Here is a 71,192-nt window from a genome sequence, read left to right as displayed (position 1 = left end):
TAGCAGCAAGGTGAGGTCTTGTTCTGTTCTTGCTGTGGAGTTGTTCTTGGTTCCGGCAACACTTCAACCAGTAGCTTCTCTGGTTCCAGCAATCAACAGCAATTGGATCGAGGTAAGGTGTGTAGGGTTTGTCTTGTTTTGGATGATTGATCTTAGTGTGGATGAATTAGGGTTTATGTATTGGTTGAGTAGTTGGATGTAGATTCGATCTTAGATGTAGACCATTGTTGGATTTGATTATTTAGGTTTGGATTCTAGTAGTGATTGTTTGTGATTAGATCTAATCGCTTAGATTAACCTAAATGGAATGATTAGGGTTAAGACAAGTAACCCTAATCGACTATTGGATTTAATTTAGGTATTAGATAACTAATCTAATTGGTAATTAAGGATTAGGAAATTATTCCTAATTAACCGTTAGAAAGGTGGAGGGTTATAGGTTAGGGTTTGTCCCTAAATTTCTGTTTAGGATTTATTTAGCTATTTGTTTGTATTCTAGCTAAATAAATGTAAATGTATTTATTGACACAGGACTCTGATTCGAGACGGCGTCTCGACGTCGACCTTGGATTGCGTGATTTGTACCTTCTATTTGAGGCGGGTACCCTCTGACTTATCTTTTGATAATGTCTTATGATATGTGTAGCTTATATATACTTACTAGTGGTAGATAGTAGATTATTCTCTCTCTTGGGCTTAGCTAGTTGATACCTATCACATGCTTCATCTGCTAGTTGCTTTACTTCAGGATTGGATAGTTTATCTCTTGCCATGTGTATATATGTTCATAGAGATGCATATCTATAGTGCTCTACTCTACTGGATTAGTTGCTTTACATGTGTGATACATGCTCTTGGATTCATGATACCTACATCATTGTTATATGTGAGGTCTTTGGATTTATGCTGTTTTATATCATGGTTATATATATGCGTTTACCTTTTGGGCACACACATATATGGAGGAGGCTATGTTCAGGTATGACATACTGTAGCCGCATGCACCATATTGCATGATTACACGCTGGGCGATTGACGACTCCATTATTGTTGAGCTCGTCGGCCGGCTACATGGACCCGCACACATCGTGTTCACTGCATGGGTAGTGGCACAGCACTCAGGGTGTGTAGGGTAGATTGCCCGGTAGTGCTCCGCTAGGGCGCTCATGGGTAGCGTGGCAGGAGCGTGGTAGCACGCCGGGTCCCTCCCGTCATTGCGTGGAGATGAGGCGTTACGCTCCTCACTATGTTTGAGGCGGGAGGATAGGTGTACTCCGGCATCCCGTCCACTCGGTCACTCATCGGGGTAGTGAGTGCAGTTATCATGACCCTACCCACTCGGTCTCACCATTGTGTGAGAGGCTGACTGGCGTAGGGGTGACCAGGACATGTCATTTGCATCATATGCATGTTGCATTATTTATGATTGATGCATTTTGGTGATTGCATATGATTGACATGCATCTGGTTATATGATTTTGCTCTCACTATTTTTATCTGTGTATGCTCACGATCAGTTGAGCCTCGCAGGTGAGTATAGTTTATTTCAGTTATGCACTTCTTATATTCTTGCGGTAGATTGTATTTCATGCTTATTGTTGGTTCTGCAGTTTATTTAGTCTTGCATACCTGTTATACTGTACTATATAGATTGGTACTGTCAGGAAACTGTACTATAGATCCTATGGTTTAGGAGACTATACCTTAGGACATTACTGGTAGTTATATATTGCTGTACATGTCTATTGGTTTACCAGCTGAGTTCTTTGAACTCACCCCGTTGTTACTATTTTTTTCAGGTTGAGGCCGTCGGGAGATATTCCAGTCGCTAGCCCCATTAGCGCGAGGATTCTCTTTGTCGGATTTATTCTGCTTTTGCGTCTTATATACTGGTATTGTGGGTTTGTATTGTGGACTTTATGTCGAACCTTTGGGTTTGTTGCTTTTGTTTTCCGCTGCAGATTTTCACACTACTTCGTGGATTTGTTTTCTTCGTTGTAGTGGAGTATGATGTGTACGTATATCTTTGTTGGTTTTATATCGTTCTACCTTATTAAACTGCGTGGATTGAGTATATGTTGAGCTGTGTGGAATATTGATATAAACTGCGTGGTTTGTTTCTTATTTGTACTGTATTGTTCCGGCCGAGTGTGGCCGAGGTATAGATATATGTATACTGAGATTCATATTGTCCGCCGTACAGGGGAGATGCTGCCGAAATTTCTTCGGACAGGGACTACCTGGGGCGTGACAAACATAGATGAGCATAGACGGAGAATGGTAATAGTTTCACTCTTTCACAAATTTTTAATATATATCAAATTATTTCGTTATTTGAAATAATGTTTTTTTAGACCAAGGAGACAGGGAAGGAGCCTTCTTTCATTAATGCTTTCACTCGCACTTTTAAAAAAAAAGATAACACATGGAGTGGGGTGAGAGCAAAAGCAGTCAAGGTTGGAATTAATTTGTATTTTACCTTAATATATGGTTTAAATTTAATTATTTACCTACCATTATTGTCTTAATATTATATATGTTTCTATTATATCTAATCAATATCGTATGTGTTTTACAAAACAGGAAAAATATGATCAACTCGAGCTAGCTCAAACATGCTCACAAGCTGGCATCGATAGTCAGGGGTCTGAGGAGTCTGTTGGCAATAATTTGAGTTTATGGTTAGAGGCCAGTGGAGGACCAAAAGGGGGAAGGATATTGGGGATGGGTTCCTTGAGTAGAACCCAAAGATTAGTTGGAACTTCTTCCTCCACATCAGCACTTACGACCCAAGTAAATACCTTGACTGATGAGGTTAGCCATCTGAAGGAAATAATTTCGCAAAGAGACCAAGAAAGGGTGCAAAGAGACCTAGAACGGGCTAATTTGGAGAAAGATATTAGAGAAATGCGTCGACAACAAGAATTTATCATGCAACACCTTCAGTTGAGCTCCGCTCAATGTCAGAATCCTCCCAATGATGACGAGGATGATGCCTACGATGATGGCGGTGATGATTTTTGATAATTTTAATAATGTATGATGATTTTTTTTTCTTATGTTTACTGCTTTACACATTAATCAATGGTTTTTTAACTTTTCAACTCTGCCATTTGTAGGTTAAGTCTGTTGTCTTCTTGCACTGTTCCACTGTCAATGTATGAGATGACTTATCTTTGACGTAGACTAATCTATATGATTCTTAGTTGTGTACCAGTAACAAAATTAAAGCATAATTAGGCAATATGAATGAAGTCTCTAATACTCTGACTTTATTTTTTTCCTGATTTGATAATGTTGTTTGTGCAGGTCTCAAGTTGGTCTGATCTCAGTGTAGTTGAAGACAGTTGTATTTGTTCACCTCTTTTCGGTATTCCTAAGTTCTTTAATATGCATTAACTGATCTATATATAAAGTTAGCTTTAAATAATTATGTTATAGTTGTTTAATTATATAAAGTTAACTTTAAATAATTATGTTAAAATTAGCTTTAAATAGTTGTTTAATTGTGTTCATTCTTTTTGATAAGTTGCTCTTTCTTGTTTTGTCTTCAATGATAATGATGCATAAAAGTTCTGAATTTGATCTATGTATAGTTTCAAAACTATATAGATACATAAAAGTTTTATATTTCATCTAGAATTACATTACACTATTCTAAAATTCTTTACTAGATAACGATGCATCCTCCTACCTTAATATTTTGTAAAGAGTTGTTAAAAATGTGCTAAAGTTATTCATATGAAATTGTCAACTAGTTAACACAATGAAATGAACAATTATTTTAAACATCCTTTAGTTTACATTAAATATCAACCAAAGACAAAACTATAAATTCAGCAAATTAAAATGAAAAATAAAGTTAACTAAGTGAGAAAATTTAAACCCTAATATCATACTTCACAATATCTCTCTCTCTTTCTCTCTATATGATGTGTCAATTATATTAGGTTGTATCGTAGTTACGATACATGTACTTAGCTTCAAAATAATTCTTATAATTTTATTTACCGTTGTTATAACATGGATGATTCATATCGTTGGTAAATATGACTTTTATTATAATTAGGGCTTTTATTAGAATGTTTAAGGAATTTCATATTTATGTTTTGTTTCCAATTATTCTTTTTACATGGCCATATCGTATAATATTTACAATCTTTCTTGTTAGACATGATCTAGTTTATTTGTTTGTTGTTATGTAGGCAAAAGAGATTTGATGGGGATCAAAGATTTTGTGGCACATGAAGATGACTATATGTATTCTTAGTGTTGTTGGTTGGATGATGGATTTATAAAACATTGGGTTGTTGAACTTTGTATCATATTTTCTAGTAGCTTGAACAAGATGGATATTGTAAACTTTGTTGCAAACTTTATACTTCTTGAATTATGAGTTGATCGATGTGTTGAATGTTAAATTTGTATGTGTTGAATGTTAAATTAGGATGTGTTGAATGCATATTATTTGTTATTTGAATTTGGTTTGTATGTATTTGGATTGTATTGTAGAAAGAGATTGAAGCTGGAAAAAATTATTTGAAATAGGGACGAATTTGGCAACGAAAATTATTTGTCCCAATTCTATCGTAATTTGGGACAAAATTATTTTCGTCCCAGAATTCGTTCCAGATTTTGGGACGAATCCACAAAATTCGTCCCAAATTTCGTCCCAGAATCTGGGACGAATCCACAAATTTCGTCCCAGAATTTGGGACGAATTCTGGGACGAAAATTTATCTGGTGTGCAAGGAACTTGGCAAGTTTTTGTTGCGGAATTCGTTGCCAGTTTTGCAACAAATTTATTATTCGTTGCAAAATTAGGAACAAAGATGGCAACAAAAATAATTTTGTCACCGAATTTGTCCCCAAATTCGTTGCAATATTAGGGACAAACTTGGCAACAAAATATAATTTGTCACCGAATTCGTCCCCAAATTTGTTGCAAAAATCAAGACAATTTTGGCGGAAATTTTATGTAAATTCATCCCTAAATTTGTTCCTAGGTTTGCAACAAAAACAGTTTTCGTTGCAAATTTCTATACTTTTTTGCAACGAATTTGGGGACGAAAATTTTTTTCGTCGCCAAATTCGTCCCCAAATTTGCAACAATCCATAATTCGTTCCAAAAGTTGGCATCAACCATTTTGGGACAAAAAAATTTTCGTCCCAAATTTTGTCGCAAAAATTTTTGCAACGAATTTTTTTTCAAAATTCGTCCCCAATTTTGTCCCGAAATCCTTTATTTTTTGTAGTGCACTCCCGGCGCCCAAGACCAAGGAACCTAGGGTTTTATCCCTAGGATCGTAGGAGCATATTCCGGCGACGACTCCGGCACAAGGACGCTCCCCTCCGCGAGAAGAAAGCATAGACGCAAGGAGATCGTCGAAACGATCATCTTCTCTGGAAATCTAGCGATCGGATTGTAAGAAAATCTAGCGCAGGAGGTAAGTAACCCCTCACCTGCATTATAAGTAGCTAAACGTATAGTTTTTATACCTTAGTTCACTTTTATGTTCTTAGTCTAGTCATATGCAGAATTAGAGCACACCAAGTGCTCGATAAAATGCCTAGAATAGTTAAACGCTGCAGCAAGCGTTTTAAGAGCTCAGTTAAATGCCAGATGCATTTTTATTAGCATATATAGCCTTGCTTCAGTGGCACTGTACTGGACTTCAGTTGTCCTTGGGTTGGGCTCCCACAGTCGTCCCTAGGTTTAGATAACCTAGTAACCCTACTAGAATTGGGATTTGCAACCCCGAGTCTAGTTAGGGATGCGCACACAGTAAGTACAGTTGTCGGGCCCATCAGCAGCATGTTTAGTATTTTTATCTATGTACGAAAATAGTTTTCAAACTTCACAAAATAGATATGTGAATTCAGCTTAGCGTCAATGCAGTTTCCTATTGATATAGTGGATAGCTCTATGTTAGTTCTTGATTGCCATGATTTACATGCTCATATGCCATGTTTTAGCATTTCTAGTATGATTCTCAGCTTGCATATCAGCATAGCATCTTTTAAAAAAGCATGACTTCTGTAAATGCATGTTTTGTGAGGTAGATGGTTTCTTACTAAGCTCCCAAGCTTACAGATGCATTTTTCCTTATACTGCAGATAAAGGTAAAGGAAAGATGGAATAGCGGAGGCTGGAGGCAATGCGATGAAGGTGTGTGTGTGCGACGGAACTTGGAATAAAGACTCTTGGGGAATCGCCCATCTAAAGACTTCGAATTTCAGCTCTTAGTTACTTTTCTGCACTTTAGGATACTGAGTATCATAATTTGTGACACTATGTACTTTGCCATGCTTAGACTGCTATTTGTCTTGATATTAGGTAGCAAAATATGAGTAATAGCATGTCTAATAGTATTGCTTTATGGTTTAGTGATTTCTGAAGGTTTTCAATGAGTTCGGGTGGGTTTCTACTGAAATCAGAACCCCAATCGATCAGCCGATCGATTGAGGGACCCTTGATTGATCAGCCGATCGATTGAGAGAAACTCCCCGTGCACAGAATGCCATGGAATCGATCAGCTGATCGATTGAGGAATCCTCGATCGATCAGCCGATCGATTAAAACGCGATCTGTCGCGTGCCGAGAGCTGATGAGTCGATTAGCTGATCGATCGGCCATGGATCGATCAGCCGATCGATCGGGAATTTAATTCCCGCGAACAGAGAGCCTCTGAATCGATCATCGGATCGATTGGCCAGGCTGGATCGATCAGCCGATCGATCCAGATCTGACCTCATACACAGTAGCGAGCTGAATCGATCAATGGATCGATCAGACAACTCCAATCGATCAGCTGATCGATTAGGATGTCTGAATTCAGCCTAGAAATGCCTAACTTCAGTTCTCGATCAAATAGAAAGTTAGTTTCCATTCTTTAGCACATACATAGCCTGTGTACAACTTCAGAAGTGCACTCTAAGAAGAATTATCAGAGTTCATAGTAAATAGCATAGAGTTTTAATTAGTTCAGTCTTGTTCAGTTCTTTTCCGCATCAGAATAGTTAGCATAATGTAACCCCCGGCCTTACAGCTTAGTTAATAGAAGGCGGGGTGTTACAGTTGGTAATTTGATAATGGTTGTTATATGCCGACGACCGCTCGGATCCGAGGGCACTGAAGTGGCCTTGCTCTTTGGACTTGGACATTGGGGAGGAACAAATAATAGAAGTAAGGGTCGCTGGGTCGACAGGTGGAGGCAACAGGTAAGAGATTAGTTGTGCTATGGTAACCCCGGTCAGCAGCTTGGACAAAGAAGGAGTCCGATCAAATGAGGGAGGTGTTGGTAGACTAGCGACCCTCTCAGGAACGACAGACAAAGAACTCTCACCCCACTCGGATGGGGGCTACAGAGCTGATACAATAGTAGAAGTTTGCATAATAGAGGCCTTTGAGCGGGAAGAAGTCTCCAATCGGAGCCTTTTCCAACATTAGCATTGGATCAGTGGTTTGCCGGATGTAGCTAATTCTGACGGAACGACTATGGGTGCCATGGAAGGACGCTCGAGTGGTAGCTTACCAGTGTTAGCTGTGGCGTCACAGGCTACCGCCTGACTCACCTCTGCTTCGTCGGTTTGCTCTTCAGAAGGCCCGGCTGACAAGAGCCATGGCTCTCTAGCTCAGCCATCCCTCAAGCATTGACGTCTACATCATTTAGCTTGCTGGAACCGCTAAGCAATGCCCTGAACATGACTTGAGCTACAAAAAAGGGAAAAAAATCAGTTAGATTCAAAAATGATAGAAGGAAAAGGGGCTTACCAAAAGAGCCGAGTAGCCGAGCTCAGATGGGACTTAGCCCGAATATATACAAGACTCCCTCCTACAGTAGCTTGTGTATATGGTATTTCAAATCGGCCAACTACGCTGCTGCTTAGAGGTAGGTCGGCTCCCAATGGTATTTTTCCAACCCAGGGGAGTTCGGTAGATCCATCTATGAACCGGTCGGAAAAGCGGGCTGGTCGAGAAGGCGGATGTAAAAGTAGTGGGACTTCCAACCCTTATTGGACGAGGGTATCTTCTCGAAATAAGCAGCATCCACTTGGACTTGAAAGAGGAACTTACCCGCCTTGGACAGTTTAGGATAATAAAAATAATGAAAAATACAAGGCAAGATAGGAATCTCGTAAACATGAAACAGTACAATAACCTCACATAGTAACCTAAAGGAATTAGGTACTAACTATGATAACAAGATGTGGAAAAATTTACAGACTTCGTAAATGAAAGGATGGATAGGAAAGCGTAGAACAGCATATAGTTGATCCTTAAAGAAATGAAGGAAACCCTAGGGAGGAGTATGGGGATGATCGTAGGCAGAAGGGATTGTGACTTAGTGATCGTCGGGAATATGGTAAGTCATCTTCATTTGGTCCACCTCATCACCATTGAAGTCAGATTCAATGGAGGTATACCACAGACTCGGGATGATAGGGGGAGCAGAAGGAGAGCGCGCTATCAAAGATCAAAAGGAGAAAGGAGAAGAGACTTATTGGAGAAGGATCACCGACGATGAATAGAGAGTAAAAAGTAAAGGAGACGAAAACGGAGATGAAAACAAAGACGAATGTGTGACACAGTGAAGGAAGGAATAAAGGGCTTAAAAACCCTGTTGATGGTTGCCCCAAGCCGTCCGATCAAGAGCTTGAGAAATGTGAGGCTTAATCTAGGTCGTCAAATTTGAAAAGGTAGACATCACATCATATCCCAATAGTCGCCTATCACATTACACATTCGGCGGTAGGAAAAAGTGACACGGGGCATCTAATCACAGGTGGTATTAATGAGGAATAGAAGTTAGCGACAGGCGTATGATTAAAAAGCATGTCGAGCATGTTTTACATTAATGACAAGAGATTTTAGCGATTTTCAAAAAATCATGGTGACATCAGCAGTAATTAAAAGGCACTAAGTATGGGTGGCCGCTCGAGACAGAGATCAGAAAGGAGCTAACAAAATGGCTAAGTGTCGTCCATGTTGAGTCTGAGCGGCATCAATCTCAAAGTCTCCTGACCGGGACAGAGATCAAAAAGGAGCTAACAAAATGGCTAAGTGTCATCCACATCGGGTTCGAGCGACATCAATCTCAAAATATCTCGACTGGAAAGAGATCAACTTCTAGAAGAGTTGTAAGAGTAATGATTATGCAAGCCGAGTAACAGTCCTAAACCCTAGAATGCCCGGACGGGAAGAAGAGTTGTAAAAAAATACTAATGGTCCAGTCAGTCGGACTTACAGTCTCCTTCCACTATACTTGAGGGGGAGGCTTGTGATACAGAGCTGACGATGAGCCCCCAAAAGTGGGTCAAAGCAGTGAAGATCAACTGATGTAACAGTCAAAGTCAAATGGTCAAAGTCATAGGGTTGGGCAGATGATAAAACTGCGACTATGGATGGTCGAGCAGACCTCTAGGGTCGGTTGAGTAGACTGTCTGAGCGGTCGTCCTCCACACTTGCAGTCGAGGTCCAAGGCCAAATACTAAGATGTTCGGCCCACTGCCCTAGCCGATCGAACCTTACGTCCGATCGGCCATTATGTGCCTCTCCGACAATAGTAAGGTCGAGTGAAGAAACAGGCTAATAACTCCCTTCAGTATGGTCGAGCTAATGACGTCCCCGTCGAGTGGCCTCCGGTCGACCTAAAGCAAGACCCACATACATATCTAATAGTACTCTTTTAGAAGTTTGTGTCGCCGATAATAGAGAATATTCAACAAACAAATAGTATTTTAAAAGTTTCTAGCTTGTCACGTCAGAGATTTACTTGTTTACTTAAGGAAATATGTCAGCGATACTTTTTCACTTGTATTTCCTAGTACGCTTTGGAAAATGTGCATCTATTTTTGGGATGCATGCACAGACGCTATAGTGATACTATAAAAGAGGGTCTTCATCCACAGGCGGAGATATACGATATTTTATTATTTTACACGCTCCTTGATACTGTTCATTTCTACTATTCTTCTCCACTGAACCGAAAACTTATTTGAACGTTGGAAGACCAACGCCGAGGACTCCTTCCCTATCCCGGCACTAATGCTCTTGGTTTTTCAGGATCGCATGGAGTCTTCTTCCAGTGAACCGTAGAGCCGCGTGCTCAGCCAGCCGTTTTCTCAACTTTCGGATAGGATTATAGACAATCCATAACCCATAAAATACCTAACATATCATACTCTTATATTGATCCAGATCAAATTGTCAAGCAGAGACCACACAAAGTGATCCCTCACAACCATATCATTTACATAGAATCTCGGTCAGACAAGTATGATTCGATTTCGAGAAAATAGGGGCTAAAGAATAACCTTATGGAGGCTGCCAAGTTGGAGATGTAATCACAATGCTACTTGATTCTTTTCTCATTCTGTTTTTTTTATTATTTTTTTATTCTTCTGGGCCATTCAAGTGTTTGTACTTAGTTCGACTAAACTTAGAGGTAAATGGTCTTCTCCTTAGTTTGCTTACCGGTATTTTTTTTTTCTCATTCTTAGATCAGTGAATATGACTGAGTGTTGAAAACATCCATTCCCATAAATTGAAAACTTGATCTGAAGAGGCCTCATTTTGTTGGGCCTCTTTTATGCGGGCCTCATGTTGTTGGGCCTAGATTCCAAAAGCCTCGCTTCTATATTTTAGTTAAATATAACCCAAATGAGGTTTTGTGTCGCTGTTGCAATTAAAACATTTGGTTTGATTAAAATTTACATATTTGTTCTTAATTGCCAGCCAAAATAACTAAAAAAAGTTATTTGTGTTAAACCCAAATTTGATCTATTGATTTTAATATGTTTTGTGAGATTTTACAACAAAAACAATTAAAACTTTAATGGTTTTATTAGTTTTATCATATAAAATTTTACAAATAACCTTTGATTATATTCGATCCAATTAATTCAAGGGAATATGGATTAAAAAGTGTCAGTTGGGATATTCTATTAGTGAAGGATTAAAATATTAAGTTATGCATTTTTTTTCTCGCTATTTACATTTCTTTTTGGTTCTCTTTTCATTCGCGGAGCAAAACAAGATTTTAAGAGCATATTTAATTTTAAAAAATTAATGAGGAAAATAAATTTATCCATCGGCCATTTAGCAATGTCATTTATAGATGATAATAGATTAAATTCGAATTAAATTTTATATCATTCGTCCTCATGTTCATCCGAATTAGATATTCATTTCCATTCTCATACTCATACTCATTAAAGGATCAATATCTTTTATACTAATAAATTTTCTTATTTCTATCCAATTATTATCATTCAAGAAAAACATATTAGAATTAACATCATTTTAAAAATATTATATATATATATATATATATATATATATATATATATATATATATATATATATATATATATATATATATATATATATATATATATATATATATATATATATATATATATATATATAATTGAGTATTCCGTCAAATAATGATAGTTCCTTCATATCTTTCTATTCGGATTGAATATTGAATTCTCCATTGGATTTGAAGGAAATTACCTTCTTTAGTTTCATTCTCTTTACTGGTATCCAAAAGAGACTGAAAGTCAGTGATGTACCAACTCAATTCCTTCCATTGATTGAACTCAATGATGGGAAAGGAGAATTAAAAAAAAAAAAAAGCAGTGAGCCAAATGCATCACCTCAGGATATTGCCAATTGGCATCTGTCTGTCAACCTGCAACACTTTCTTCCCAATTTAATATTTGCTCATTAAAATAGCACACTCTCCAATATGTTTGGAGCCAATTAAACTCCTATCATTCCACCCTTTTCCAACACAAAACAGGAGTCGAGTAGTTCAGTGGATGCCTGAATGGCATTTATCCCTGCAGTATCTCTCTTTTGGCTCCATATAGAATACTAAAGGACAAGCCTCTTTTGCCTTTTAGCACTGACAATATCAATGCCAAATCACCCTTCTTGTCGCGCTGTGCCTTTTTAAGGTACACAAGAACCTTCCACCGAGATGTGATGACGACGGAGGAACGCATGCATGCATTAAATATTGGATGCATGCAGTGGCTTCTGTCAAGCAAATGTGGCCATTGCTTCTAGTTCTCCTGTCAGATACTTTGCCACAATTTTGGACCCATTCACAGTATAAACAATGAGATAGATCCGCTTTCAGATATGGGGAGTTCTGTTTAGGCTTTTCTTGTCTTGTTACTAGGCGTCTCTTTGTGACTTTTTTTTGTACAGAAACAATTTGTCAGATTTCAGTGCAGTGCTCGCTGCTGTAAATGGGGCTGGAAGCTCTGAGTCGCCAACACTTAGCGTGTGTGGAAATAGTATGAGTTTGGAAGTCTTGAAGTGAAAGATATGTACAATTTCTTTATGATAATGAAATAAAGCATCTCTCATCATCTGCCAATCACTTTCCATTCACTTGTATGTACTTATATATATCCCTGTCAGTTTATGTTAACCCTACCAAGATAATCCTTATCATTCGGAGATGTCAACCTTTAGGGGACCATCTCATTTGTACAAGACAAAAGAGGGAAGTCAACTCAGTCACTTTTAGAACTTGAAAAGGGGGAAAAAATAATAATAATCAAGTTTAAGCAGTGATGAGATAGAAGTGCATGCATGGTTGGATTGCTTGCAAGTGGTCCAATCACCACTTGTTTTATGAATCATACTCCATCTCATTTCCTTTTCCAAGGCAATAGGAGCTAAAAGGGGTGAGTGGATATCTAATTTCCTAAAGCACAGTTTATATATATCCTTGCAGTGTTAGACTATTAGTATCTCTTTTTGGCTCCATATTGGAAAGGACAAGAAGGATCTTTTTGCCTTGTGAACTGCATGCTCGCCATCAAATTAAAATCATGATCATAAGTTTTTTTGTGGTGTGCTGCCCTTTGAGGTATCCCACAAGACCATGCAGTAAATGTCTGCAAAGTTCATTGGCAAATTATATATTTTGAGTCTATGCGTGTTGGCATGTTCCCAACAACGGAAGACATTAAATTTGTATCACTTCCAAAAGGGAAACTACTTTTCTTGTGTTCATTCATTAGTAAGTGAGAAAATTTGTCTGGTTTTTGATTTTTGGATAAGCAAAAAACACAGAATTCATATGGATTGATAAAAGATTATTATAAAATTATACTAATATTATTAATATAATTTTTAGTAATCAATGTACTGCTAAAATCATGAGCCTTTATTTTTCTTTAAAAGGCATATTTATTTATTATTCTTAATAAATTATATCCTAAAATTTGATCCACCCATTTCTTGGATAAATACCAAGGGAAACTAAAATCTCATTGCCATCCACGCAGCCCAACTGTCATAACTAATTTGTACGGACTCATCATCATGCCGCTCGCCCTCCACTTCATCATCTAAAAAAAAAATACTCGAGGATAAAAACAAACAATCCTAAATTAAATTCCCGCCAATCTCACTCATTAAATTTCCCATCGGACGGACCGGATCGGCAGTTAAAACCTTTGCCGACAATCCAATGGCAGCGATGCGCCGTAACCTTTTCAGCTTACAAGCCCAAGGGTTTCTGCTTCGGGCTCGGCAGCCGAACCGCACGGTTCGTCGTCCGAAGCACTAGCTTCGTCACCGAGCCGGTGTCTTCTTCCTCTCGCCCCTTCGTTGGAAAATTCACAATAACATCCCCCTTCTCTCTCCTCTTTCTTATCTCGCGCGGAGCAATGGTGGGAGTGAGAGCCAGCGCACGAAGTCCAGGGTCGTGGCGCTGCTGTTGATCGTGGAACGCTAACCCTAAGCTCCTTAGGCAGCTGTTCAGGAACCCTAACCCTAGCTCAAGGACGATCAAGTTTGTCATTATTTCCGATCCGTGCCGCCTTTCCTTGCTCCACACCCCGGATAGATCCGTTGATCTGCGTCCGTGCGCTACGCAGGTGCCTGATTCTCCTTCCCTTGGGTTTCTCTGTGCTGTTTCTTCTTGGTTTTGCCGGTTGAGCGCTGCATTTCTACTCGCTTGCCCCCGATTTGGCTTGGGAAGGATATGTTAACTGGGTTACCTTTCCTTTGCGTTGGAGTTGGGACTTCGTTGAAATGCTGGGATTTGGGTCTGTGGTGTTGCTGCTCCACGGCTGTAGCAGGGCTTTTTGAATGTTTTGCTCCTTCTGATGTCATTGATATAGGACTCTAATTTCTTTCTTCTATTGCAACTAAGGATTTTGTTCTCTACTTGCTTTTTTGGACTATTTTGCCTATTTGAAGCTAAAAAATATTAAATTTTTTCCTTTGAGATTAAAGTTGTGACAAATTTGGATCTGGCTCATAAATTTAATTTTTTTACTTACCCTATTTACTCTTTGTTGCATCCTAAAGCTTATTTATTCCGTTCTTCTCTAGTGTGAATTATTTGTATAAAAGGAAGCTGATCTTTTATCATGTCAGTGAACAAACAGAAAAATTGTGCTAACTCTCTAATGTATAGGTAAAAGGATTTCTTGAACCCATTCCACTTGATCCCTGAATAGCAGTATGATGCACCTATGACGGATATATATCAGTCACATTGTATCTTTTTTTTTGTGCTTCCCGTCACTCTCATCATCCACATGTTTCAGTGACACTCATACTCAACTTCACTTATGCTGCTAATGTTGTCTGGTCGATTGACTTCATTCGAAACATATCATTTTAGTCGAAGACTTATCGAATTTGAATGGCATGTATATACTCTTATACCCTAAGAGAGCTTTTGACTCTAATGTTGCTTGGACATAATTAAAAATCACAAAAGCAAGTTGTCAGTGCTTTGAAAGTTCTGTTTGGTGGTATCTTATTGTATAGTGTTTTGGCACTTTTAATAGTTTAAACACAAACTTTATTTATAAATAAGAGAAACACTTGTTTCACAAAATTCGTTCTTCTTCTTTTAATTGTTGATTCTATCTGAGTCCCCTGTCCTTGTATTGATTTTGACTGAATATGTTAATATCAGTTTCTGCTGCATGGAAAGCTTTTGGTGGGAACTTATCATCATGTTGGAAATTTGTCTTTGTTCCTCAAGGAAACAATAATTATACAAATTGTAATCCTGATTTTGCAGGATGAATGTTGTTCTTGTGTTGAAGTTTTGGAGAAGGTAGGATGAATGCTTTTGCATTGAAGTTTTGGAGAAGATCCATGATGCCTATGTTTTGAGGAAGAAACTTGTCTGTGTTATTATGATATGTAGTGGGAAGTTTCGGTGATTATATAGGATATTGGGCAGTTAAATATTTTAACTCAATGCTAAGAATCTGAATCTGATGCATCAATTACTCATTTCTAGGTGTGTCCTCTAGAATTGTGTGCCAAATATTCACTTTTTGGTCGTTTCATTGAGAGCACATAATGTTTGGAGGATTTAGCGGTTCATTCTCAAAATTTGTAAATATTGCTATCAACTTTGCCCTAACATCTCCACACGTCTTTGATTTTAAGCAGATTTGTAAAACAACGGAGGGTCCATGATCACAAGGCACTGTTGTTTAAATTTCTGGAAGAATTTTTATGCTTAATATATTTTACTTTTGAGATCTGTGGAGTGTGACGAAAGTATTCAAAGATTTTCTTGAATGGAATTGATGTTTTGCTGTCTTTAAGAGTTTCGACAATAGCAGTGCAATCCCATTGATATTTTAGAAGCACTTGGTTCTGGACTGCTAGCAGTTTCTTGGTGATAAGTCAGTGGTTCTTAGGAGTTAACCGCCTTAAAGTGACACTTCATAATCCAAGATACCATCTCTTAGCATTATGCAACTGTGGCAACAACAACAATTGTTGTGCAAGAAGTTCCAAGAGGAACGAAGACAGCAGCAACTTCGGCAGCTAGATCAGGAGAAAAGACAGCTGATTCCGCATAGCCAATTGTCTGTTTTAGGAAAACCTGCAACAGGAGATCAATTAGCTGCAACATCAAATGACATGCCTATTAATGATGCACACAACTATATGTGGCCAAATAATTTTGTTGGGGATGTCTCCAACTTACCCATTAACTCTCAGATGTTTATTCCTGGCAGCATGAATTTGGCACACTCAAGTTACCCAGCTTCTTTACAGAACCTTGCTAATGGTAGTTTTATGCTGAATGATCACAATCGAGGAATGCTGTCTATGGGATTTACGCCTCAAAATGATCAATTTATTCATGGTATGCCTATTTCAGGCACTGGCACAGTAGAGCAATACCCCCACTTCTTAGGAATATCCAGTAATTTCAACAATTTGGTGGCTGGACCAGATGCAACCCTTGCAGTGAAATCATCATACCCATTTGCTACTACAAATGATCAGCAATCAGGTGGTCAAAATTGTTCAGAGGACAAGATTTTGTTTTTACAGAATCTCCAAGGCAGAAATACATTCGGCAACCCTCCAATGCAAGTTCTTGGTAATGATGTCACAGCTGGAAACTTTCTTGAAGCTAGCAATCTGCAATTCCATGATCAGTTTAGGGATTTCCAGCCCAGGCAAGAACAAGATGATACATCAGGTAATTTACATGGAAAGCAACTATCAGATATAGGAAATTGTAGAGATGCAGCTGGTTTAGATCCTATCGAGCAGAAGCTCTTGTTTGGCACAGATGAAGATGATAATTGGGGTTCACTTGCTGGGTGCCTTACATCTGGCATTGGTGGAGAGATGCACGGCCATTCTCTAGAGATTGATCACTATGGCACATTGCCTTCTGTCCATAGTGGGAGCTGGAGTGCTCTTATGCAAGAGGCTGTTCAAGCTTCCACTAGTGACAAAGGGGTTCAGGAAGAGTGGAGTGGCTTGAGTTCTCAGAACACAGAACCTGTAAGAACACCTTCGTGTGTCACAAATGACAATGGGAAACAACCAACAGCATGGGTTGGCAACAACATAAAGAATCAAGCTTCTTTGACTGCACAACCTTTTTCTTTATTAAGTGGCCCAAATGCAACACCAAGCTCCTCCTCCATTATTGGTAATAAGAGTCTTCTTCTGAAGTCTGCTCACGAAGAAAACAATATGCCACTGATTGACGCATCCCATGTACCTTCAATGTCATCCTTGCTACGAACCAATGGCAAAGAATTTACAAATAGTCAGAATCAAACCAAACCAGTAGAAGGTGATGTTAAAGCTAAAATTCCTATATCTAGTGAAATGAGAACTGGGCAGATCTTTGAGCAGTGCCAGAATAGGTCCAGGAACACTCAGTTAAAACCACAAGACAATGGAAGTGGCTGGACTGGCCATAAGACTTTGCACTTGTCCAACGCTCCTACTAAGCCTGTCAACAACTTAGGTGGTCGGAGTGCTAGTCATGCAATGGCATCTAGAGGTGACAGTACTTCAGATTATCATGAGATCCATGGCAATCATGTTTACGGGAGTGCTGGAGCACAAGCAGTCAAATCAGGTATTGCTAGCCCTAAGATGCAATCTGGAGATTACTTAGCAGGTGATTCAGGGTCTGTCGGGAACCCAAATCCCTTAAAATTGAACCAGAACATGCCTCAACAGACTAATAATGAACAGAAATCTGTTTTTGGGAGAAAGTTTGCCCCCAATGCACGTGGGAATTTTGGAGTTGACAAAGATGCCAGAGAAAACCAGAATCAGCCAAATCCAAAATTGCAAAGTTGGGAGTTGTCAAGAATTCCTGGAGCTGAAAGGCTGGGTCATATTGTTGAGAAAGAAAAAGATTCCATGGAAGCTCTTTCAGGAAAAGGTTATGTTGGTGATGCATTGAAAGATATTGTTGTAAGTGGTGGCCTGAACACTGTTCAGCATGGTCAACATACTGTGGGACCTAATATGGTTCATAATTCACTAGCAAATTTGAAGAATAATGCAGAACCTACTTCAAAATTCAATCACCAACTAAACATGCAGGGCTTCTCCAACTCAATTTTCAATAGATCAAATATAGATGAATCATTCAGGGGAAGGTCACATTTTGCTGGTCATGCTGTGTGCAACAATCCTATGAATGCTACTGAGGTAATGTAATCAGTCCTGGAACCATTTCAATTTCTACTCTTCCTTTCCTCTTCTTAATCTTTCTCTGAGGTTTAGATTTGAGATATTTAACTTCTGTTTCCTGTTAATATAATTAACTTTTGGTAACCAGCAGAAGATTGTAGTGGAAGCAGAGGATCTGTCTAAACATGCAATATCTGTCTGTTCTTCTAGCAGTTTTTTTAACGGATCAACTGCTCAATATGCACAGAATGAGACAATTTCTCAAGCAAGGTATGATTTTTTTATTTATAAGCATATCTTTAACCCCGCTATGTTATCGAGATCCTTGCGCAGTGGGTCTCTGCTGTGGCACTGGATGCCAATACCTGAATGGTGCATGACACGTGTTCCACACATTCCTATGTACTCGGCATGGCCTGTCTAAATAGTCATCAATGCACACTTCCCATACCTAATGGTACAGTTGGGTAGGCTGGTCAAGCTTTATTCTGTACTATTGTGTGTCAATAATTTCTAGGATGATGTTAGAACTTAAGAAACCATTTTTTTATCACTTCTTTTTTTTGTTTTTTTTTTCAAAAACTCCGACCACGACGAACTAGCCATGGCCAGTCCCAAGCCCGGATAAAGGAGGAGGGTAGCGTTAGGTTGCTAGCTAGCGTTAAAACTATGACAAATGTTCAATAAATATATCCATTAAACTATTGTGCTAATGTTAGGTTGTTTCTCAAAATGAACGCGTTGTAAGGTCCGACTGTAATGTCTCGGCAAGGATCACTATATCTCCAGAACTCAGGTATAGTGCTAAATATGCAAGAATTCGCGTTGCATGGTCCGATTGTAACTATATCTCCATGAGAACTGGGGTGTAGTGTTAAATAGGTAAGAGTTCTCATATTATAGGATAGATAAGAACAAATATGATAGAAAAACTAATAGTTTAAGATTTGGAACATGAAACATAGGAACCCTAATTGATAAATCAATGGAGGTAGTACATACGATGATTAGGAGAAAAATTAGTATTTTGTATGTATAAGAGATAAAATGGGTAGGCGAGAAGGCAAAGATGATAGAGAACTCAGGTTTTAAGTTATGGTACACAGGAAAGAGTAAAGAACGAAATGAAGTGGGTATTATTATAGATAGTTCGTTAAAGGATGAAGTTATATGAGTAGTTAGAAAAGGGGATCGAATTATAACCCTTAAGATAGTAGTGACAAAAAAACTATGAACCTAATTAGTGTATATGCGGAATTAGATGAAGCTATAAAATTAATATTTTAGGACGACTTATGAAGTATTATAAAACATTCCGCCAAATGAAATGATTTTAATAGGAGGTGATCGAAATGAACATGTCAGAGTGAAAAATGAGGAATATGAGAGGGTACATGGGGGTTATGAGTTTGGAATGAGAAATGAAGATGAGAAAATTATATTAGATTTTACAATAGCATATGACCTTATATTAGCTAATCTATTTTTAAGAAAAGAAAAGAACACTTAGTCACGCTCAAAAGTGATAATAAATCGCAAATTGACTTTCTTATGGTCAGGAAAAATTATAGAAAGATTTATAAAGATTGTAAGGTTATCCTTGGAGAAAGTTTAACTATTCAACATAAATTAGTAGTGTTGGATATATACCTCAAGCATAATATTAATAGAAAGAAAATATATACGACTCCTAGAATTAAGTGATGGAAATTAAAGGATAGGAAGCAAAATATATTTAAGGAGAAGGTAGGAGTACAAGTATTAGGTAAAATATATGGTGATTCTAATATGACACAGGATAAGATGGTATTAAAGTTAAAATTAGTAGCTAAGAGTGTACTCGATGAGTCAAAGGAGCATGCACTACTAAATAAGGAATTTGTATGGTGGAATGAAAAAGTACAAGAGAAAGTGAAGGAAAAAACGAACAGCTTATAACAAATTATATATTTGTAAGTACAAGGAAAATTTAAAAAAATATACAACAGGCAAGAAAGAGGCTAAGAAAGTAGTGAATGAAGCAAGAAATAAAATTTTTGAACAATTATATTAAAAATTGGATACAAAAGAAGTGGAATGAGATATTTATAGAATAACTAAAGTGAGAGAAAGACAGACAAGAAATCTTATCCAAGTAAAATGTATTAAAGATGAATGTAATAGAGTACTAGTAAACGATGGAGAAATAAAGGAGGGAAGATGTATTTTCATCAACTTTTTAATGAATGTTTAGGTGACCAACTTAACTTAGATAATTTAAGTAGATCAAATGAATATAGAAATTTAAATTTTTATCGTAGAATTCAAATTTTAGAAGTAGAACAAGTTTTAAATGAGATGCACAATGGAAAAGCCGTTGGATCAGATGATATTCCGATAGAAGTATGGAAGTGCATAAGGAGATAAGGTATTGAATGAATTACAAAATTATTTAACATGATATTGAAAATGAAAAAAATACCTAATCAATGGAGGGTAAGTATTCTAGTTTCCTTATATAAGAATAAGGGAGACGTACAAAATTGTGTAAACTATAGGGGTATTAAACTAATGTGTCATACCATGAAACTTTGATAAAAAGTAATAGAAAAAAAGATTAAGGAAGGGGACCACATTGATCGAAAATCAATTTGTGTTCATGCTTGGAAGGTCGACAATAGAAGCTATACATCTTCTTAGACAATTAATTGAAAAATATCGGGAGCAAAAATAAGATCTACACATGGTATTCATTGACGTAAAAAAATCTTATGATAGAATCTCAAGAGAAATTATACGGAAAAATTTAGAAAAGAGAGGGGTTAACGTAACATATATTGAACTAATTAAGGATATATATGAGCATGTAATGACCAAAGTAAAGACTTCAGGCGGAATAACTGAATCATTTCTAATAAAGATAGGGTTACATCAATGATCAACTCTAAGTCGCTATCTTTTTATTCTAATTATGGACGAACTCACTACACACATTCAAGACACGGTACCGTGGTGTATGCTGTTTGTAGATAATATTATTTTGGCAGATGAAACACGTGAAGGAGTAAATGCTAAACTAGTATCTTGGTAGAAAATACTATAATGGAAACGTTTTAGGCTTAGTAGAATAAAAACATAATATATGAAATTTAAATTTAACAATATTAGATGGAATGAGATAATTGTTAAAATAGGAGATGATAAGTTGCCTGGAACCGAGAGCTTTAAATATTTATGATCATTTTTGCATAATTATGGAGGGATTGAGATAAATGTCTTATATAGAATACAAACAAGGTAGTTGAAATAGAAGAGAGCGTTGGGTGTCTTATGTGATCGTAAAATATCTCTACAATTTAAAGGAAAGTTTTACAAAATCGTAGTTAGACCTGCTATATTATATGGAACTGAATGTTGGGCTTTGACTCGAGTGCATGAGCAGAAGATAAGAGTTGCAGAGATGAGGATGTTAAAGTGGATATGTGGACATACGAGGATGGACAGAATAAGAAATGAGAGTATTAGAGATAAAGTCGGAGTTGCATCTATTGAGGAAAAACTCCGAGAGACACGTTTAAGATGGTATAAGCATGTACTTAGATGATCAATAAATGTTCTAGTTAAGCGATGTGAAACTATGATAAACACACATATCCAATGAGGAAGAGGAAGACCAAAAAAATTTAGTTAGCAACAATAAAACAAGATAAAATTTATTTAAGTATAGATGATGATATAGTATGAGATAGAGCTCAATGGCATAAAAGGATCCATACTACCAACCTCACCTAGTGGGATAAGGTTTGGTTGTTGTCGTTGTACTTCTTTTATTTAGTTCTCACTACCAGAACACCTAATATTAAATCTGAATTTTTGCAATTTTCTTTTCATTCTATTTACTTTGCGTTCTTTATATCCTATTTTGTTTGGCGTTATGGACTAAACATCAGGATCTTTCTAATCCTCAAGAATTATTTAATTGATGGCAGCAATATGCTTGAGCTTCTTCATAAGGTTGACCGATCAAGAGATGTGAATTCTATGAATTCGTCTGATAGATCTGCCCAAGTTGCTGATGATGTTTCTGCTGCCCAACCTCATGTTGATTTGTCTTCTATCTCAAGAGGATTTGGATTGCAGTTAGCTCCTCCATCTCCACAATTACTATCAATCAAAAGCCCAATTTCTCACAACCTCTTAAATGATCCTATGATCGCCCAATCAAGCCATCAAGGAGAGGCAAGCTATCAGGATCAAGCACAATCAAATTATGCTTCTTTAGCCCAACCTTTAGCTCTCCTTCATGAATCATCTGAAACACAGAATTGGGATAAGATATCCAACCCACCTGGTCACCAACAGAACAAACACATGGAAGCACATAGGCATCTCAATTCATCAGCGGCAACTGCTCCTGATTTTCCTTTGGTTCAAAAGCAATTACATGAGCAGCGGTTGGGACTTCAACGACAAGACCATTCTGGTGCAAAATGTCACCTGGAACAACATCAAGAAGATCAGATTTCCAACACAAGCCAAGCTAATGTAGGCACACCTGCTAAAAGTTCTTCACTTGTGAATCCTACACATGATTTTACTGATGGGGCTGTAGCAAGCCAATCTGTTGAGACATCCTTGCCTACTTTGAATAGTAGATTCTCCACTTCAGGAGTTGCTTCCCATGCTGAAAATCATGGATCAGGTAGTTCACAATTTTTCTCTGGAAGAGGAGACCACACAAAACCAACAGTTGCAGGATTTTCTCAAATTAAGAGTCCTGGACATCAGCTACCTCCTACAGACACAAAATCAGTTTCTCATTCTTCTGCATCAGGTATGTCTCAGCAAGATGGCATCTCAAAGATGTTGCACAATGTGTGGACAAATATATCAGTTCAACAACGTCAAGCTGGTGTCAACCCTCTACTCACTCCTAATGTACTTCAGTCCTTAATAAATCATGGAAGAGAGAGAAGTTCATGGGGTATGCCAAAGACAGGCAGTCAAATCAACAAGGAAGAAGGTGCCCCCGAAGCTGGCATTAGTTCTAATTCACAGAAAGATGAAAATCCAGCTCAAGTCAGGTCCTCAAATCTACTTGCAGAGACGATGGATGTTTCTAATGCAAAAAACATGTTCCAGGGTGAAGAAGTGGTGCCAATGCCAGCTTTTGGTAGAGGCTCTAGCTTTCCAGTTTCCTCTCTGGTCCATCTGCATCAGCATAATGTTAACAAGGGCAATCATGAATTGGGTCCAGCTGTTAATTCGAGGGACTTGCATTCTCCTATAACAACCGATATATCTTCTAGCAGTGTCATTGGCATCCTTGGGGGCTTGTCAAAATCTTCAGATCATCAACAGCAAAACTATTCCTTACTTCATCAAATGCAGACCATGAAGGCTTCTGACTCTGATATAAACAAGTTAACAGGAAATATGCTGAGTGGAGTGCCTTTTGGTTCCAATACTCCACAGATGAACTTGAATGTGAATCAGAGATTTGATCATGAGCAGAATTCTAACTCTAAATATCCTGATGTTAAAGTTGGAGCACCTCAGGTTTCACTTTCATCAGATGCCAAAATGTTAAGATTTGCTTCAAATGACAATGAAGAAAAAATCCCTACCACATCATCAGCAGGACAGGGCATCCTCCAAACTCATATGCATCCCCTTAGTACAAGTTCCATGTCTACTGCTTTGGGAGGTACTGAGTGCACACAGAGTAGGCCTCAGATGTCTTCCTGGGTTGAGCATAATGCAGCCTACCAAAATGGTAGGATGGTTCCTCTATATGATGCTCAAAGGAGTGGAAAAGTTTCCATGCACCAGTATGTTCAAGAAGTTCCTGCAAGGATGGAGGACAGTACTGTAATTGATCAAAGATGTGAGAGCACTCAGGCTGGTGGCTATGAGCAAGGTATATTATCCACCAAGATATCACCAAATGAGTCATCTCCCTTATTGCTACCCAACACCATTGACCAATCTACAATTTTAAGACATAAGAAACGCAAAAGTGTGACAGCAGATCTGCCTTGGTATAAGATTGTCACTGAGTGTTCACAAAGTTTGGAAAACACCAGGTGTTTTTTTAGTAGTACTTTATACTGTACTTTCATTTTTTTTAGTAGCTTGATTTAATTTGCATCAGTCTGATAGAAGTGATTTTTCCCCATTTAGTATGGCAGACTTGGAATGGAATTCAGTTGCCAAAAGATTGATGGAGAAGGTTTGTTCGCGGACCAATATGGCTTGTTTTTAATCAATTTGTTGCATTTCCCTCCTATTTTTTAGAGAGAGTTTTGTAGTTTTAATTTTCTGGTGAGTAGGTAGATGATGATGCTGAAACTCTAGAAGATGACCCATTAATTTCTCACTCGCGGAGAAGGCTTATCATGCCAACTCAGCTAATGCATCAACTTGTTCCAGCTGTACCTTCAGCATTGCTTAAGGAAGAGGCAGCTTTAGCTTATGAAAGTATGCCCTTTGTTATTGCTAAATCAGTACTTGCAGATGCATGTGGCCTTGTTTCTTACATAAAAAATGGTTCACATGAGCCAGTGGAAAATGAAAATATGTAAGTACCAAATTTAAAATTTTCAAGACCTTGATATATGATATTTAGTTGCCATCTGACCTCCAAGTATAGCATGACCCTTTTAATTTTTTTAATTGGCGTGTCATGTTTCATGCATGTTATTTCTAGATATTTTTGATACTACCAACTACCATTTCTGATGTTCTTTTTCTCAACTCTCTAGGATGCTTGTTGACATTAAGACTTCAAAGGTGGGGAATGGTGCTTATTCAAACTTAGCAGAGAATTTCATTGGTAGATCTGAGAAACTGGAAGCCGATTTCTCAAGGTATGCAATAAATATTAATTTTCATGGTTCTCTATTTTCATTGTAACTATATTTGACTATCTTATCGAAATTTTTCTTGAAATTTGCAGAACTTATTATGTGAACAATCATGGTTGTTACTTAAGCAACACTTAATAGTTAATATACAAATGATCAACAAAACTTTGTGCATTATCGGCCATTACAACTTTTGATTGTTTTGACACCTGGCATTTCTGTTCTGAAGGAAAAATTAACTTAGATTTGCAATTGTTTTTGGTAATAATATTTAGTGAAAGATATATGACTTGATTGCATGTGCAATGATTGTGAGTGCAAAGTTGCTTCACGGTGGAAGAAGCCATCTAGGCACATTTGTTTGTGCTCAAGTTCGTACAGTAGTGAGATTTAAGATTAGAATGTCATTGGTGGTATGCAAGCAATCAGAACATTTTTTTTTTTCACCACTCTGGAATTTTTTTTTTTAAGAAGTTGCTTCTGTAAAAATGTGGTATTTCTCATACCTTTTTCTAAGGATGTTTCTTTAATATCAGTTATTGCATTAGTCAACGCAGTTAACTAATTAGATGTATAAAACTTGATTCCTTTTGTTGTTAGATGCACTATCTTTCCAGACGCATAGCTTATATTTGTTATTTATGTCTACTCTTTTGTGATGACATTGATATTTAAGTTACACTCAAAATAGGACATGTATTTATTGTCTGATGTGGATTTAATTCAATTCAAATCCAATTTCCTTGACAAGAACAAATTCTCATTGGAAGTAATAGGCTATATTTTCTACTGCTACGTCTCTATGATGTGTACATTCTTCCATCTATTCTTCTAGAAGAATGATGCAATTTTGAAACTGCAATGTATTTCCTTTCTGGGAGCCTTGGCACAATAATAAAGTTGCTGCCATGTGACCTTGAGGTCACAGGTTCGAGTCATAGAAACAACCTCTTGCAAAAATGCAAAGTAATGCTCCATACAATTGACTCAATGTGATCTGACCCTTTCTTGGGACCTGCTAACGCTTCGTGCATTGGGCTGCTTTTTTTTAAAATGTATTTCCTTTCCCTTTTTTCTTAAGCTTAGATGTGCCACCATCATATTTTATTTTTTTTGTCCATTTTCCTTGCATGATTTAAAATAACACAGCTTTGATACTTGGAAATTTTCATTTATGTCTTGGTACTCTTCTTTTATGCCATAGTACGTATGTGAGATACTGACACTTTGACATTGACAATCTAGGTCAACATTCAAAACTCCTATTGACCATGCAAATGTTTTTAGAAACGATAATATCACTCTCTTAAGTCCACATCCACGCTCAAGTTTGAGTAACCTTGATATTTGATATTATTTGTCTCTTCCATGAATCAGTCTAGTCTAATATCTTCTCCCTCTCTCTCAGGAAAATGACTAAAAATTAGTCTCTTTGCATCTTTCCTATCTAGTAGATGTTTGAATCGTAATCTCATTTTTGCCTACAACATTTTCATTAGTCTCTTCGTCTATGGTAACTTAAAAAGATAAATAAGTGCTCTTTTTTACTCAGTCTCTACTCTAACATCTTTTTGTCTGTATAAGTATTATTATATATCAGATTTACTCTCTCTCTCTCTCTCTCAAGAATGATATTGAAACCCTAATCTATCTACCATTGCAATTGTTCACAATTGATATCTTTACATTGGTAAATTTCAGAATCTTATGGTACCTTCAATTTGAGTATACGATAAAGATCATGTCAAGTCTTGAATATCATTACCAACAATGCCTTTTGAAGATGATCACTTATTGCATATTTTGAAGATCATCTTCGTTAAATTATCAAGCCTTAAGAAGATTAGTCTAGAGCATAAGTCATCAAATTTCTTCCTGTACACTAGTAATTGGGTCTTTGTCATCTTCATTGAGTGTTGTTCAAGAATGTGTGTGTGTTTATCAGATGAAGAATTTCCTTCACTTCAAGAGTCTAAGTTAGCAAGATCTCCTATATGTAATGATGCTTAATTGTAGGTGTTAAAATTTGGTTTACTTGTAGGATTCCTGTGTAGGGGGTTTGGTGATCAGCACAAAAAGTCAGCTCTGAGTAATTTGTTATCTTGGGATCCTGATTGAATTTTATTATTACCAACCTAAATGAACTGGTAAATTGGTTAAAGAAAAGGAAAGTAGCATGCTTTCTCTTTCACTGATATCAAAAATCCTTTTACCTATCAACACTCTACCAGGCCAAAGGTTTCCTCTGGATTTTTCTCCTTTGAACCTAATCTGGATTGTTGTGATTTTTTTATACATTAGATTGTTTTTTCAAGCTTTCTTACTGTTGAGGGTGTGCTGTTCCATATATCTGGACATTTATGTGTTTAGTTTGTCTTTTTGCCATTTGATAAATATATTTCAGGTTGGCGACTGGCCCCTCCTTATTAGAAATGCAGATGGAATGCCAGGAATTGGAAAGGTTTTCCATTGTCAATCGATTAGGCAAGTTTCATGGTAGGACTCATGCTGATGCAGTTGAAGTTTCTGCCACCGGAGCTATTCATCCTAGGACGTTCGCACAGAGACAAATCACTGCAGTTTCCATGTCAGGAAATCTTCCAGAGGGGATCATGAGCTTGCCACTTTAGATCGTTGATCATTTTTCTGCTAGTCTAAAATGCCATTGCTCCCTGGCAGTTTTCTGTGCCATTTAAATACTCCCTCAGTGGTAAGTTTACGAGAGTACAAAACACATCATCCAGGGACAAAAGCCAGTTGAACATGAATCAAGGGGCAAGTAGTTGTGTCGTCATCATGTTGATACACAACCTCATAGGGAACGATGGCTGTTGAATCAGTACCGATTGTTATCATTCAATCTTTCAGGAAGTATAGGTCTTTGTATATCAATGAAGATGAAGAAGGGTAGGCCTTGCTTCATTCTTTTTAAGCAGGGGAGAGTTTGTATTGTCCCATATTTCTATATTCAAATGGACTTGAATATTGGGGTTCTCTCTTTTGCTCGCTGACAGGTAAACAATCATTACTCGACCTTCACAATAGGGAGGAAAAATCTAATGATGTAACCACGAATTCAGTTGCTTGATGCAATTTCTGTAAGGGTTCAACTTTGGAATCAAGTTCATGAGGATGTAAAATTATGCCATTTTACTTATCCTCTGTACAACACATGCATTTTACCATCGCGCCCATCACAACTTTCTGTTCGTGTAACCGGAGAGTTTTGTTATTGTTACACCTGTTGTCAGCTCAATTGAGATTACATGAATGTAATTTCTGAAAGGCAAATGAGATCCCAACTGAATGTAAAATTTCAAGTTTATGTTTCCATAGAGATGTTATGCTGTTCAACTCTTGTGCACAATTGAACGCACTTCCGGGCGTCTTGCGGAGATGAGCAGCATAACATAAAAGTATATGTTTGCATATCAAAAAATTGCTCACAATTTTAACATGTTTTTATTTAAGCATTGCGTTATTTCCATTAAAGCATATTTAATTATCTATAAGAAAAGAGTAGATTTATTTATTCCAATTTAGCAAATTAAAATTCGAGTCAAAAACTATTCTTCAAATTTGTTCTTATACTAGCCCAACTCTTGAAATCAATCAATGCTTTCATCATTTTAAGATGTGTTTAGTTCAAGTTATCATACGTAAATTTGGTTATGTGATTATCTAGTAATCACATAATTAAGATGATGAGAAATAAAACGTAATCTTAGTCATGTTTGGTTTAATATAAGTGATGTAATTATTTAATTTAACATTTACTATATTATCTTTCATTAAATTTAACATTTAATTATTTTTAAAATTAAATTAAATTAAATAATAATACTAATATTAGTATTAATTAATAAGTTGATAATATATAATAAATAAATATAATTGATTTATAATTTTTAAAATTTAAAATAAATTTATATATATTTTAAAATGTAATTAAAATAAATTTAGATATTTATTTTTTATTGTGCTTCTCCCTCGTTTGCTATTGTCGTTATCTCTGCAAGTTGTCGGTATGTCACCTCCTCCATGAACCACCGGCATCATCTCCCTCCTCTGCGAATTGTCGGCCCCCTCTCCGTGAACCATCGGCATCGTGTGCCTTGGGCCACTGCTCCCTCCTCCTCGAACCGTCAGCACCTTGGGCCGCTGCTCCCTTCGTCGGCGTGTCGCTTCCTTCGTGAACCACCGATGCCTCCTTCGTGAACCTCCTGCTCGCATTCACCATCTGCTGGTGAAACGTCTACTTGTCGTCGTCGTCTGCTCGCGAAACGCCTACTCGCAGTCACTGTTGCCTACTCGCAGTCACCATCCACTCGCATTCGTCGTCGCTTGTTCGCAGTCACCATCTGGTCACAGTCGCTGTGGCCTACTCGCAGTTGCCATCTTCTCACGAACCGTAGTCGTCGTCTGCTTGCGAACGACCACTCCCAGTCGTTGACTGCTCATAGTCGCAGTTGTCGTCTACTCGTGAACCGCCTGCTCGCAGTCATCGACTGCTCACAGTCATAGTCATCGACTGCTCATAGTCGCAGTCATCGTCTGATTGCAGTCATCGTCTGCTCGCAGTCGTAGTTGTCGTCTACTCACAATCGTAGTCGTCGTCTGTTCGCGATCACCGCTTGCTCGCCATCACCTAGTCTCGAGGATAATTTTAGAAAAAAATTATTCTTATCCCCGGAATTATGAAAAACCTAAGATTTTCTAATTTAGGGATTGATTCTCTGATTGCTGACGTGATAGAAATGTTATATTACTAGGAATCATTGATTGCTTTAACCGAATAAGATTATCAATGATCACCCTCAACTAAACCTGCTTAGAGTTTTTCCTCCCCAGTTTTTCTACCTTAAAGTTTTTTGTGGTTCTCCGAGAAAACTTGCATATGCCTTTACTTACCCATGAACATCTTGTACTACAGTGTGAGTAGCAATCTCAATGATAACGTATTATTTTAATTTATTTCTTTCATCATTCGCAAGTTACCTTGCGGACGTGGGGGCAAGCGGAAGCAGTTCTGTCCTCGAGCTCTACGGTTCCAATCCTCGTCTTCTGTCATTTAATTATATAGAAATACAATTAGTCCATCTTGGCGAAGCGGGCGAGTATTATGTCTTGCTTTGAATGCTAATGGACTTACAGCGACTTGTCTCTTCCACGATCCTCTACTCTAATTTCATAGAGCAGAGTTCAGTGAAGATGAAACACCAATACTTTTTTTTTTTTTTTTTATTTTTGCTTTCTGGCCCGATCCATTAGAACTACCGATAGCACGGGCCGGAAAACTCATAGAGCCCACAAGCCAGTGTCTGGTTCTCGTTCCCTTTCTCCACCGGTCTCTTTTGCGATGCCCTTCTCTCCCTTTCTCAGATTGGAAATGGCGGCATCGCTTGCTCGACTCTCGCGACGAACCCTTGCCTGTCCACGCCTCCTCCTCGCCCCCCGCCGTTTCCTCTCCACTGAGACCGCACCGTCGCCGGATGTTTCGCCTTCGGCTGCGCCTCCACCGCCTGCTGCGTCGGATCGCGTGAAGTGGGACTACCGTGGCCAGCGCCGGATCATCCCCTTGGGGCAGTGGCTGCCTAAGATTGCTGTCGACGCTTACGTCGCCCCCAACGTCGTTCTTGCCGGGCAGGTCACTGTTTGGGATGGCGCCTCTGTTTGGAACGGTTCTGTCCTCCGCGGAGACCTGAACAAGATATCGGTCGGATTCTGCTCCAACGTTCAGGAACGGTGCGTCGTCCATGCTGCCTGGAATATTCCCACAGGTCCCTTGTTGCCTGACCTTGATTGACTAGTTTTAGTTTTAATTCTTTGGCGAAACTTTAATTTGATCTGGAACCCTGCACTCGTATTCTTATATTCTCTGTCACGCATCCTCCTTTTCTTACCAATTGGCTCCCTGCATGAGAGCTATACCTGGCGATTTAGTAACAATGCCAGGATAATTACATGTGGGATTGTACAGGCATCGAGATATCTGAATCAAAATTTAATTGTTTGGAGATTTTTGAGACAATTATGTTCAAGCACTCTAACCAATAATTTCCCTAAACTATAATCAGCCTGATTTTTAATGTTAATGCTGAACGTTAGACATATAGATACTTAGATCTATGTCCGGAACATGTATTCACTGAGCTACTATTGTCTGGTGAAAATGCTGATGCCTATTAGATGTATCTTGGGACATGATTTTGTGAAATATTATTTTACTTATTCAGAATAGTTAAGATGGATACGCTGTATGATGTATCATACTTCATGTATTAGAGTGTTGGATTAGTTAATAATATGTAATGTAGCAGAGATAAGAATGCTAAAAATGGATTTGTGGAGATCTTAAAAAAAACGGATAGAGAGCAATAAGGTATAGCTCCAATAAATAATAAAATAAGACAATAGATTGAAGTGATATAGACATATTCAAATATGATCATAGATTCTCTAGTTAAAAGTGTTGAATCTATTAGAGTAGAAGATGTAAATGGTGGAGGGTGGCTGAAGAAAATATTAGCGTACATCAAGTCTAGTTATAGATAGTTGTGACACGACTTGATCATGAAGATGATAATTTTCATCATTCCCTATAAATGCACTTTGTTTAACCCATACATGGTTGGCAGGTCAATTGTATTTAACAAAAAACTTACTTGTGTGTTAATGAAAAATCTTCCAATGCAACGGAATTCCCAACTTAGGGTATTTGTTTATCTCTTTTTTTAGATACACTGCATTACTGTAACTGGATTTTACTGGTTGGAATTCCAAGTATTATGGTAATTTTATATTGTCTTTTGTTAAACTTCTACTCCATTTAACCAATTAATTCTTTTGGTGTGAGTTATAGTGGAGAGATTAAGGGAATAACAAATCTGTGCTAGATAGCCAACTTATTCTTTCTAAATATTTTCTCTAACATTAATTTTTTGTTAGAACAATCTCATTGTACTCTGTTTTTTGTGTTAAGAACCTAAGTTTCCAGTTTTTCGGTAGTTATACTAACTTATATTGAGAAGAGTGAGCTGTTTTGAGCCCATGTGAAAGTTGACCAATATCAATGCCAGAATTGTTCTATTATTGTCTTTTTTCAGTAATATTATTTATACAAGATGGGAATTATAGTTTTTTGATTGAAACTTCCTACAAGTTTGAAATCATATCTAGATTTGAGTCCAAATCCTTCTAAAAGATATCCATTGTGTAAAATTTAATATATTTAATATATTAAATGCTTTGTCGTTGGCCATCTCAAGCATTGACCCAATTCTGTGGCATGGTCATTGTTGGGTTTGATAAGTATGCATTTAACAACAACCGGGTTTGATAGGTGTATCCATAAAATTATTATGGTGTTATAACCCTTGATAACTCTCTTGCCAATTTATTTGCTTTCTTGATTTCAATTAATATGAATTGCATGTTTGATTGGTTTTTTCCATCCCTTGTGTCAGTCTAAAGCAGGAAAAAGGTGCTGTCTGTAACATTGATGAAACTTCAAATTCATATTTGTTTGATCTCATTTTTGCTTTGTTAGAAGCCCTCTATACTTCTTTTTCTTGCCCATATACCATGTTTTGACATGTTATTATGATGCATTTGTATACAGAAAAGAATCTCCATAAGTCTCTTTTTCTTCTTTTTATATATTTGCATTTTTAGATGGTCATTGATTAGTCTGTACCTGTAAAAAGGTGGTACTGTTCAACACTGTCGAATAGAGAAGGAGGAGAAGAAGAAATGTAGGAAAAGGAGAGAAGAAGCAGGCGAAAAGAAGGAAGAGGAGGGAGAAGTCGAGGAGGAATGAAGAAGATGAGGAAAATGAAGAAATGATGGAAGATAAGAAGGGGATTCACATGAAGAAGAATAAAGCAACATGGAACATTCCAATATCATTGTATCCCAATAGAGAGCGCCAAACCATTGGAACCAAAAGGATAGGCTTTGTTGTATAAAAGTTAGCTGGAAACTAGAACTCCAGCTGAAACTGTACAGGAGGGGCAGAGATGATCTAGTTGTTCTTTCACATTTGAAAGAGGACCCCCCTGAGAATCTAGTGATTAGGCACTATGGCTTCTTCATTGCAAATTTTATGCTCCAACTGATCTGCCATTGCAACAATTTTACTGTACTTTTCTTTTCCCAATCCAAATGAGAATTCATGCTAAGTTGGGATTTGGACTTACCTGGAGAATGCCTTATTTTTTTATATGGTTCTTTTGTACCTTCCTTTCTTTGTCAATTTGACTGAACAATCAAGTCACGAGAGCATCACTTCATTTCTTTACTCTGTACAAACTAGGTATTGCTCATTCTATCAATTAGCAGTTATAGTTACTTACCCTCTTCAGTCTTCACAAAGAAGAAATTTTTGGATTACAATTGAGCTCTTCATTAAAATAATGCAGCCAATGTAACTTGATTATAAAGTCATATATTTCATTTGGCCGAATTGATTGACACAAGGGAATAAGGGATACCACTTTATATTGATGCCCATGCCCCCCCTAGACATCAACCATTATACCAATATGGATCGCTTGAGTTGCATCGCGATGGTCAATCCTATATATTTTTTTAAGAATTTGACATATTATGATAATTGAAGAGAAATTTGAAAAAAAAAAAAAAAAAAGACAAATCTTTAACTTTTGACTACTATACATCATTAATCAAATTTCAGAATCGGAGTACAAGACAAATTTTTTAGTTATCCTAAGCTATCTAAATTTTTTAACTTTTGTCCAAATTTCTCTCTTGATTGGTTATGTTCAGTTGATTCAAAAGGTTGCACCATAGCATGGAAGAAAAGCTCTCTGATCTGAAAGGCTATAATTTTTACAAGATACATGACCTTTGCGCTTAAATCACCTACATGGACTAGTCATTTCCATTTTTGCCAAAATACCATTCTGTAGCATGATCCTTGATCTCAAAGTGATAAGCACACAACCATGCCTAGATGCTGAATGTGCTGACTTTCTGTCCCCTCGGGGCGGTGCGATGGTTAAGACATGGGATGTTGCTACATGAGGTCTTGGGGTCGAAACTCGGCATGACCGAGCATAACCTCCCCCATGTCTTGGCCATTTGCACTAATGGCTAGTAGCCACCCGTGATTTACCGCCTCCGTGTTGGCCTAGGGATGGGTTGGCGGGGGCGCTAGGGGCGAGCCTTTTGCCACATGAATGTGCTGACTTTCTGTCCATGATGAGTTCAATCATTGTTCTAATATTGCATCGTAATAGCTTTATGTTTAATTTGCTGCTTCATGTACCATCATCTAATAGTATTTGTAGTGTTTTATGCTTTTATCAAGGATCTCTTGGCCAACTTCATTCATCTTTCCATGAACTATAAAGCTAGGTGTTTAGCTCCAATTCTTTATTTTCTTCAAACCATGGTGTAAACTTAATGCAGATGCAGTTCATTTGTATTATTGCCTACTTTACTGATGAACTGGTCAACTATATTCAAGGAGCTCATCTCCAGTATGTTTGTGGCAGGACTCCCAGCCGAAACATCAATTGAGCGGTATGTAACAATCGGAGCTTACAGTCTCCTTCGTTCATGCACAATTGAGCCAGAATGTATAATCGGTCAGCACTCCGTTCTCATGGAAGGTTCATTGGTGGAGACCAATTCAATTCTTGAAGCTGGGTCTGTCCTCCCCCCTAACCGTAGGATTCCAACTGGTGAACTTTGGGCAGGCAATCCAGCTCGTTTTGTTCGAAAATTAACCCATGAAGAAATAGTTGAGATTCCAAAACTAGCAGTGGCAGTTAATGATCTCATGCAGAGCCACTTCTCGGAGTTCCTTCCATATTCCACAGTCTATTTGGAAGTAGAGAAGTTGAAGAAGACCCTGAACATTTCCCTTTGAAAGAGTAGTTCTAGTTGTAGTTGAAGAAATAAGCTTTTTGGCAGTACTTTTATCTGTTTGTCATCTAAGAGCCAAATATATAACAACAAATGAATGTCTCCTATGAAATTTTACCCTTTCCTTCTACCATTTGTTTTGGTGGCGCTTTAGCCATTCCACCACTGGTATGGTATACCATGCTTTATTATTCTGAACAAGTGAAATTATTTTCTAAAAAACTTGTAATGATGGTTTAACTGTCTGGCTCTTCTGATTATTACCAACTGCACTCTAAATGTTTGTTCGTTTCATAATTTTCCAGTTAGCTATTATACTTAGTTTGATTAATAACTCATTGTAACAAAAGATAATTACGTGAAACACTCTATTCTCATATTATATAAAGGGAGGTAAATCATGGATCAACTTATAGCTTCTTTGATCAATTACTCATGTTTTTAGCAATAGTGGCTTTCAAATTTTATTCAAAGAGTTGGATCACATGAATACTAATCTTTACCATCTAATTAATTTTGGGTGGATGGTCTTATCCCATATTCTATTCATCAAGTAAATCTAGAAAGTATGAAGAACTCTTGATGTAGTACTTGTACTATGTCTTAGATGTGTCCTATGTGAGAATTGAACCTTAACTGTTTTGGAAATGCACTCTGCCTCTTATTAATATCTAGCTCTTGACCCTATATTCTATCCATTAAGTAAATCTAGAAAGTATGATGAACTCTTGATGTAGTACTTTTGTACTATCGTCTTAGATGTGTCCTATGTGAGAATTGAACCTTTATTGTTTTGGAAATGCATTCTGCCTCTTATTAATATCTAGTTCTTGACGTGGTGCTTTAGCTTCGTAAGTATATTCCACATGACACTGAATCATGATTATTTAGAAAATATATCCTATCTTTTACTACTACATCAAACCTTGGGCTACTAATCCTAAATTCTAGATTTGATTAGTACAAGACTCAAAGCTCCAAAATCGTGAGAATTTTATATATTTGAATTTACAGTTTAGAACAAAATAGATGATTGATTTTGAAGCATTCAATTTCTGTTTTGAATGAATCGGACGGCTGAAGAGAGACCCGTGTTCTAAAACATTCACTTCTGTTTATGGGGAAATACATTATTATGCCTCTCTTATTTTCAAGTTTTCTCATTTATATCCCTAGAATATTTTCGTTCTCATTTATATCTCTCGTAAAACATTTTCATTCCCACTTATGTCCCTGTCGTTAACTTGTTCATGAATATTAAACAGAAGTGGCATGTGATCTGCATGTGCTTATAAAAATCCTAAATTAGAGCCTGATTCCCCATTCATTCGGTGTAAACCCTAGTTCTCCTCTCCAAATTGATTCTTCCCTTTCGTTAAATCCTAGCTCTCCTCTCAAAATTGATTCTTCCCTTTCGTTCCAATTCCACTCGCAGCCACTTATTTCTCTCCGATGTCGACCGGCGAATCGAAGGAGACAACTTCGTTAGGCCTCTGTCTGCAAGTGTTGATGAAATTTTTTCCCAGATAAATTTTGTTGCTTTAATTGATGTTTTTGGCAAACATTTATCATTATCCTTCTCACGATCGTGTTCACCACACTTCTAGTGTCTTCGTGAGTATATATTAAAGCTATAATTCCTTTGAGAGAAGCCTCTTGTTCGATAAATTTCATTATTTTAATATGTGGTGAACATTATAGGCTTCTTTCGTGCACCACACTTCTCACAATCATATTCATCACACTAGTTTCGTGGGTATATATTTATAATTTAATTATTTTTTAAGAAGTGTATATTTATTCTTTCTCTAAAGTTTTAAGAAGATTTAATAAATGATAGAGAATTATATGCCCTCTACTTTAATCATTTAGAAAAATAAACATATAATAGACTCATATGCAAGAAAATTTAGTATAATAGTTATAGTTCTGTTTTCTTTATCAAAGATTGTTAGTTTAAAATAAAACATTGGTTATATTATTTACTCTGTATCAGCAAGGCCTAGTGGTATAATTCAATACTAATTTTGTTATTGTTTACCGTGTAACATGAAGAAAAGATACTAGCATTGACATCTGATGGCTAGACAAAGTAGATGCTTCTTGAATTGCACTCTGGGCTATGGCATTACTTCTTTTTTATTAAAAAAATTGTATATTTGTTGTTTAATTGTTTGTTGAACTAAAATTTTGTATTTATTTATAGGTAATGTTGGAGAAGATTCATTTGTAAGTTTGAAAATGTATTATAATGGAACAATGAAGGACACAAGTACATCCAAAGAATATATTAGAGGAAATATTGAGTATTATAACTAGGTAGACAACAATAAAATCCAAATGCTCCATTTGTATGGATATTGTGAGGAATTAGGCTTCAAAGAGCCAAAAAGAGTTAGATTTTGGCACAAAATGAGGTCTAATTCAAGCAAGGGTAGATATCTAGAGACTCATGCAAATTAAGTAACAATTAAAGATAACATCCTAGCAAACCATAAAGTAGAAATTTATAAAGCATATGAGTTTGATGATGAGAATGATAGCACTGGTGAAACATGTACAGATGAAGAGGGAAGTGGACTAGATGAGGATGCTAATTATGAGGAAGAAGATGATTTTCATGATAGTGATTATGATTTTAAAGAAGATGATAGGATTTTTGATACTCATGTTGATCATGATGTTAGAATGAATTATGATACAATGATTGTTGACCATGGAGGTATTCTTAATGATGTTTTAGCTCAAATGCAGGATGAAGAAGGTGATAATAATTGTGTTGACAATGATGAATTAGATTGTAATTTAGATTCTAATAGTGATGATTGTAAATCCCAGAAATTTCTTTTGTTCGACCCAATTAAGAATGCAAAGAATCCTGATTTAAAGGTTGGAATGATTTTTAGCTCAAGAGATGAGGCTGAATTTGCCATCAAAAGTCACTGCATTAGCCGGGGGAAAGATATTCAGTTCGTTAAAGTCGATAAGAAGAGGCTTAGGGGTCGACGCAGAAATGATGTGATTGGGTGATTTATGTGTCGCTAATGGGTCGTGATAGTTGTTGGCAGATGAAGACTTTTAAGTCGGAACACAATGGTTATTTTTGGGATGTCGGTAATAGAACTACGAGTTCCAGTTGGTTGGGAAAAACTTTTGTCAAAAAGTTTAAAGTGAACTCGAAGTTGTGGGGGGGGGTTGTCATTCCATTCAAAGACCAGGTTTACTCCAGTTTGAAATTAAGCATTTCAAGGAAGAAAGCTTATTTGGCTAAGAGGAAAGCTCTTGAGCTGGTGTAGGGAACCATTGCCCAACAATTTAGTAAGATTAGAAATTATTATCTTAAGTTGAAAAGTGTTGATCCAAGTGCCGCAATGATCTTAAAATTAACTTAGGATGACAATTGCCCAAGATTTCAGCGTTTATACATCTGTTTTCCTGCATGCAAATAAGGTTTTAAGAAAGCATGTAAACCTTTAATAGGTGTTGATGGATGTTTTCTAAAGACTTCTTATTGGGGGGGGGGCAATTGTTAACAGTGGTTGGGCTAGATCTCAACCATAATATCTTCCCTATTAGCTATGCGATGGTGGAAAGAGACACAAAGGACACTTGGATGTGGTTTTTACAGATATTGGACTCAGGCATAGGCATTGGCAATGGAGATAGCTGGACTTTCATGTCAGACAAACAAAAAGGTCTAATTCCAGCATTTGAAAGTTTATTTCCTTATGCAAAGAATCGTTTTTATGTTAAGACATTTACACTCTAACATGAAAAGAGATGGTTTCAAAGACACATCTATTAAAAAAGCACTTTGGGTACTTGCAAAAGCAACAACAGTTGTTGATTTTTGACAAAGGATGAATGAGATGAAACAGATAGATGAGAAGGCCTATGATTGGTTGTTCAAGAAACCAGTAGAACATTGGTCTAAGTCACATTTCACTACTACTCCTAAGTGTGACATAATTTTGAATAACATGTGTGAATGTTTCAATAGCCTCATATTGGATGCTCGAGAGAAGTCTATAATTCCAATGTTTGAAAATATAAGGAGTTTCTTGATGTTATGTTTTCAACTTAACAGAGAAAAGTCTGACAAATGGGAGCAGGACATGTGTCCTAAAATTAGAAATGTTTTGACAAAGATCTCCATTGAGGCAACACAACCCACTACAAGCTGATTCTATGCAGTTTTAGATCGAGGGACCATCTGGTCAGCACACTGTCGCTGTCAGTATGAACTTTTATAGTTGTAGAAAGTGAGACTTGACTGGCATCCCTTGCCCACATGTGGTGTGTGCTCTTTGGTGTAAGCATCAAGATCCATTGCAATATGTTAGTCCTTATTATGGGGTCGAGGCATACAAAAGATTCCATGAGAATGCTATTTTGCCCATTACTGATCCTGATCTATGGCCGGAATGTGAATTGACACCTCCACTACCTCCGTTGTACATAGAGAAAGTGGGCATACTTGCTAAATTGAGGAGGGAAAGAGATGAAGTGCCTAGCGGAACATATTTGCGTGGAGCTAGAAAAAATACTAAGTGCAGGAAATGTGGAGGAGATGGACATAACAAAAAGGACGTGCAAAGAAATAAGGGAGAGTGTGAATGAGCCTCCAACACAACAAAGCCAATCAAGAGCGACAATGACTTCTAAATCACCACAAAAGAAAAAAACTTTCGGTAACTAAGTTTCCAATTTTCCATATATATAAAGATTGCTTTGTTGCGACATTTTTAAGATTATTTTTTTGCGACATATTGAATGATGTAAATACTTTTGAGAATCTGTCCTAGGATTCTATCTCGGGTTTATAAGATTGGTTTTCACTTTTTTTAGCATTGCATTATGTTGTCTAATCAACTACATGGAAGATTGAAATCTCATTTCTACTATGATTATAAATTTTGTTTATTGGAATATAGGTGAGTAGGCCAGCCTCACACAATGGTGTACATACTGGAGCACAAGGCACGCCGATCACCATAATGTAAGTAATTTAAAAGTATAATTAATCAATTTCTAGCATAACCTGCACACACTGTCATGATTTAAATCCAATGTATATAATTTCGTTTTGCATCTTACAAATAATCTTGTATTCATGAAAGGAAGGAAAAATTGTCACTGTTTCCAAACTAAGAGCATACGTACATAATCAAAGGAAGTGAAGTTATTCAACTCCAGTCCAAGAGAACACAAGGGATATTCCAGTACCAAGAGAGAGTACAAGATCAACTTCACAAGTTTCGATAAATAACTGACATTTGGTTTAGCATGCATTTGATCTTATTGATTGGACATGTGAATTTCTAGCATAACATAATGTCTTTCTCTTTGCACATGTGACTACTTTTGGATAACTATGGTATTGGATTGTCATATGTAATTGGATTTGGATTTCATTTTGTATTTTTATTTTGGTATAAGATATTTGTTTTTGATGTATGCATTGTACTGTCTTAACATGGGTGCTTATTGTTGCTATATTTTTTTTTTAATTTTTATTGTTAACATGGATGTGTATTGCTGTTGTATTTTTTTTCAATGTGAGACAAAAGAGGGTTGACATTTTATGTTTGTTGGTTGAACCATTTCCCTTATTAACAACTAATTCTTCACATGAAAAGCTGAAGAAAGATATCGAATCCTTCGAGAAAAAATTGAATTCTCGAAGCGGTTCTTGGAAGATTATCCATCCATCCTATGAAAGCAATGAAAGCGGTTCATGATTAATGCAGCGTTAAGAATGATGCATAAAACTTATCCATCCCATGAAAGCAAAAGGGCTCGAAAACAAGGTAATGTGAAGCCTTTATTCAATCTTGAATAGATGAGTGATGATCCATTCAATTACATAAAAAAAAAAACCAACATCCACTCATCCCAACCAAAAAATTTAAAATTAGGAGTAGTCCATTCAATGCTGTAAACAAATTCTATTATCCAATAAAAAAACTTCAAATAAATCTACTAGTACTTTAAATCTAAGACTGATCCATTCAATTCTGAGAACAATAGCATAGCAAAAAAATTAATACTTTTAATTCAATGCATTTATCGAACTAAAACAAGTCTACTAATCATCCACATGAAGAAAATCTATTTTCTTTTTTAGATCTTCAAAAATCTCAGCAATCTTTTAATATATTATTATGATATTCATTAGTTAAATGTAATTGATCATCTATTAACTTGAATAGTTCTTCGTTTTGCTTCAGTTTTTAACTGGAACTTGAGTGGCAGCTGAAGTTGACCCTAAATTTGAGCTCGAACTATTTTGGCTTATAGGTGTTAGGACCAAAAGTAGCTAGAGGGGGGGTGAATAGCTCGTCGCGTTCTCTCGGTGCTCGGCGTTGCTTGGCGTTGCTTGTTTCTTCAAGAATATGCAGCAGAAAATACAGAAACAAATGCAACAACGCTAACACGGTTGGTTTACTTGGTATCCACCTCACAAGAGGTGACTAGTCCAAGGATCCACACCACGCACGCACCCTCCACTATGAAAACACTCCTTTTCGGTAACTACCGAGGGCGGAGAAGCCCTACAAGACTCTCAGTACAAGAAGAAAGGAAAGGGAAACAAAATACAAGCGCAAAGCTTACAATGAGTACAGAAAACCCTAACCCTAGCTTCTCTTCTTGCCTTTGATCCGCCTCTTGACTTGGAAAGCTTCCAAGATCCTTCAAGAACTGGCGACCTGATCTTTGAGAGCGCTGTGGATGAGCTGGCGAGTAATCTGGAGTGAATCGGTGAAGTTCTACCGCAGCCATCGAACGCCTGCAGCTATAAACGATGTCAACGGTCGGATCCCGATCGATTCGAATGTTCCCAATCGATCGGAGAGGTTTTGGATCGATCCACGGATCGATCCGACCATGTCGCGGGGACGCACCGGATCGATCCACGGATCGATCCGGCGCTTATCGCGCAGCAGCGTCCCAATCGATCCATCGATCGATTGGGACCTCTGATCGATCCACGGATCGATCCGTGGCTCGTCATTGGAATGGCCGGATCGATCCATCGATCGATCCAGCTGGATCGATCCATCGATCGATCCGACTTGGTTTTGTCCAAAACCAAGTCCTAAACCTCCCAAACCAACATCCGGTCAACCTTGACCTGTTGGTATGTCATGCCTAACATCTAGTCACTCCCTTGACCTGCTAGGACTCCCTTACCAAGTGTCCGGTCAATCCCTTTGACCCACTTGGACTTTTCTCTGTGCCAAGTATCCGGTCAATCCCTTTGACCTACTTGGACTTTTCTTTCATGCCAAGTATCCAGTCAATCCTTTGACCTACTTGGACTTCCCAGCACCAGATGTCCGATCATCCTTGATCCATCTGGATTTTCCCTTGCCTGGCTTCACTCACCAGGACTTTCACCTAGCTTCACTCACTAGGGTTTTCCATCTGCCTAGCTTCACTCACTAGGACTTTCACTTGGCTTCACTCACTAGGATTTCCATCTGCCTAGCTTCACTCACTAGGACTTTCTTTCTGCCTAGCTTCACTCACCAGGACTTTCATACTGCCTAGCTTCACTCACTAGGTCTTTCATTTTGCCTAACATCCCAGTTAGGACTTCCCAATCAATCCAGACAACCTTGACCTACTTGACTCTTCTTCAATCAATATCTTATTGTCAAACATCTAAACCCAAACCAAGACTCAGCTTGGTTAACCTGGTCAAGGGATATTGCACCAGCAATCTCCCCCTTTTTGATGTTTGACAATACCACAAGAACACTTACAATCCCATATGTAAGTTAGGCTAATCCCATAGCCTCCTTCTTCATGCCACTAGGTAATGAAAGCATAAATTAAGCTCTTCATTCTCCCCCTAAGAGGGCAAACTCCCTCTAGGTAATGAAAACCTAACTTACTCCCTTTCATGAGTCCTTTCATTCTCCCCCTATGACCTTCCCATAGGTAATGAAGGACTAAGCTTAATCATACATTCTCCCCCTATTGGCACACATCAACCCATCGTTGGACACACATCAACCTATGCTCCAATTCTGGGCACACTTCAACAAATCCATTTGTTGAAGACTCTTACCCTGAAGAGTTGCTCATCGTTGTTCACAACATCACTCGTTGTGATCAACACGATAATGAAGGTCCCATACCCTTCATTTATCCTTAACTTCTCCCTCAATGTAGACAACTACCCAACCTTGAGCATTATCTACTACTTGAGTGTCCACTTGAAATAATGAGGATATCCACTCCCCATTTCTCCCCATTTCAAGTTTAAATGCTCAACCTTGAGCAAGTTCACAACAGAAGGTTAACCACCTTCCAAGGTTCATGAAAATTAATTTTCATGTCTTTAAAGAGTCCCTCCCCTAAAGACATGGTGGTAACTTCTGTCATTGCACCAACAATGACTTGGAATCCCTAAAACATTAGGAAACCCAAATTTAGAAGTTTTGAGGTTCAAATATTCAAAATTTGAAACAACCTCAACCTAAACTTTTACTTAGTCTTCGTTAACCAATCCATCCTTGTTTTCAACATGAAAACACCCTTTGTATGTATACAAATGTATTTAAGGGGTTGAAATGGTTACCTAGACTCAAAGAGGTTCAAAGATGTTGAAATCAGCCTTCCCAGCCAAAATCGGCAACTTGGATCGATTGAGTTGGGTTCCAATCGATTGAACCTTTCGAATCGATCCATCGATCGATTCAGACTCCTGATCGATCGGCTGATCGATCCAGCGAGCTTCTGCTGGAATTGCCGTTTGAATCGATCCACGGATCGATTCAGAACTCCAATCGATCCATGGATCGATCGAGACTCCCGATAGTTGCTGAAATTCTATTTCAGTCAACTTCAGAAACCTCTAGAAAATTCTACAAAAATCTAAAAATTATGAAATTTCGTGTAGACATTATTTAGGGCATACTTAATCATGGAAAAATAGTTTTCTATGAAAATACATCATATTTTCAAAGATTGACACAAACTTGAAGACTTGCAAAAACTTTAGTGTTCTTCTTCAAGTTTGTGTCTAACTATTCAATGGTGATTACTATCAAAAGATAGCCTTCACCAAGGTTTTCCAAAAATATTTTAAAAATATTTTCAAAACCAATATCCCATCATGTTCCTTGGGCATAATGCACATGACTTGTACATTAGCTTTCCCAATGATGGGAAAACACATAACTATGTGTTTTGATGAATTTAAAACTCAAAGGAATGCACTAAATCAACATCTTGAGCTTTGTTCATCATCCTAACATCTCACTTGTATATAATATGCACTAAAACACATACAAGTCATCTTAGAGGTCTTTGTGAGATGTAAAATTTGGTTTTGCCCTATTCTAGGGATCATGCATATCTATCTAGGCATTTTAGAGATATTAGACATCCACCCAGGATGTCACTTGTCAATAAGTGTCGTTAGATGCCATTTGTCCTTAATTACAAGGAATTAAACTTAATGCATGATTATGTTATGGCATACATCAAAAGAAAATAATTTTCAAAAGAAAATATCCTATTGCTACATGATGTATGAATGTTATGACATGGTATTTTTTTTTTTGTTTTGGATTTTTCATAATAAAACATGAATGTAAAAATAGACATGATGTCATGGCATATGATGGGCAAACAATCATGGCAAGATTTAGCATAAATAAAATATACCTAGATTAACTATCTAAGTATCCTTAAAGTCTTAGCTAAACTTACACCTTAAACCTAGATTGCCCTAAAGTGCTTCAAGAAAATGCCAAAGCCTAAGTTTGCATTTCTTATTCTCTTGATTAATTTATGCCAATTAAAATAAACATGTCCTCAAATGTTGGCATATTCCATTTTTCCTCAAGAGTAGCACTTTTAAATTTAAGGCCCGGATTGCCTTAAATTGCCTAAGAACATACCAAAAACCCAACTTGATAGTTCTTATTAATTTTCCAATATGTGCCATTTAAGATTAAAATCAATTCTTCCACCATTAGACACATTTTACTCTTTCAAGGAGTAATCAATAATTCCATTTCATTTTCAAAGGTTAACAAAAACCTTGAAAATGCTCCTTGAGTGTCAATTTCCTCAAAGTTGGGTTAACTACCCTTCTAATCGGAGTTGACACTCTCTAACCCATCTATGGGGTAGAGAAGATGCTCCTAGGAACCCAACACCTATTGGTGCTCCTTGGATGCTCTAGGTACTTACTAGGGATAACTTCCCTAGATACCTTCCTAGTGACCTTGTTGGGCTTCTTAGAAGCCTTGGTCACATTTTCTAGGTCAACTCTAGGGATAACCTCCCTTGTGACCTTGTTTGTGACTTTCTTAGACTTCTTAGAAGTCTTAGTCACATTTATTGCAAAAATACTCTTAGGGATGACTTCCCTAGTATTTTTGGCTTGACCACTAGACCTAGGGTTTGTTCCATAACTATATGGAACTCTATGGTAAGAGGGCACATCCTTCTTAGCCTTTGGTTTGTATCCTAAACCTCTATGGCCATTGGATGACGTTTGTACCCCTAAACCTAGGTTATGCTCATTTTGCCCTAATAGGATATTTTCCATCCTTTTTAGGGTCTTTTCAATTTTATCAAGTCTTGACCTCAAGACTTGATTTTCCATCACTAAGTCCTTAGTTTTTGGTTTTCCATTAAGTTCATGAGCATTTTTGTTTCTAGGCTTGTATCTTACATCCTTAGAGTTATCGCCTAGGTTTTTACCTACATTCCTAGCCTTAGGGATAGTAGTTTTGGCATGTAGGGCCACATGCTTTTCCTTAAAACCCTCATGCTTCCTATTCTTATGGTAAATCGCATTAAGATGATAAAAATTTGACCTAGCATGCTTTTTACCATTTTGCAAGGGAATAGGCTCAATGAATGTTACCTTCTTCTTTACCTTGGAGGCTCCCCCTTGACTAGTGCCTCCTTGAGCCTTGACCATCTTCTTCCCCTTGGGGCATTGACTTCGGTAATGCCCTTTTTGTTGACACAAGAAGCACACAATGTGCTCCTTGCTCTTCTTTGTCCCGGGGGTGGTCTCCTTGAGCTTCTCCTTGCCCTTTTGTGCCATTTGGCCCTTCTTCTTGGCCAAGTTGGGACACTTGCTCTTATAGTGCCCATGTTCCCTACACTCAAAACATATTATATGATTTTTATTATTAATTGAAATATTTATACCTTTGCTTGCAGGGGTGGCATCTTTTTCTTTGGATCCGGAGGTAGAGGCTTCCTCTTGATCGGACCTTGATTCTCCTCCATTTGGTTTTTCTTGACTTGTGGAGGTAGACCCTTCTTCCTCCTCTTCTTCTCTTGACCCGGATGTAGAAGCTTCTTCTTCTTCTTGATCCGGTGTCACCAAGGATTGCTCCCCCTCAATCCTAGAGGTGGAGGCTTCATCATCTTGAATATGAAACAAGGAGTATGCTCCCTCCTTGTTCCCTTCGTTGCATTCCCTTGAGGATGAAGCTTCTTGGATTTCCTCTTCTTCGGAGGTTGAGTATCTCTCAACCTCGGAGTCCTCCTCTTGGTCTTGCTCCAAAGAGTCACCCTCTCTGGATTCTTCATTATCTTGTACAGTGGAGGGAATCTCTTCATGAAGCTTAGCCAATTTGCTCCAAAGTTCCTTTGCATCTTCAAATTCTCCAATTTTACAAAGAATGGTGCTTGGCAATAAATTAACCAAAAGCTTGGTCACATTGTCATTTGCCTCGCACCTTTGGACTTGCTCCGGGCTCCATTTGCTTTTCTTTAGAGCTTTGCCCTTTGAATTTCTTGGAGCCTTGAAACCTTCCATTAGAGCAAACCATTGCTCTATCTCCATCATCAAGAAATTTTCAATTCTTGATCTCCAAGAATCGAAGCTTGTGGATGTGTATGGTGGAGCCACCCTTGTGTCAAATCCAAGTCCATCTTGGAATTGCATCTTGAAGTTGAGCTTGATAGAATCTTGAATTTGAAGAATTTGCTTCAACTTCTTCACCCTCTAGCTTTTCTTGTTATGCTTGACCCTTCCGGCGATGATTCCGGTGAAGAGCGGCCTTGCTCTGATACCACTTGTTAGGACCAAAAGTAGCTAGAGGGGGGGTGAATAGCTCGTCGCGTTCTCTCGGTGCTCGGCGTTGCTTGGCGTTGCTTGTTTCTTCAAGAATATGCAGCGGAAAATACAGAAACAAATGCAACAACGTTAACACGGTTGGTTTACTTGGTATCCACCTCACAAGAGGTGACTAGTCCAAGGATCCACACCACGCACGCACCATCCACTATGAAAACACTCCTTTTCGGTAACTACCGAGGGCGGAGAAGCCCTACAAGACTCTCAGTACAAGAAGAAAGGAAAGGGAAACAAAATACAAGCGCAAAGCTTACAATGAGTACAGAAAACCCTAACCCTAGCTTCTCTTCTTGCCTTTGATCCGCCTCTTGACTTGGAAAGCTTCCAAGATCCTTCAAGAACTGGCGACCTGATCTTTGAGAGCGCTGTGGAGGAGCTGGCGAGTAATCTGGAGTGAATCGGTGAAGTTCTACCGCAGCCATCGAACGCCTGCAGCTATAAACGATGTCAACGGTCGGATCCCGATCGATTCGAATGTTCCCAATCGATCGGGGAGGCTTTGGATCGATCCACGGATCGATCCAGAGCGCCTCTGTGCTCTGGAAACGCGCCTGGATCGATCCACGGATCGATCTAGCGCTTATCGCGCGAAGCAGCCGCGTCCCAATCGATCCACTGATCGATTGGGACCTCTGGATCGATCCACGGATCGATCCAGAAGCTTTCTGTTCGCTGGGACAGGTCTGGATCGATCCACTGATCGATCCAGCACTTGGTTTTTGTCCAAAACCAAGTCCTAAACCTCCCAAACCAACATCCGGTCAACCTTGACCTGTTGGTATGTCATGCCTAGCATCTAGTTACTCCCTTGACCTGCTAGGACTCCCTTACCAAGTGTCCGGTCAATCCCTTTAACCCACTTGGACTTTTCTCTGTGCCAAGTATCCGGTCAATCCCTTTGACCTACTTGGACTTTTCTTTCATGCCAAGTATCCAGTCAATCCTTTGACCTACTTGGACTTCCCAGCACCAGATGTCCGATCATCCTTGATCCATCTGGATTTTCCCTTGCCTGGCTTCACTCACCAGGACTTTCACCTAGCTTCACTCACTAGGGTTTTCCATCTGCCTAGCTTCACTCACTAGGACTTTCACCTGGCTTCACTCACCAGGATTTCCATCTGCCTAGCTTCACTCACTAGGACTTTCTTTCTGCCTAGCTTCACTCACCAGGACTTTCATACTGCCTAGCTTCACTCACTAGGTCTTTCATTTTGCCTAACATCCCAGTTAGGACTTCCCAGTCAAGTATCCAGTCAACCTTGACCTACTTGACTCTTCTTCAATCAATATCTTATTGTCAAACATCTAAACCCAAACCAAGACTCAGCTTGGTTACCTAGGTCAACTTTGACCTGAAGGATATTGCACCAACAATAGGGGGTGAAGGAAGCATGTTGTTTCTCTCTATAAGCATTAAAAGCTTTCATTGTTTTCTCCTTGGTTTGATACAATTTGTGGGAAGCACCGCCATATCTATTAACTTGTAAATGAGTTTCTTCCCAACTGTCATAAACACAAGGATTCGTCTAACAAAAACAATATGTGTCTTTCTCTATATTATAATCAACCATTGAAACATTAATGATAATTATATAACATAGATTGCAAAATTCAACTTTCAAATTGAAATTAATCAAACTACTCACCATTTTATCACTAAACTCAAGCTACATTACCAACTTGTTTCAATCGATATAAAAATTAATTATTCAACGTTAGATATCATTAACATAATGTGATGGGAATTAGTATAGCCGCATTCTTCTAAATTTAAAAACAAACTCAAAATTTTTGAGAAACTATAAACATATACTTCTTAAGAAACAATTCAACTATAAATATACTCATGAAAGTTCAATGAGTGCTATCTTTCATACAAAAAAAGCACATTGAGAATGGAACAGATCTCTTAATTTTTTTTTGAAAAATCACACATGTACTTGTGTCCACATGTACATTAATTGAAGTAAAGGAAATTTTAATTCAAACAAATAAAAATTAAACAACATAATGATTAATGTTAGCCAAAAGCGTCAATTAAAGCAACAAAATTTATCTGGAAAAAACTTTCATCAAGACTTATAGATAGAGGTCAAACGAGATTGTCTCCTTTGATTCGCCGATTGATATTGGAGAGAAATAGATGGCTGCGAGTGGAATTAGAACGAAGGAGAAAAATCGGTTTGAAAATGAGAGTTAGGGTTTAATGAAAGAGAAGAATTGATTTGGTGAGGAGAGCTAAGGTTTACATTGAATGAATGAGGAATCAGACTCTAATTTAAGATTTTTTATAAGCATATGCTGATCACATGCCAGTTCTGTTTCATATGCACGGACCAATAAACGGAATGAATATGAGTGGAAACGAAAATATTTTAGGAGGGATATAAATGGAAATAAAAATATTTTCGGGACATAAGTGGAAAATTTTGAAAATGTATTTCCCCTCTTACTCGTTAGGGCTTCATTAGGACGATCCCTCCACCTCTTTGTTCCTCCCACGACTCATCGTGCGTCCACCGTAGGAGGGATGCCGCCACCGGAGGTCCGCCGCTCCATCAAGCGCTCGGCGGTGTCTGATCAGCAGAGGCGGAGGGAGCTAGCGCTCCTCCGCCAGACTCAGCAGCGTTCTGACTCCCAGAACCGCGCCCGACGGCTAGCCTCCTCCGTCTTTACCCTTTCCTCCTCCTCCTCCTCTGACCTTATCCTTCCGGACAAAGACATCCTGACCCGGGCGGCGGATTCTGAGGAGCACGAGGCTCATTTAGATGAGTCTGTGGCGCCGGCGAGGGAATTGAACGTGGTGCAGGCCTCTAAGCTCAAGGGTCGGGAGGCTCGCCAGTGGTTTGCACGACAGCTTATGCTTCCGGAATGGATGATCGATATACCTCCTAAACTTGATCGTGACTGGTGAGTGCTAAAGCTATCTCCTTTGCGCATTTGTAGCTTGTGGTAGCCGCGAGAAGTTGATTGCTCTTTGATCACCTTGCTAATTCGTTTCTTCCGATGTGTAGCCTTGCGAAACGTTTCCCGCTCTCTGTCTAATAGTTTGTAGTTTTTTTCCTCCCGCAACAAGTTAAATCACTGTGTGTTTATGGTTTACTATAACAAAATTATGTAATTCGGGCCCTATCACTTAAACGATCTTTCTTCAAGTGCATCTCTTCATGTAACTCCAAAATGAGAGTTTTGTGTTCCTTTTCTTCACAGCCTCTCATGTAAAAAAAGGAAAGAAAAGAAAAAGGAATGCATAAGACGAGTTGCAAATCCCCAACTGTATGGAGCCATCTGCATTGCTCTTTTTGAGACTATTCAGCTATGCTCTTGTTATTTCATCATAGAAACTAAGATTCATAAAATGCTTCTACACTTCTGATTTGCAACATTGATTTGAAATTTTAACTGACACAACCTATTTGGCGCTTTTCAATTTTTTCAAACTTCCCATAATTATCTAAAATGGCTATCCTCTTGTTAATCAGAATTAACTTGTTGTTCATGAACTGGAATTTCTTTCTAACAAAATAGTGGAAAGGGGATAAACAAGTAAAAATTATCAATAATTAGTAAAAATGTCAAATAAACTAATATCTTGTGAGTTATTGATGAACATCGAGTAGGAATTTACCAACTGATTCATACCAATAATATCTGTTAAAATGAGATGGGTCTACCCTCATATAGCATGATTACTTAATCTGATTTTACAACAGACAGTATGTGATATGCATGAGAATCTTCGAGCTAAGAACCTAAGATCATTAAATTAAGAATATGAATGGTCACTTTTCTTAAAACTGAACTTCTCCACATGATTGTTATCTTACTAGTCCATGCTCCAGGTGGATGCACTTTAGAAGTCATTTAAGCTCAGCTCTTGCCTAGAAGCTTCTTTGTCAACTTGGTGATGTGCTCATAATAATTTGTCAAAATGAGTTTTGTTCTGCTAGTTTTATTTCCCAAAAACAACTATGGAAGGTTTTCTTGAATTAAAATTATGCACACAAATTGTTAATAAATTGATATGGAGAAATATTTGTAGGTATGTTTTTGCCAGGCCTGCTGGAAACCGTTGCTTTGTTGTTTCCTCTAATGGGACAACAATTAGTAGGTTGAGGAATGGATCTGTTCTGCATCACTTTCCGTCTTCATTGCCCAACGGCTCTAGGACCAGAGATAGCTCTGGTCCTGCGAGTTCTTATTGTGTATTAGATTGCATATTTCACGAGGTAGGTTTCATTCTATAAATTGGCATGTGTAAATTGTAAAGACATGGTTCCATTTGACATAACTATTTTCTGTTCTAAAATTAATCTTTTCTTCAGCTGTTATTTACATTTTAGGTTATAATTTGCAGCCCGATCAAACATACTATGTGATTGATATGGTCTGTTGGAGAGACTACTCGCTGTATGATTGTACTGCAGAATTTAGATTCTTTTGGTTGAACTCAAAGCTTGCAGAGTCTGGAGCTTGCAATTCTCCATCAACATATCACAGATACCGATTTTCTGTTGTTCCTATCTATGATTGTAATCAAGCTGGTCTACATGCAGCATATTCTACTTCTATGCCTTATACTAAAGATGGCGTACTATTCTTTAACAAGTACGTTTCTGTTTTCTATCAACATATCACAGTGTCTACTTTTAAAAGGTAGTCTTTTCGAATAGTTTGGCTGCAATTTCCATTTTAGTTTATCATAGTTTCTTGCCTGACAATTGCTTAGGTAGCACCAATACCAAAGGCCTTAAGAGTTATTGAAAATCTTAAATATTTAAATTCGAAATAAGTTAAGTGATGATGGGTCTCTAACTAGTTAACTCTAGTTTTTTTTTTCCTTCTTTTTTTTTTCAAGTTACATAAATGTACTGATCTAAGGCTAATCAGTTCTTTTTATCATAACTTGAATAGATCCAAGTGGCAATCTTGAACACTTGAAGTTGGAGTAACTCAATATTTCACCGCAGCCTTTTATGTAATAAATGGGCTTGTTTCCTTTGGCTTTATTGTTTTCCAATGTGCGTTCTATTTTTGCCTTCATTGCATCATATAATGGATAGCTTGAGAAACAAATGTAAGTTATATCACACAAACTTCCACATAACATTTTATGCTTTGGATGGGTTTCCAGCCCACCACTTGGAATGACCCTATGCTCGGATGGTAATTTCTTTGGCTACACAACTGTACCAACATGCCAACTTTGATGTGAGAACTCCAGACAACATATCTGCCACAATTTCCACATGTAATTGTAACCATAGTGAAATCATCCCTAGGTATCCGAATTAGTATACGAGGCCTAAAATCATAGATTTTAATAACGCAACTCAAGCATAACAGAAGCAGAAAAATGTTAATAAAAAATGAAGGCAAGTCTAAATGTCCAAATAGTTTTACAGACCATCAGTGAATGAGTAAATAACAGTATGGATAACGAAAATAATAAAATTCTCATAATAAATTTATTCTACATGGTAGTCAGGTCCACTCAGATTAAGTTTGATTTGTGCCCAATTCAGGCCTATTCGAGGCCTAACCTCTTAGCCGAAATTTTATCCATTCAATCAAATCCCTAATTGAACCAAATTAAATCCAATTTGTATCATGTAGCACTTCTTTGGTCACATGCATACTTGTACATTTATGCACAAAGATCCATACACTTAGTTCTCATTGTAGTGCATATAACATTTTTTTTCCTTCAATCGAGCAAGATGAGATACTGTTCATGAATTTATTTGCTTGATTATCCTTTCTGTTTATGAGTAGATTTTGTTGTCTTACCTGCTCGTTCTTAGTTTTTTCCCTTGCTCCCTCCCTAAACAAGAATTAGTTATTGCAATATATTGAGAGAAAATTAGCAAATTGAAATGTGTTGCAAACAAAGCTCATACCAACATCTAACTCTTCAATGATAACTGATCAACGTGCCTCCTTCCCACATTTTAATGTCTCTCTTGTCTTTCTCAGGCATGCACATTATCAAACAGGAAATACACCTTTAGCTCTTGTGTGGAAAGATAATTACTGTAGCCAGTATTTTCTTGATACAGATAGCCAAGGTTTGGTGCCAACCCAGCAACAGGTTCGTATTGTGTACTCCTTAGATCTGTTATCCACTGAATTTGGTCATCTGATCAATTCAATTCTTATGTAAAAAAGTTGTGGGGGAGTTAAATAAGAACCAATACAGTTTCCCTATTGATATTTTTTTGCTTGATAGTAATTTCTAATCAGTGATTAATTTGAAAGACCAGTGCAACATTTGATAATGGCCTAATCATACTTTTGTTGTTAGTTTTTACAACTGATTATAGAGATGACGCTTCTAATGTTGAAATTAACAGTGAGATTAGAGATGGCAATGTCAGTCATGACCTAATTATACAATCCAACCCAAAACACAATTAATAGAGTTGAACGTGACGTGACACAACTGGAATATATAAATGGGTTTATACGAATTGTCAATATTAGTAACTTTTATGCAATATAATATAATTTTAGTTAGTTTAGTTAATGTTACACCATATAAAATTATTTTTAAGAAAAATAACAAAAAAGGGCAGCCCGGTGCATGAAGCTCCTGCTATGCGGGGTTCCGGGGAAAGATCCATTGTACGCAGTCTTATCTTGCTTTTTGCAAGAGGTTGTTTTCAGGATTCGAACCCGTGACCTACTTCACCGTTGCACCAACGCTCCCCTTCATGGTCACAAAACATTATTATTTTTTTAAGAAAAATAACAATGTTTTATATTATTATTTTTTATCCAAATGACATGACTTGTTTATGGTGCTATTGACATGACATGGCATGGCACGAATTGTCACCCTAAGTGAAATTGTATTTATATTTGGTTAAAAATATATATTGAAGAATTGAACATGTCCCTATCAGGGCATCAAATTGCTGGGCCTGTGTTTGTATGTAAAGTTGGTACTTTTGCTATTCTTACGTGGTTAAGATTGCTAGGCTTTACTGAGACTTATTTTTTCCTTTTTTGCTTTTCTTTTGTTAGTAGTAGTGAAAAGTATATTGTGCATGTGGGTTTAAAACTTGTCTAAATAACATGCAGAAGTTCGTGTTTCCATGTTTCCAATAATTTTATTGGTTAAAGGAAATAGAAGTTGTCCGTAGTTCAGATTATGATTTTAAACCTTAGTTCCATTGGTTAGTAGAAATGGATAGATCTTCTATGTTTGCACTGAAAAAAATATCTCATATGCTCTCCTTGAGTTTTTTTCCCCATAACTTTTGCTATTATAGTTAACTCTAGTTACAGAAGGGATAGTCAAAAAAGTGATTAAGGTGAAATACTATGCGACCATACTACACAAAGATAATAATGTTATTACAAGTATATCTTCAAACTCTTATCCTTGAATATTATTAAATATAGCCTAGCATAGAGTAGTAATAAACACAGCTAGATGATGACAACGATGAAGATGATGATCACCTTCATACTCTTATCCTCATCTCCTATTTCAGGTTGTCTTGGAAATGCAAGAAGATGGTAAATTAACAACCTCTGATGATCCTCCTGTTGTGTTTGGTAGCTTAGAGGTTGATTTCATTCAGAAGGTAATGTGGCATGTATTTTTTTTAGCTTGTTAAAAAATGGGATAGTAAAGTCTGTCTCATCAATTATGCAGTCAGAATTTCGAGCAGGAAACCTCCTTCGATTTGCTATTAAAGATGAAAGTGTGAGAGTTGTAGATGGAAAGCTAGAGCTTGGTGATTTGCAATTCATAAGCAAGTCTAACCGTGCACGAGCATTTGCTGATAGCTACTCTAAGGTAGGAATGTAACTGACATAATTCAGCATGATTGCTAAATTAACATAATGGTAGTAAGATGCAGAAACTGATAAATAAGTTGAACATGAAACATATGATCATTGAGTGAGATAAGCTGGAAATAAAGCAAATCTTGTTGCCTAGAAAATTAAACAGATTCAGAAATTTTCACCAAAATGTATTTGATCTATAATGTTGTATAGATTATCACCATTTATCATATGACATTTGTGTTTGCCTCATCATCTCTGTTCACTGTGTTTGAATCTTCGAGTTCATAATCATCTCTACAATGCTTCTGTTTCATCCTCAATCAAAAAACTGTTGGTGTTAATGTGTTATTACAAAACTCACTGTAGGGTTCTTGTTACATCAATAAAACATTTTTTGTTGTTGCTACATCCTATTTTGTTATAATTAAACTTTGCCTCTGTAATTCTCTTAATTGTATTTGTTTTGCACAATTATTCTATCAAGTAGGAATCTCTGCACACAAAGATAGAATAGCTATAATCTTCAATACCAAAGTGGTTTTGTAGGTACAGGCACTTGACATGGAGCTTCTTACTTCATGATCAAAATTAAACATCTAGTAGCTTTGTCACCAATCTCAAACAGTTGGGAAAACAAGTTACTACTATGTTGAGCGAGTCTACCCTTGCACAATGTTTTTATATATGGGTCTATATGGTCTGGCCGAAGTAGGAGTAATTATGGAACCCATCTGATTCAAGTGGCAAACCTGGCCAAACAAGGCAAATGACTCAGTTGACTTTACTCTCCCCTATTCCACTACATATCACTAATTGGGTTTCACGTCCTGTCTATTTTCCTGGTGACGATATTGTTTTTCCTGATGAGAAGCTGAGAAAAAATCCTGCGATTTGTATTCATAGATATGCATAATAGCTAGGATAAACAGTCATTTCTCAGATGCAAAACAAGATGTTAAAACACCTACTTGCAGCTATTCTACGGTCTTGTTCAGATGAATTTTCTCGTATTATTACATTAATTAAATTCAGATGGTATCCCAGTAACTTCTATGTGCTTAATAAATAATAGCTTTATTTCTGATATTCATGGTTAATGACATCTTATATTTTTCTGCTTATAATGTCACTTTTGTTCCACGAAACCTGTTTTCCATCAATTTTTTATTGTTCTACTTTTCATCCTCGACATGATATTTTGTTTACAATACTTTTCCAACTCTTTAGCAGATTGATATTTTTTTTTTCCTAAATCAGTTCTTGAACCATTTCTGTTTTTTTTTTCAAATCTATTTCTATGGTTCTATAGATTTTGATTCTTGTTTGTCTCGTTTGCATTGGCAATTCAGGTTTTCTTCCAGTATGCTGCTCGACATTCTCCTCTTAAAATCGAGGATATTGCCGCATCTATTCTACCAAATCTTCCTGATGACAGCCCAATTGTTGATGTTGAGATGGGCAGTTGAGATCCTAATACATTGTATGCCCCTCCCGACATTTACACCTCTAACCAAAAGATTGCTGTTTTCCCTTGACGTCTTTCTGTTTTCTCACTGGATAAAAGTTGAATCTCCATGGGAGCTGCCAAATTGGCTCCGGGCTAGGCAAATTGTGGTTCCGGCTGTGTCGATATTTGTGCTTATTGATATATATCAGTCATTTTTATCTCTCGGTGAAATCCATAATTTTTCTCAAATGTTGAGCAAAACAAAACACACACACAAATCATTAGAAGAATCAAAGCCGATGAGGAAGAAAGAGCAGCACACCGGTAATCAATCAATCAACATGCGATTTAATTTTGTTTTAACCCGGATCTTTTTGTTTGGGTGAAAAAAAGAAAATATAAGGGATGAATCTTTCAATAGGTGACAAGTAAAACTTAAATATTGTCAATTGTCATTTCAAAAAAATTAGAATTCGAGAATGTCGTGGAAAATGGCAAGAGCGTAGACTCGACTACTCCAGTCTTCCCTCTCAAGTAACCAGATGCACGCATTCAACAATCGGGCAGTGACATTGACCTCTGGAGTTCTCCTCTCCAATGAAGAAATTCCACTTGGTCAAACTGAATTGCCCGGACAATTTAAGTTCTATTATTTTAATTGGATAATTCTCTTATTAATTTATTGGTCAAACTAAAGATTTGAATTCCAGATTAAAGATACGGCATTTGCAAGTACTCTTCGTGTTTTTTTATGTTCTCACGTGTTTTTCCTTGCCTTGTTCTAAAATATTCTCTAGTTGAGATGGATTTGAATTTTCAGAAATCAACTTCAGATTGGCCTAATTCAAAGGAATTTTTTTGGTTTTCTCATATCTCATTTTGTACCTTTATTCATAATTTCCTCTCGCTCAAGATTATTTTCGTCTCTAAATCATCATCCAACTTAATTAAAGAAGAAACAAAAGGTAATTTGATGTGAAAAAAATTATTTTTTTTCAATCGTCCTAAAATTTCTGATAGTAAATTTAATTTTCTCCTCATGGAGTAAAAAAATATTTATTCCTACTCTCAACATGTAAATTTTTCTATTTTTTAAGTCTCTAATGTATATTTATTTATCTAATTATCCTTATTTTTTTATAAAAATTTAAAAAAAATTGTAGGTATAAAATGAGAATAAATTTTATCCGGAAAAGATGACTTTATATGGGGTGTCTCTTTCATCTTTTTTGAGTTATTTTCAGCCGTACTAATTTATTTTACCATTGAATAACTTTTTAGCACAGTAATCCAAATTATTCAGAAAATATAAGAAATGATTATGAATCTTGTAAATCAAATAATAAATATAATTTATAGAGATAAACTTAAGAACAGTAGGACATGACCCAACTCCATCAAAAAGTATAAACCATCGTAAGATTAGTCAAAAAAAAAAAAAAAAAAAAGGTGTTGTAATCAGTAGTTTAGAAGAATAAACTCTGGTGTTTTGCCACATTATTAAAACATGATCAGTGATGCTTTCAATTTGTTCACCAGTCTAATCAGTTAAGCCAAGAATAGTGATTGATAAACGTCCTTCTGCCTCATCATTTTATCTTTTGTTTAACATTTTTGTTAATATATGGAATGATAGAGCGTGTGGATCATATATAAGTCGGACTAGAAATGATACATTTAAGGTCGAACCTAACCTCGCCTATCACGAGCCATGCATGACGAATATGATCCATGATTTTAAGCCGATATCCTCTGCACGGGCTTGACCATGAGCATGAGCCGGTTTTGGCTGTGCTTGGATCGGGTCTATCTATTTTTAACAGTTTCGATACTCAGACCTTGTTTAGCCTAATGATCTGGCCTGACCTGACCCATAGGCCGAGCTACCCTCACTCACCGTGTGCCCATCTGAATTGCTAGACGAAGCTTCTTGTTATTTATCCTTTTTCAAAATGTACGAAATCACCTTGGAAGTAAGGACGTAGCCCGGAAGAGTATTATCGACTTCGACGCACATAGCCCATAATCCGACTAGATCGCCCGGACCGACTCCGTATCCCTTGAAAGGGCCGATTTCACCATTTTGTCACAATAGTTACTTGCCGTTCACGTCTCCTGCTCTTTTATCTTCGATCACCGTTGTCCACCAATTTCCGGTCACCACATCAATCAAATCAATATTCCCACATTTTCCCTTCACCTTCCCCTCCATCCTTCCTCCCGTTCCGCCGCCGCCGCCGCGCCCTTCATCTCCCACTCCAATTAATCCCTTGATTCCTCTCGATCGATCGCAGCAAGTAGTTGGCGAGGAGCTAGCCAGCGATCAAGCAAGTTTTTTTATTAGCGCAATCGATGATGGAAAGCTATGCATCCATGGCGGCGGCGCCGCCGCCGCCGTCCACTTCCTTGCCTTCTCCCCGTCAGTTATCCTTAGCTGATCCGGAGGCGTCGTTCCCCGGCCGCGCCGCCTCTGAGGTCGAGCCGGCAAACAAGAAGAAGGAGAAGAAGGCGAGGAGGCACCGGTTCGCCTTCCAGACGCGGAGCCAGGTGGATATCCTCGACGACGGCTATCGCTGGCGCAAGTACGGCCAGAAAGCCGTCAAGAACAACAAGTTCCCCAGGTAATTTCCAAATCGATCTCACGTTTTCCCTTCGAATCAAATTAAAAGATAATATAAATAACAGAATATTTATTCATGCCGTCTTAATTAGTTTTAGATTAATTAAACTGCAAGCAAACATGAGAATTAGGAGGTGATTAACCGGTTCTAATTAATATGTATGCTGCGTGCGTGCGTGCATGGATCGATGAACGCAGGAGCTACTACAGATGCACACATCAAGGGTGCAACGTGAAGAAGCAAGTGCAGAGGCTGTCCAAGGACGAAGGCGTAGTGGTGACGACGTACGAGGGAGTGCACAGTCATCCCATCGACAAACCCAACGACAACTTCGAGCACATACTCAAGCAAATGCAGATCTACTCCCAGTTCTAATCCAGTAATTCATTGGTTTGTTAATTGATCATTTAATTACTGGATCCTACGTACGTCTAGCTTAATTTCTTGTAAATACAAAAGTTGTAATTTAAAACATTAAGCTTCGCCAAGGAGAAATATATATGTTTTATATATTGTATCTCGATCCTTGAGCTTCACTCAGGATTAGTATATAGTTTCAAGTATATATATAATTATAGTTTCTTATCTCAATTTGATAAGAAAATCCTTTTGATTTTGAGCTCTGAATAATTATGGCTTAAATTCAGTAATAAATCAACTTATTAAACAAGATTTAGTATAGATGGCTTCTGAATTGGGGTTGAATAAGATGCACTAATTATATGTTACTCCGTATAAATATACAGGGAAAGAAACTCTTTCCCTCTATAAATATAAATGCATTGCATGTTTATGTATATTGTATACACGTGCGTGCACATGATACTCAAAATAAATTTTTTTTTGTTAAAATATAATCATAAATTTAAAAATCCTACTTATTATATATTTGCTAGAAGCCTAGAACTAATTTGTATTTACAAACTCTGAGAGTTCGTATAATTCATGATATTAAAATGGGCATATTTTATCAAGCATCTAATTTGGATAATTGCCCATCCGAAATGCCACTGAAGTCGCCGAGATTTATACTGTGGACCCCACCAGATAAGCCGTTGATGAATATGGTATTCTTGTGGGTCTGCAGGATCGGTAACGCAAACTCTCGATATTAGTATTTTATCAATTATTAGTTTTCTCCCAAAAAAAAAATCCAAACTCCCGACGCAGCCCTAATCGCCATCGTGCTCCCGGTGGACGCCTCCCCGGTTCGTCCCAATTTGCTCCATGGCGGATCGGAGCGCGGCGGCGGCGAAGGCGAAGCCCATATGGATCAAGCAGGCGGAGGAGGCCAAAATCAAGAGCGAGGCCGAGAAGACGGCCGCCGCCAAGGCCGCCTTCGAGGCCACCTTCAAAGCTCTCGAGAAGGCGAAGGACAAGGAGGAGTCCGAGAGGGAGTCATCTGACAGCGACGCGGACGAGCCGGAGGACCTCGCGACCAAGCCGATCGGGCCGGTGGATCCCTCCAAGTGTATCGCGGCCGGTCCAGGGATCGCTGGAGGCACCGCCTGCGCGTCTTGCACCTTCACTGTCGTGACGAAAGATTCCGACAGCAGGAAGGTCCCCATTGGAGGAGCCCAACTGAATGTAAAGATCTCGCCTGGTGTTGGAGTTGGGAGCTCAGATCAGGAAGGTATGGTCAAGGATCAGGGGGATGGGAGCTACGCCGTGACTTATGCTGTTCCCAAACGCGGAAACTACATGGTTCATGTTGATTGCAATGGAAAGCCGATCATGGGAAGTCCGTTCCCGGTTTTCTTTAGTGCTGGCACCACAATTGGCACAGCGAGCTTGCCGGCCGTGTCCCCTTTCCCCAATATGGTCAATCAGTCGATGCCCAACATGCCAAATTATGCTGGGTCGGTGTCTGGAGCATTCTCAGGGCTGCTAGGCATGACAGCTGGTGTTTCATCAGGGTCCTCTGCAGGAGTGGTCTTGCAGGGCATTGGCGCATCACTGGGGGAGATTTGCCGTGAATACTTGAATGGACAGTGCTCTAAAACAGAATGCAAGCTCAATCACCCACCACATAACCTATTGATGACTGCATTGTCAGCCGCTTCTACAATGGGAACATTGAGTCAGGCACCTATGGCACCCTCAGCAGCAGCTATGGCTGCTGCTCAAGCAATTGTCGCTGCTCGTATTCTTGGAGCTCATGCTGCCCAGATGCAGACCCAATCTTCTGGCCTTACTCCAGGTTTGCTTTTCATAGTATTCTATCACGATTGATGTTTTAAATTCAGTTTGTCGTTTTTGTTAGCTCAACTAGAACTCAAGGGATAATTTGGGACATGAATTTTCACCTGTGCATATTAGAATTTAGATGGTCTAACTTCTTTACCTGTGTTCATTTGATTACAAATCTTCAAGAGAGTCTCTGACGCTGACATTTTAGAATTATAGTGTAGAAGTGGAAAGTTGGCTCTCAGTAAATAATGCACGTTATGTTAGATATAAGTTACTTGCTCTGGCTGTTGGTTTTTGTTTTTTACAATATGGACTCACAAAGTACAAACAATCCAAAGTTAAACTATCAAACTAGTTGCAACATGGTGGCGTTTGGTTGCTTGCAAGTAAAAACTATAGTCTACTGCAATTCAATGCTTCAAATATTCCATTTAATTATATTACCTGATTACTCGTGATCTGGCAATGCAATTATAGTTATTGTCAATCTGAGATGACTTCATATTGATCTTTGGAATTGCCTAGGTTCTCTTGAAATTAGAAATTACAAATGAATCATCTGCTGGTTCATGTCCATTCAAAAATACAGACCTTTGACCTTCTTTGGAAAAAAGTGTTGGCTTATATCCTGTAATGATCATGATGCAGGCTCACATGATGAGACTACCAAAGCCGATGCTTTGAAGAAAACGATACAAGTCAGTAACCTTAGTCCGCTTCTTACAGCCGACCTCCTTAAACATCTTTTTGGTTACTGTGGATCTGTTGTTGATTGTACCATCACAGAATCCAAACATTTTGCTTATATAGAATACTCTAAAGCAGAAGAAGCAACTGCAGCTTTGGCACTGAACAACGTGTTAGTAGGGGAACGCCCATTGAATGTTGAGATGGCAAACTCCCTCCCTTCAAAGTCTTCCCTTGTAAATTCATCATTATCTTCAGTTATGCAGCAAGCTGTTGCCATGCAACAGATGCAATTTCGACAGGCGTTAAAGATGCAACAAGAAATGACTACACAACAGGCGGCTGCTAGAGTAGCTACTATGAAATCTGCAACAGAGATGGCATCGGCAAGGGCAGCTGAAATCAGTATGAAATTAAAAGCGGATGGTTTAGTTACTGATGTCCCAGAAGTCATGAAGTCAAGGTAGTAGATACTGCTATTTTCTCTCTGCTCATATATGTTGTTGTTTTTGATTTTCTTTTATAGATATTTATTCAAATCAGATGACTGTGACTGTCAACTATTTTAAAGATTTATATCCATTATCTTTTTCGCTTCCTTGCAATGTTTCATAGCACTAGAATTGATCACTTTGACCTTTCTTTGGACTCTAAACATGATGATTCTCTCCTATAGTTTGAATCTTATATAATCTATCTGTATCTCTCTTGTCCATTCCATTTACCTAACAGTAATACTTTTTTTTCTTTAAACAGGTCTCCATCTATTCACCGTCAATCCAAGTCTCGATCAAGATCACCCATCAAATACCGAAGAAGTAGGTATTCTTTCTCGCCTCCGGCTAGATATCACCGAGAACGAAGATCAAGATCACCCGTTAGATCACGCCATTCACGTCAAAATGAAAGAACATATAGAGATGGTCGAGATCTCTATAGTAGAAGACGAGAAAGGGAAAGATCCCGTGATCATTATTCTAGCTCAAGGAGAAACAGAAGTAGGAGTTCAAGTCCTGTGGAAAGAAAGTCATCTCGAGCTGAACATCATTCACTCAAGCATCACAGAGAAGGCACTAGTTCCAGGGCAAAGAGGTCGTCTCGAGCTGGTTCAAGATCGCCCAGGTTTCAAAAATCAAATGGATCTCCAGTGCAGCAACATTCTTTCTCCCATCGCAATAGGCATTCTAGATCTAGATCCATGGAGCGAAGACATCATTCAGATAAAAAGGATGCTAAAAGGAAAACTGAAAAGATGAAGCAAGATGATAGAACTCTAGACAAAGGCAATGAACCATTCATAGATGGAAAAAGGACAAGGGACTCCAAGGAAGATAAGGTTGCAACATATTCAGCTGCTAAGCGGAGGTCCTTGTCGCCTGAGGATGATCTGCCATCAAAAGAAAGAGGTACTAATAAGCACAAAAGGTCTAGATTAAATGATATCCATTCTGAGAAAGCTGGCACAATGAATAGTGATGAGGGGATAGCTGGGGAGGACTTAGATGCAATCAGAGATAAGAGATCTGCACATTTTTCAAATTCAAAACAGCATGGAAGAATGGAATCTGATGTGAATAATAAGCAGTCTGAAAATCAAGATTCAAGTAAGTCTATCAGTTCATGTCATAAGAAGCATGACAAAATAAATTTTGCTATAATGGAAAAGGAAACTCTAACTATTGATTCCACATACTCAAGGGATGATAAAAAATCGTCATATCATTTGAGTTCAAGTTCTTACAAAAGTGCACGATGTGCAGATGAATTCCTCAAGTCTGAAGCAGATCAAAACAAAGTGGAAATGCACGAGGAACCTCTATCTAGGAAATCTCAAATTTCTGATGACATACAGAAGATGACTGATAATCTCTCTGGAACGGAGCTTTATAATTCAAATGCTCTTTCAATCGAAGAGAGATTCCCGAAGGATTCTACTGGAGATAGGAATTATCTAGATAGCACATCCAGTGGAATGAATGAGGATTATAGTGTTAATAATGTAACTTTTAAAGTAATAGTAGTCAATAAGGATCCTGATGATGACACTAAGATCAAAGAGAGGAAGCACCTAGTACCAAAATTTGAGACATATTCCATAAAAAATGAGAATGCTGTGGAAGATCCAGTAGATGCAAATAATGCTGGTCAGATGCAAAAAACTGATTTAGGTTTCAAATATCATCAAAATTTTGATCACAGATCAGTACACAATGGAGGTGATGTTTCACCAACCAGAGCAGACTTTACTGCTAGGAAGAATGATTGTGCTATTTCATTCCCTGATGAACCAAAAAAGGATGGCTCTAGTCTGAAATCAGACTATCATAATATAAGTCATGGGTTATTAGGCGTTGAAGAAACCAATCTTGTCAACTCCAGAATTATTAATTGCACTACTGATGAAGAGGATTTGGCTAACATTGAAGATACTTCTATTACTGTTGATAATTCTGCTGCCCGTATCCCAAAGAAAGGTTTTGGAGGTTACAGTACAATTTCCAAAGGTGTTTATTGTGCACAACAAAATTCTGTTGCTGATAGCTCTGTCAGTGATCGCATTTCTGCTGATAAGGTTTCAGACTTGTCCAATGAGATCTGGAAAATTAAAGATTCGACTACTGTGGATGCCCCAGCACACTCATCCTCACCATAGAACCTTTATCCTGGACCTCAAGAATTCTGCTGACTTCTTAGTACCCATTATTTTTTTTCCTGATCCAGGAGTTTTATTTGCAGGAGAAGATGGTAGCTACTTGCATGCTTGGCAAAGATCTTTGGCTGTGGGGCCCTGCATGACCTTCAAGAGATTTTTTTAACAGGACCAAAGATGAAGCATTGAATGGAGTGAAATCTATGTTCTATTTCGAAGTTCTTGTTATGACACTTCCATTGCTTCGAATCAGCATGTGTTTTATCTTTGCAGGTGTTCAATTCCTGGAACACTGGCGCATATCGGGTAGGTGTCACCTAAATCAAGGATATTCCTATTCCTAGGTTTTATATTGTTCAGTGTAGCTAAGTGTGCTTATTGTATGACTATATTTCTTACTCTAGATGGTAAATGATATCACTTAATATCTTGATTATCTAAGTAGTGATTGACTTGTATAACTATAACTTGTTTTGTCCTTGTACCATCAGCTGCAAGAGTCATGTGATTCAACTACATGCTGTCTGAATTTCTTAGAATTCTTAATATGTTTAGTCCTAAGACTCTTCTCTCTGAAAAAACATATAAAGAAAGAAATCAAGGAATTTTTATGAAGATTACAACAAATATCCTTACTATTTGAGGTTGACACATGGGTGTTATCACATCTGAAATTAATGTAAAACTATACCATTACTTATATCTAAATTTTTATGATAATTTTTAATTGGATTTGCCATTTTAAAGCATGTAGAATACTGGGGTGGTTTTTTTTGTGTGTGTAAGCCTCCCCTATCTCTCTTCCTTGCGATTCTATTTTAGTTCAGTCTGCATAGTTATAGGATTTATAAATCTTCTTTGTGCACGTCCATAACTTCTATAGTTTCTATTATTTTTTATCTATTAAAATAATATCTAGTTATTTTTTTATTTCATTTTTCTTGATGATACACATCTATCTTAGCATTTATCTCTGTGAAATGTGTTAATTTTCAACTGTTCAACACTTTTGACTTGAAGTATATTTAGTCTTGGCAGTCTCATAATTTTTATGGTTTAATGAGAACCATATAAGACTTCAAAAGCTCGTTTCAATTTTACCACCTACTCTTTATCCTATTAAAATGTCTTCATAAATATTTTCTTGTTAACTTCCAATTTAACTATCTAATCATTTTCTTTGTTTTAAATGTACTATATATATATTTCAATTTTGGTTCTACAGAGGCTTACCTTCGAAAGAGATTTCCACATTTGTTACTTGACATTTTTTTTCAGTGATAGTGAAGAACATTTTCTGTTGTGGTGGTGTATCAAGCTTTGTCATAGTTTGAAGTTTTATGTTGATTTTGTACACTGTTGTATGCTGCGCTTTAATTTGCATCCATAGTAATTCACGTTCCTTTTCTTTTCTTTTTTCCTTCCATTTTTTTTCCTTTTTTGGGCAAAAGAAGACTTTTTGATAGCCAGTATAACTATTCAGTGAATGGCATGGATTAGTTGGATCAAAGGATTCCTGTTGGGGACAAGTTCAATGCTTGGTGGTGTAGCTACATGAAATAAAATCTCTCTTTTATTCTCTAGTTTAAGTTATTCCCATTAGGATGGATTGGCTTCATGATAGGCCTCTCCTAAATTTCTTTTATATGAACAGAACTTGTGAAGGACCTCAAAATATGTGCAGCAGCAAGAAGCTATCGGACTACTATGAAGGCATGCTCTTGTTTTAGTTGATGCAAAAAAAAGGTTTGTTTTTCTAACTCTTGAATCACCAATTGTTTTTTGTTTCCTTGAATCGTTTTCCTTTTTACCATTTTCCCAGGTCTGATGTGTTTCATTCTGCACAACTTTATTTTTCTTTTTTGTTGTTTTGCTTATTTTCATTTTGATTTGTTGCTCTTGTCCGCATAAATTATCTGGAGAACATAAATTAGCCTGTTCCAAGTGTTAATGTAGATGGGTCATGGTTGCGTGCACAGCTTTCAAAAACTAAACGTGTTTGTTGGATGCATACAGAAATTAAACACACGCAAGGCCTGTATTATTGATCATATTAATGATCCCTCTTTCTTTTCTTTCATTCCCCTCTTCCCCTTTTTTTTCTAATTAGGACCTGCCATGGATGACTTTAGTCCTGCTAGTAGAGAAAGATGCTGATGCTTAACCTATTCTTCTCCTGAATGTTGTATGTAAGCTGTTCGACATCCTCAGAATCGCTTCATGTTCTAGTTTTATTGAGCTTTAGTATCTGCAGTGTGTGTAAATGTTTATTCCATGAGATTTTCAATTAAATGAATAAGTTAGTTTGTAGAGAAAATGAATTAAAATGGTTTAACTAAGCCTGGCTCTGCTGTCAATGTAATTACGAATGGCAAATTGACGAGCTTTTGAGCAGTCGGAACTGAATTTTATTTGATATGTGAAACTTCTAATCATGTCAAATGGAACCTTAAGCTCATCATAGCATCAACTCTCAAAGATTCTTCTCTACAACGTGTACACGTATTCGAAGATGTTTTCCAAGAAGGGATATCCTAGAAATTAGTACCAGAGTATTTGCAAAGCTCGGAGAATTTCTCATATACAGTTCATTGGCTAATCCATAATTTAGTTCAATTTGCTCACTTCAGATGTGTTGGTTCAGTGCGGGTAAATATTCACGTATCACATCTACAATAACACTTCTCTATGTCAGCTGACGTGTTCCTAGGTGTTCCTGAGATTATGGTGCAGCAGTAGGATATTCAGATTATCATTTAGGCACTCGCAGTTCAAGTCTTAATTATGATAAATTTGTAAGATTTTTTTTTTTTCAAATGTGGCACGCAATTAAAGGATATTGGGTTTTTGGACTCTCGCTGCAAACGTTTCCCGATTTATCTTGGTGGTCGGTGAAAAATTTTCGTAGAATTGGACCGGTCATTCGGTAGGATATCTAAGTTGTCATTCGAATATTCATGATTTGATCTTTAGTTATAGTGAATTTATAAAAAAATTTCTTTCGAATAAGATGTAATTAAATGATGCAGAATTTATAGATTTTTTTTTAAATGGGAAGTGATTAAATGATGTCGGATTTTTAGATAGTATGTGAGTATTTTTTAATTTATTTTGATATCATCTCCGGATTAGTTAGATTTATTATTTATTTTTTCTATGTATGTTAACTCAGGCTTTTTTTTTTTTTTTTTTTTTTTTTTTGCAAAGTCAAAAATCAAATTAATATTTTTTTATCCTCGGAAATTAGGGGGAAAAAAAAGAAAAAAAAAACAATTAAGTATTGGCTAGCTAAAAGCGTTCTCCATGACGTAGCTAAGGGCGTCCTTCCATCCGCTCAACATCCCGTTGGCGACCTGCGCGACCAACTCCGACACCGCTTCAGTCACCTGCGGCAGCGTCTCCGCCGCCTCTGCAAGCGACTCCCTCGTCTTCTCCAACACCCCTGCCGCACCCGACGCCGCTAGCTGCACCGACCCTGCGACGGCGCTGGCGACGGCCTCGAACAGGGCTTTCGCAACCGAGCCGACGACTCCAGCGAGCAAGCCGAGAGCCTGCTCCAGCACCGAGCGGAGGAATTCGGTGACGAAATCGAGGGCGCCGATGGAGGCCTGCCGGGGAAGCTTGAGGAGCTGGACGACGGCAACCACCAGGAGCGCCGCCGCCCGGAAGGCCACGAAGCAGAGCAGGCCGGCGAGGTTCCCGACGGCCCAGAAGACGAACTGGATCAGGACGAGGAGCGCCATGAAATTAGATATATTGATTAATTAATTAATTACGATTTGATTATATATGGGTGGAAATCAAGGAGATTGCTTGTCGAAGAAGGAGGAGAAGGAATCTTTGCTTGCAAGGGATCTGGCGCTCTCGCAAATAAATCGACCGACGAGTTGAAAGTTGAACGAGTCGTCGTCTTGGCGTGGAAGCAGCGTAACGGTCCCATCCTCCATGGGATGAGGGATTGATGATATATATATAATGCATAAATATGACTTCTTGAACTGAATGCGTGCGTGTCTTGTGACGTCACTAAAAGTATTTCCAAATGACGAAATTTGATAGTATTTTTTTAATAGTTATCTTCTAGTGCAACTTTGTCAATATACATGCGTTGACTGTAACACGAGGATGGCCCATTGACTTCGATGCGTTTGTTCAAGGTCTTTGGACACTAGCAACCGCATGAAATGAGAAGGAAACAACTTGTGTGAACCCTACAATTGAAGATGTCACCTCACAACGTCATCGTGCATAGTTTCTGATTAGTCAATTGATCATATTCCCTTTGTCTAAGTCTCGAGGGTCTTAATTTAGTATCGGTGTTAGGTGAATCTCTGAAAAACAACTAGCGTTGAGCTCTCGTGCTTTGAAAACAAGCCGCGTCAATTTTTTTTTATTTCATTTCTAAAAACAAAGACCTTATATTAAATATACTATTTGGCCAAGTGACTAATGACGAGTGAATTCTATAAGATAAGCACCTTCATAAATTTCCCTCTAAGAGATTCATTGCATTGAAATTTATTGGTTTTGTTTTGGAAGCACCCGGTCTTATTGGCTTAATTGCTTTTGATTAGTTCAAAGGCAAAATAAGGTCAAATGTGTGTTTACTAATTAACAAAAAAAAATTACATTTTAAAATAAGTTCAAATTTTATTTTATTTTCTTCTATGAAGTGTAGACATGCCATGAGAATTAGGCCCTTATCAAAGTTTAATTTAATTTATCTCCATAATTTATTATTAGGTGATACCCATACAATATTTTTTTTTTAAAAAAAATGACACTTTAACCCTAGTCACTATACTATTAATTTATCTAACAAAAGAATGATATAATTACTATTCCAATGCCATGTAATTTTTCATTCTAAGAAAGTAACAATGTTAATAATTAAGAAATAAGATGGCAATAGTTGAAAATGTTGGTGTAATATTTCTAGGTCAAAGTTGATCTGGTTGATGAAATTTGAGTTGACTCAAGCTTGAGTTTTAATGTTTGAGTTTCGATATTTAATAATACATGGAGATTGCAGATGTAATCGTCCGTTTGGGGAGATTGTTGATACAATTCCCCTCTGGTCAAAGTTGACCAGTTAGATGTGAAGAAGAGTCAAGTAAGTCAAAGGGTTGATCAGATACTTGACTAGGAAAGTTCTAACTGGAAGCTAGGAAGTTGAAAAATCCTAGTGAGTGAAGCTAGGTGAAAGTCCTAGTGAGTGAAGCCAGGCAGGTGAAAGTCTCGGTGATTGAAGCCGGACAATGAAAAAATCCTGGTGAGTGAAGCTAGGTGAAACCCTAGTGAGTGAAGTTAGGTGAAAGTCCTGGTGAGTGAAGTCAGGCAGATGGGAAGTTCTAGTGAGTGAAGCTAGGCAGATGGAAAGACCTGGTGAGTGAAGCTAGGCACGTGGAAAGCCAAGTGGGTCAAGGTTGACCGAACACCTGGTATTGAGAAGTCCAAGTAGGTCAAAGGATTGATCGGATACTTGGCACAAGGAAATTAAGATGGGTCAAGGGTGACTGAACATCTGGTGGAAGTCTAAGTGGGTCATGGAGGGTCGGACACTTGGCACGAGACGGTAAGTCTAAATGGGTCAAGGTTGACCGGACACTTGGCACAAGGAGAAAAATCCAAGTGGGTTAAAGGGATTGACCGAACACTTTGTGAAGGAGTCCTAGCAGGTCAAGGTTGACTGGATGCTAGGCATGAGGTTCCAACAGGTCACGGTTGACCGGATATTGGATTTGGGAACCTTAGACTTAGTTTAAGCAAGTCAAGAGGAGACCAATCGATCAACCGATCGATTGAACAGTGGTTCAATCGATTAGCACTGTGTTGCAACAAGCAACGGCCCAATCGATCGGTCGATCGATTGGGAGCCTTTGTCACAGGCACGGAACACTTCCCAATCGATCAACCATCGATTGGGGGCTGATTTTCCTCGCGCGATCACGAGAAAGCCTAAATCGATCGGTCGATCGATTCAGGCATTTTCCAGAGAGCACAAAAGAAGGCTGAATCGATCAGCCGATCGATTTAGCCTCCCCAATCGATCAACCGATCAATTGAGAGGCGACCGTTGCACAGGATAAAACCGTTGGCGAGCGTATTTCTTAGTAGTTCTTCCACTCCACTTCTAGTGATCGCTCTCAGAGATTCACGCTAGTTCTTGAAGCTTTCTTGGAGCAAAGTGTTGCTGCACTTCCAAGATCAAGAGGCGTTCCACACAAGAAGAAGAGCTAGGGTTAAGGTTTCATGCTGTAAATCTTATAAGATTTTACTTGTATTTGTTTCCTTTTAATTTCTTCTTGTATTGAGAATTTGTAGTAGTTACCGAGAAGGAGTGTTTTGATTAGTGGAGTGTGTGTCACATGTGGATCCTTGGATTAGTCACATCTTCTTGAGGTAGATACCAAGTAAATCCTATTGTTAGCATTGTGAGCTTGTTGTGAAGACTATCCGCTATAAATCATCATCACGGAGCAAGCAACTAAAAGGCGACAAGCTATTCACCCCCCCCCCCTTAGCATCAAACAACCTTAACAAGTGGTATTAGAGCGAGGTCGCTCTTTATCGGAATCATCGCCAGAAGGGGCAAAAAGGCTAGAGGATGAAGAAGTTGAAGTAAAATTTATCAAGTCAAAGATTTCATTAAGGCTCAACTTCAAATGGAATTCGGAGATGAATTTGAATTCAACACGAGGTTGCCTCCACCATTCGTATCCATAAGTTTCGATTCTTGGAAATCAAAGATCAAAAATTTTCTTATGATGGAGATAAAACAATGATTTGTTCTAATGGAAAGCTTTGAAGCTCCAACAAATTCAAAGGGCAAAATTCTCAAGAGGAACAAGTGGAGTCAAGAGCAAATCCAAAGATGTGAGGTCAATGATAAAGTGACAAAGCTATAGGTCAATCTATTGCTGAGCAATATCTTGGAGCAAAATGGAGAATTAAAGGATGCCAAAG

At 37.8% G+C, this 71,192-nt stretch overlaps 5 protein-coding genes and 1 long non-coding RNA gene across 10 annotated transcripts in view; all 6 read left to right on the top strand.

Annotated features, from left to right (window-relative positions):
• The window catches only part of LOC121999951, a 1,044-nt gene extending 496 nt beyond the window's left edge, over nt 1-548 (top strand). Inside the window, exons 2-3 of the long non-coding RNA XR_006116856.1 lie at nt 1-112; nt 532-548. The exon at nt 1-112 is cut by the window's left edge and continues 106 nt beyond it. This is a non-coding gene — a long non-coding RNA (uncharacterized LOC121999951). The remainder of the gene's footprint in view (nt 113-531) is intronic.
• Nucleotides 549-13,636: 13,088 nt separating this feature from the next.
• On the top strand, nt 13,637-28,104 carry LOC122001085. 4 transcript variants are annotated; one of them, XM_042555664.1, is made up of 9 exons: nt 13,638-13,908; nt 15,072-15,107; nt 15,452-17,986; nt 18,117-18,238; nt 21,937-24,033; nt 24,131-24,179; nt 24,280-24,527; nt 24,712-24,816; nt 27,218-28,104. In XM_042555664.1, exons 3-9 carry the CDS (start codon nt 15,761-15,763, stop codon nt 27,441-27,443), a joined length of 5,073 nt encoding a protein of 1,690 aa, XP_042411598.1. In that variant the 5' UTR covers nt 13,638-13,908; nt 15,072-15,107; nt 15,452-15,760; the 3' UTR covers nt 27,444-28,104. The 4 variants fall into 4 exon arrangements, with proteins under 4 accessions (XP_042411600.1, XP_042411598.1, XP_042411599.1 ...); XM_042555666.1 differs by lacking the exon at nt 15,072-15,107 and having other exon boundaries at nt 13,637-13,908; nt 24,280-24,427; nt 27,218-27,355; XM_042555665.1 differs by lacking the exon at nt 15,072-15,107 and having other exon boundaries at nt 18,120-18,238.
• A 2,002-nt stretch (nt 28,105-30,106) lies between these two features.
• Nucleotides 30,107-34,944, top strand: LOC122001084 (gamma carbonic anhydrase-like 2, mitochondrial). The gene is made up of 2 exons (XM_042555661.1): nt 30,107-30,593; nt 34,332-34,944. Exons 1-2 carry the CDS (start codon nt 30,173-30,175, stop codon nt 34,706-34,708), a joined length of 798 nt encoding a protein of 265 aa, XP_042411595.1. The 5' UTR covers nt 30,107-30,172; the 3' UTR covers nt 34,709-34,944.
• A 14,348-nt stretch (nt 34,945-49,292) lies between these two features.
• LOC122001083 (snurportin-1-like) lies at nt 49,293-56,298 on the top strand. Its single transcript, XM_042555660.1, has 7 exons — nt 49,293-49,741; nt 50,874-51,060; nt 51,189-51,439; nt 52,808-52,922; nt 54,331-54,423; nt 54,495-54,638; nt 55,981-56,298. Exons 1-7 carry the CDS (start codon nt 49,362-49,364, stop codon nt 56,095-56,097), a joined length of 1,287 nt encoding a protein of 428 aa, XP_042411594.1. The 5' UTR covers nt 49,293-49,361; the 3' UTR covers nt 56,098-56,298.
• A 1,867-nt stretch (nt 56,299-58,165) lies between these two features.
• On the top strand, nt 58,166-59,219 carry LOC121999950 (probable WRKY transcription factor 75). The gene is made up of 2 exons (XM_042554554.1): nt 58,166-58,699; nt 58,897-59,219. Exons 1-2 carry the CDS (start codon nt 58,431-58,433, stop codon nt 59,072-59,074), a joined length of 447 nt encoding a protein of 148 aa, XP_042410488.1. The 5' UTR covers nt 58,166-58,430; the 3' UTR covers nt 59,075-59,219.
• Nucleotides 59,220-59,840: 621 nt separating this feature from the next.
• Nucleotides 59,841-65,973, top strand: LOC122001081 (RNA-binding protein 25-like). Of its 2 annotated transcripts, XM_042555659.1 has the most exons (5): nt 59,841-60,899; nt 61,538-62,039; nt 62,333-63,180; nt 63,337-64,532; nt 65,881-65,973. In XM_042555659.1, the coding sequence occupies exons 1-4, from the start codon at nt 59,927-59,929 to the stop codon at nt 64,227-64,229; spliced, it is 3,216 nt and encodes a 1,071-aa protein (XP_042411593.1). In that variant the 5' UTR covers nt 59,841-59,926; the 3' UTR covers nt 64,230-64,532; nt 65,881-65,973. The 2 variants fall into 2 exon arrangements, with proteins under 2 accessions (XP_042411593.1, XP_042411592.1); XM_042555658.1 differs by having other exon boundaries at nt 62,333-64,532.
• Nucleotides 65,974-71,192: the final 5,219 nt, after the last annotated feature.

This window comes from Zingiber officinale, chromosome 7A (assembly GCF_018446385.1).
Source record: "Zingiber officinale cultivar Zhangliang chromosome 7A, Zo_v1.1, whole genome shotgun sequence".
Lineage (NCBI taxonomy): Eukaryota > Viridiplantae > Streptophyta > Magnoliopsida > Zingiberales > Zingiberaceae > Zingiber > Zingiber officinale.
The sequence above is the reverse complement of the archived record's forward strand: the minus strand, read 5'-3'. Positions and strand labels throughout refer to the sequence as shown.

Bases quoted from the DNA above. Each gene is read 5' to 3' on its own strand.
- LOC122001085 (XM_042555663.1), top strand. From the start codon at position 15,761: ATGCAACTGTGGCAACAACAACAATTGTTGTGCAAGAAGTTCCAAGAG. The intron at 24,034-24,130 runs GTGTTTTTTTAG...TTCCCCATTTAG, and splicing joins CAAAGTTTGGAAAACACCAG to TATGGCAGACTTGGAATGGA. The intron at 24,817-27,217 runs GTATGCAATAAA...AATATATTTCAG, and splicing joins CTGGAAGCCGATTTCTCAAG to GTTGGCGACTGGCCCCTCCT.
- LOC122001084 (XM_042555661.1), top strand. From the start codon at position 30,173: ATGCCCTTCTCTCCCTTTCTCAGATTGGAAATGGCGGCATCGCTTGCT. The intron at 30,594-34,331 runs GTCCCTTGTTGC...TGTTTGTGGCAG, and splicing joins TGCCTGGAATATTCCCACAG to GACTCCCAGCCGAAACATCA.
- LOC122001083 (XM_042555660.1), top strand. From the start codon at position 49,362: ATGCCGCCACCGGAGGTCCGCCGCTCCATCAAGCGCTCGGCGGTGTCT. The intron at 51,061-51,188 runs GTAGGTTTCATT...TATAATTTGCAG, and splicing joins TAGATTGCATATTTCACGAG to CCCGATCAAACATACTATGT. The intron at 52,923-54,330 runs GTTCGTATTGTG...CTCCTATTTCAG, and splicing joins TGGTGCCAACCCAGCAACAG to GTTGTCTTGGAAATGCAAGA.
- LOC121999950 (XM_042554554.1), top strand. From the start codon at position 58,431: ATGATGGAAAGCTATGCATCCATGGCGGCGGCGCCGCCGCCGCCGTCC. The intron at 58,700-58,896 runs GTAATTTCCAAA...CGATGAACGCAG, and splicing joins AAGAACAACAAGTTCCCCAG to GAGCTACTACAGATGCACAC.
- LOC122001081 (XM_042555658.1), top strand. From the start codon at position 59,927: ATGGCGGATCGGAGCGCGGCGGCGGCGAAGGCGAAGCCCATATGGATC. The intron at 60,900-61,537 runs GTTTGCTTTTCA...ATCATGATGCAG, and splicing joins ATCTTCTGGCCTTACTCCAG to GCTCACATGATGAGACTACC. The intron at 62,040-62,332 runs GTAGTAGATACT...TTCTTTAAACAG, and splicing joins CCAGAAGTCATGAAGTCAAG to GTCTCCATCTATTCACCGTC.